Source organism: Oncorhynchus gorbuscha, linkage group LG01 (genome assembly GCF_021184085.1).
Source record: "Oncorhynchus gorbuscha isolate QuinsamMale2020 ecotype Even-year linkage group LG01, OgorEven_v1.0, whole genome shotgun sequence".
Classification (NCBI taxonomy): domain Eukaryota; kingdom Metazoa; phylum Chordata; class Actinopteri; order Salmoniformes; family Salmonidae; genus Oncorhynchus; species Oncorhynchus gorbuscha.
The window spans coordinates 51,358,904-51,430,992 of record NC_060173.1 but is presented as its reverse complement, the minus strand read 5'-3'; the positions used below and the strand labels follow the sequence as shown (position 1 = coordinate 51,430,992).

Below are 72,089 nucleotides of genomic sequence, written 5' to 3'. Positions count from 1 at the left end.
GTGTGGGAATGCCACACATTCTCACTACCCTGTGGTGTGTACACAGTCCCAGCCATTCATTCAATAAATCCTATTGTAATTCCTGTACCCTATAAGGGGCGCCGGGAAGTTTGTCACACTGCTCTGTGTGTGTGCATGTGTCTGTGTCTGTGGCTCCCAGGAGATGAGCCTGCTTGAAGTCATACTTGTGCCATTGCCATCTTAATCTCGTTAAATAAGTCAAAATCATTTATATTTCCCTTCTTTCCCCCCAATGTTTTTATAGGATGTACAGTTAGTCGTACACCAGACAAATAGAAAGGATCAGTTGTGTGTGTGTGAGTGTGTGTGTGGGGTTACATGTGTGAGTGTGTGTACTGTATGTGTGTATCAGAGGAGGCTGGTTGGAGGAGTTATAGAAGGACAGGCTCATTGTAATGGCTGGAATGGAATTAATGGAACAGAGTCAAAGGTGGGTTCCATGTGTTTGATGCGATTGATACATTAATGTATTGCTCTGCGTCTACAATGGACTCTCCTGTGCTGACTACACAATTAGGGGAGAGTTCTAGAGGAGCTTGCGTTTGACAGAGCTGGGTTGTGTTCATTAGGCACTAAAACGGAAGTAAATGGACTGAAAGGTGGGGACCACCAGGACTCCCAATAAGAAATGCCTATTTGTGTTTTCTGTTGCACATTGTTTTTTAAGCATTTTCCGTTGCTTGCCCTAATGAACGTGACCGAGAGTGCCCCCCCCCGTTTGTGCATTTACCTGGTGCCTCGCTTGGAAATGTGATGAGATTTCCAACACACCGCTCGAGTCCAAATCCACTATCATGGAATGAATGGAATCCAAAAAGGAAAGGCAGACATGAGTTCTGCTCTCGTCTAACATGGGTTCATATGGCCCAATGCCAGAGGGAAACACTGACACACACACACAAACTGATGCTAATTACAAAGCCTTTGATTTGACCTTTATTATTTTGTGGTTACAGAGGAACTGTGACATAATCACATGCTCTGATGAGCTCATTATAGTAGAAGGTTTGGTCATGCTAACACGCTCTCGGAGAGGCTCTCTCTTCCCGACGAGGCATCAACAGGTAGCTTTCGTCTGATGAGGTCATTACAGTAGAAGGTTTGGTCTCTCTCCAAGAGCGTTGTCTCATTAGTTGTTTTTGTTACACCTAGACGTGGCGGTACAATAAACAACTATCAGTTCATCGATTCAGTCAGGTCCTTTATGTCGTTGTCACACATCACAGCACAGACCAAGATGCCTCAGTCGCCTGGGGATACATATTTAACTTAATTAAATGACAAAAACAAATGCCACAGAAATGAAATGATTTTGTGACTGCCTTTTTACTCACAAATTTTGACCCGGGTGACTGCGGCTTGTTTGGCTGTGACACGTAAAAAAAAAAAAACGGAAACGGTAGGTCTAGTGTCCCCATGACTATGCAGTAGCAATCATCCTCAGCTTTGATAGAATGGCCCACAATAAGCCACTGTAAAAGTTGTGAAGAAAGTTCAGTTCAGGAATACTAGTAATTAAAATACCAAGAGGTCAACCTTGGAGATACTAAAATGCTAAATGCAAATCACAGAAATAAAATAAAATGTTGAAACGTTGCCTTTGTGAGACAGGCTTTAGAATTCTGTACTTATACATCAAACCTTTTATTTCAATTAAAAAAGGAAACATTCAAAGGAAAATGGTCAATGGACAAAAGGGCAATTTTTCCTTTCTTCATTCAAAGTCCTTGGACGCTTTCACATGCTCAGTTCATTAATTAAATATGCTATACTCAATCAATGTGCGTTTGAAAGCTTGTCAGATTGTGTGAATGAAAGGCGTTATTGCAGCCTTGATCAGTGGAATTGTGTGCAGCTGCACTTCTAATGATGTAACAGAATGCATTGCCATATGTCCAAGACTTATGGTACAAAAAATAACAGCCCCTACATCAATAGCCATTTTACAATCACTTTTTTATTCGCATCTCTTTTAATAATGGATAAAGACACGAAACATTTACCAAAGACAAGTGCTGTCAGTGTCTTTTCTTGGTGTGTTTCCCTTACAAAAAAAATGAATGTGTTGCTGCAAACATCCCTTAATTAAGGTTGTGGCAAATTTGCTGCAAACTAAATAGTGTGCCAAAAAATGTTGCCAGAGGTTTGCAAATGATTGCCACTAGTGGTGCATCTGCGGCAACAATCATATGTAGTAGCAGCAAACAGTTCGCCAGAGTTTTTTTCTGGAAAAAATCTCGAGATTCTTCTATTTCAATCTGTGGCAAAACCTGTGGCAACAATATTTATTGCCACTAGTGGCAAACAGTTTACCAGAAGTCGTTTCTGTTGAACACAGGAGTTCCAAGACCAGTTCCAAGACCAGAAAGTCTGTGGAAGAAGAAACATTTGTTGGAAATGGAAACTAAATGACCTACCTAACAAAGTAGTATGATGAGTGTCTAACTTGTTCATTCAACTTCCCAATAAACAAATAAATGATGTTAGCTAATTGATGCCTAGTAAGCGATGGAGTTTTACGGGATGGAGAAGCAATACTCCAAGCCACAGCTTCATAGCACTTTTCAAACATAGAGAACTGATACTGTATACTGGTTATTGGAAAGACAGTACTGTGCAATATCGAGGAGCCCTCAACTGCTGCTCGATCAGCCTACTTTTTCAACCTGAATGAGGAGAATAAAAACTATCCAAAATGTATTTTTGATCCTGTCGCAAAGCTAACTGGAAAGCAGTATTCCCCAAGTGAGGATGGTCTTCTTTCAATCTAAAAGTGGCAGTAATAAAGCCTCTCCTGAAAAAGCCAAACCTTGACTAAGAAACTATCGGCCAATATAGAAACTCCCTTTCCTCTCAAAAATGTTAGAAAAAGCTGTTGCGCACTAACTCACTGCCGTACCGAAGACAAAATAATGTATATGAAACGCTCGCATCTATTTTTAGACCTCCTCATAGCACTGAGACTGCACTTGTGAAGGTAGTAAATTACTTTTCAACGGCATCAGACCGAGGCTCTGCATCTGTCCTCGTGCTCCTAGACCTTAGTGCCGCTTTTGACACCATCGATCCCCACATTCTTTTGGAGAGATTGGAAACCCTAATTGGTCTCCACGGACAGGTTCTTGCCTGGATTAGATCTTATCTGTCGGAAAGATATCAGTTTGTCCCTGTGGTGGCTTGTCCTCTGAAAATCAATAGTACGTTTTGGTGTTCCTCAAGGTTCCATTGAGGACCACTATTGTTTTCACTATATATTCTACCTCTTGGTGATGTCATTCGGAAACACAATGTCAACTTTTACTGCTACAGTATGCGGACTACACACAGCTGTACATTTCGATGAAACTTGGTGAAGCCCCAAAATTGCCCTCCCTGGAAGGCTGTGTTTCAGACATAAAGGAAGTGGATGGCGGCAAATGTTTGACTTTTAAACTCGGACCAAACAGAGTTGCTAGTTCTAGGTCCCAAGAAACAAAGAGATCTGCTGTTTGATCTGACAATTAATCTTGATGGTTGTACAGTCATCTCAAATTAGACTGTGAAGGACCTCAGCGTTACTCTGGACCCTTATCTCTCTTTTGACGAACATATCAAGAATATTTCAAGGGCAGCTTTTATCCATCTTAAAATTGCAAAAAACAGAAACTTCAATGCTTTTGTCACTTCTAGATTAGACTATTAAAATGCTCTATTCTACGGCTACCCGGATAAAGCACTAAATAAAGTTCAGTCAGTGCTAAATATGGCTACTAGAATCTTGACTACAGCCCCAAAATGTGATCATATTGCTCCAGTGCCAGCCTCTCTACTGGTTACCCTTAACTAGTTTCCTGATAAGGCTAGGTCTGACTTCAAGGTTTTACTGCTAACCTACAAAGCGTGACATGGACTTGCTTCTACCTCTCTGATTTGGTCTGCCGTACATACCTACAAGTACACTAAGACGCAGGGCTCCTTATTGTCCCAAGAATTTCTAAGTAGCTGGAGTTTTGGCTTTCTCCTATTGAGCCCAATTTTTATGGAATGGTCTGCCTATCCATGTGAGAGATGCAGACTCAGTCACAACCTTAGTCTTTACTGAAGACTCACCTCTTTAGTAGGTCCCTTGATTGAGTGCAGTCTGGCCCAGGGGTGCGAAGGTGACCAGCAAGGCACTGGAGTGACGAACCACCCTATCTGTCTCTGCCTGGCCGGCTCCCCTCTCTTCACTGGGATTCTCTGCCTCTGACTTATTTTTTTTACCATTATATAACTAGGCAAGTCAGTTAAGGACAAATTCTTATTTACAATGACGGCCTACCGCGGCCAAACCCTTACGACCCTGGGCCAATTGTGTGCCCCCCCTATGGGACTCCCAATCACGGCCTGATGTGATACAGCCTGGAATCGAACCAGGGACTGTAGTTACACCTCTTGCACTGAGATGCAGTGCCTTAGACCACTGCGCCACTCGGAGCCCAATTACGGGTGCTCACTAATACTCTTCCATGCCATCCCTAGGAGGGATGCGTCACGTCGTGCCAGGGTTTTTCCCGCTATGGTCGACTTGAGTGGGTTGAGCCACTAACTTGATCTTCCTGTCTGGTTTTGCTCCCCCTCGGGCTTGTGCAGTGGAGGTGATCTTCGTGGGCTTATACTCAGCCTAAGTTGGTGGTCTGTTGATTTCCCTTTAGTGGTGTTGGAGCTGTGCTTTGGCAAAGTAGGTGAGATTATATCCTAGGTTCCTGCCTTTTCTAGGCAGTTTTCCCTAGCCACTGTGCTTCTACATCTGCAGTGCTTTCTGTTTGGGTTTTTTGGCTAATCTGCTGATGTAAAAAGGGCTTCATAAATAAGTGTGATTGATTGACTGGGGTGGAATTGGCATGGGTGTGGGGGGTGCTCATGTCTTAGTCATTGGTAGGAAGAAGTTTGGTCCAAAGTAGATGCTGAATCGTATAAATTAAAATGGCCAATTTGGGTGCGATCCATTACCTTAATTTCTCAGAGATCAAATTATATTTCAACAAAATGTTTCAGGAATGCTAATCGTATCTGTTACAAATTACAGAAACCATTTCAGAGCAATCTGAGATGGTGGGTGTCGGGAAATCCTTTTTCTTGTGCTTTTTGAGGTGGAACTGGATTGGGAAGAAGTTGCATCAACACCTTGGAAAGACCTGAAAACCTTTTTTTTGAGGGATAAATGAGTGTATTGTCTTCAGCTTGATAAAGTCAAAGCCAAACCTGCCCATTAAGCCCTTGAGTCGACCTGTAAAGATGCCGAAATAGAAAATGTTTTCAGTAACTGTTTTCAATATCTTAATGTTGTTTTGTATTTGTGTTTTCTGATTGCTCCAGTACGTGCATTCAACTTACCCCCCCCCCCCCCCACCTTGCAGTCTCTCCCTCTTCTGATCCACCTCAGACAAACGTTGAAGTTCGATTTCTTTGACTTCTCCATTCTCTCACTTGTTTGGATCCAAAATACCTGGCTGTTGCCTCGACCAAATTCTGTTCTCGGAATTTGTTCACTGCTAGCTTGAATTTGATGTTGTGTTTTCTTTTTGGTGGCGCCCTGGCTACCAACGATGACGCAATAACAAATAACAATACTTTTATTGCACACGACCGTGGGAATCTCAAAGAAGTGTCCATGGTAACCTCGTGAACAATTCAATTACACCTGGCGTTTATTTGAGGCGTTTATTTGCTGAAATGTGTGCTGATGCCCGGCTATTAAAAGGGACAGGCGGCTATTGAAGGCTGTTACATTCCGTCACACTTCCGCTTATCTGGACATGGATTTGAAGGACCTCCTCCAACCCGAAAAAGCAAAGCACTGGAACTTTATGCCTTTTCACTGCAGTCGCTGTACTCATAATATACAGGAGAACTATCACCTTAAGATGAGTATAGCCGAGTTGCAAGCTCTGAACAGCAATTTCAACGATTTTACTGAGTAACAGTTCATATAAGGAAATAAGTCAGTTGAAATCAATTCATTAGGCCCTAATCTATGGATTTCGAATGACTGAGCAGGAGCGCCGCCATGGGTGAGCCATGGGATAGGCCCACCCATTGGGGAGCCAGCCGATCAGAATGAGTTTTTCCCCACAAAAGGGCTTGATTATAGACAGAAATACTTCCCTGTTTCATCAGCTGTCCGGATGGCTGGTCTCAGACGATCCCACAGGTGAAGAAGTCAGATGTGGAGATCCTGGGCTGGTGTGGTTACACGTTTTCTGCGGTTGTGAGGCTGGTTGGACATACTGCCAAATTCTATAAAACGACGTTGGAGACAGCTATGGTATAGAAATGAACATTCATGTCTTTGGCAACAGCTCTGGTGGACATTCCTGCAGTCAGCATGCCAATTGCACGCTCCCTCAAAACTTGAGACATCTGTGGCATTGTGTTGTGTGACAAAACTGCACATTTTAGAGTGACCTTTTATTGTCCCCAGCACAAGGTGCACCTGTGTAATGATCATGCTGTTTAATCAGCTTCTTGATATGCCACACCTGTCAGGTGGATAGATTATCTTGGCAAAGGAGAAATGACCCTTGCTCCCTTCAGTCTGAACGTAGAGTTTGATCTGAAGCCATTCTTGTGATTATTGTGTTTTTGCTATCCATTGAAATCATGTTTGTATACTGACAGTGCGTTACGTTACAGCTTTATTCTAAAATATATATATATATTGTATTTCCCTCTCATCAATCTACACACAATACCCCATAATGTTAATGCAGAAACAGGTTTTTAGACATTTTTGTAAATGTATAACAAATAAAAAAGTATTCAGAGCCTTTACTCAGTAATTTGTTGAAGCACCCTTGGCAATGATTACAGCCTTGAGTCTTCTTGGGTATGATGCTAGTGTAACCGATGTGAAATGGCTAGCTCGTTCGCAAGGTGCGCGCTAATGGCGTTTCAATCGGTGATGTCACTCGCTCTGAGATCTTGAAGTAGTTGTTCCCCTTGCTCTGCAAGGGCCGAGGCTTTTGTGGAGCGATGGGTAACGATGCTTCGAGGGTAACTGTTGTCAATGTGTCTCAATGTGTTCGAAAACCTGTATTTGGGGAGTTTATCCCATTCTTCTCTGCAGATCCTCTTAAGCTCTGTCACGTTGGATGGGGAGCATCGCTGCACAGATATTTTCAGGTCTCTCCAGAGATGTCAAGTCTGGGCTCTGGTTGGGCCACTCGAGGACATTCAGAAACGTGTCCCAAAGCCACTCTTGCATTCTCTTGGCTGTGTGCTTAGCGTCATTGCCCTGTTGGAAAGTAAACTTTCACCCGAGTCTGAGGTCCTGAGCGCTCTGGAGCAGGTTTTCATCAAGGATCTCTCTGTCCTTTGCTCCATTCATCTTTCCCTTGAGCCTGACTATTCTCCCAGTCCCTGCAGCTGAAAAACCTCCCCGTAATATGATGCTGCCACCACCATGTTTCACCGTAGGGATGGTATGGGCCAGGTGATGAGTGGTGCCTGGTTTCCTCCAGATGTGACGCTTGGCAGTCAGGCCAAATAGTTCAATCTTGGTTTCATCAAACCAGAGAATATTGTTTGTCATGGTCTGAGAGTCCTTTAGGTGCCTTTTGGCAAACTCCAAGCAGGCTGTCATGTGCCTTTTACTGAGGAGTGGCTTCTGTCATGCCACTCTAACACAAAGGCCTGATTGGTGGAGTGCTGCAGAGATGGTTGTCCTTCTGGAAGGTTCTCCCATCTCCAGAGAGGAACTCTAGAGCTCTGTCAGAGTGACCATCGGGTTCTTGGTCACCTACTTAACTAAGACCCTTCTACCCCGATTTCTCAGTTTGGCTGGTGGCCAGGTCTAGGAAGCATCTTGGTGGTTCCAAACTTCTTCCATTTAAGAATGAACAGAGAACACTGTGTTCTTGGGGACCTTCAATACTGCCCAAAAATGTTGGTACCCTTCCCCAGATCTGTTCCTCAACACAATCCTGTCTCGGCACTCTATGGACAATTCCTTCGACCTCGTGACTTGGTTTTTGCTCTGACATGCACTGTCAACTGTGGGACCTTATGTAGACAGGTGTGTCCCTTTCTAAATCATGTCCAATCAATTGAATTGACCACAGGTGGACTCTAATCAAGTTGTATAAACATTTCAAGGATGATCAATGGAAACAGGATGCACCTGAGCTTAATTTCGAGTCTCATAGCAAAGGGTCTGAATACCTATGTAAATAATATTTAAAAAAAAATGTTTTTATTACATTTGTAAAAATGTCTAAAAACTGTTTTCGTTTTGTCGTTATGGGGTATTGTGTGTGGGTTGATGAGGAAAAAATTATTGAATACATTTTAAAATAAGGCTGTAACGTAACAAAATGTGGACAAAGTGAAGGGGTTTGATACTTTCCCGAATGCACTGTATCTAGCCAAATTGGATCTATGATATTATGTTATCCATTCATGCTTTTTTATATGTTCCATTTACATCTCTTAATCAACCAATGAAAAGCCACAGCCAGCCACGATTACAGACACCTGTGTATGTCCTTTCAAACTATATAAACTAGTGACCCGCAGTGTTTATTGTTATACCCTGATGAAGACAACTTGGCTGTCGAAACGTTGGTTATAAAATGATTGCATTTGAGCTCCTAGAGGGTACAGCTCTCCTTTTTTTGTTCAAGTGTTCTACTCCGCTAGCCAGCACCTCACCTAAACATGTGTGTGTTTATTTCACCTGCAGTAGTGTTTATCCCCCTGCACAGTCCCCGCAGCCGGACCATTTTCTGACGGCTGTGGGGCATTCTCAACCGGTGTTGCTCATTTAGCCGATATACATTTCCAACCGTTTTTCCCCGCTAAGCAAGAGTCAGAGCCCGAGCTTTCCCATGTCTTTCCTCCACCTGTTACGTGGTCTGAGTCGCAGAAGCCTCCCGCCACTAGCTCTGACAAATTGAAATAGCCTAGTCATTGGTGACTCCATTATTCGCAATATTAAGACATACACATCATCATCCAGCGATCATGCATTGGTTACCAGGGAGCAGGGCTACTGACTTAAAAGGCTCATCTGAAGACGGTGCTGGCTGAGGCTAAAATTGGCGAGTGTAGATGGCATAGGGATATTGTTATCCATGTCGGAACCAACAAATTCTATTAATCACATGCGCCGAATACAACAGGTACCATGAAATGCTTACTTTACAAGCCCTTAACCAACAATGCTGCTTTAAGAAAATAATAGTTTAAAAAATATATTTAGTAAAGAAACTATATACAGGGGGTACTGGTACCACACTGAGTCAATGTGCGGGGGTACAGGTTAGTTGAGCTAATTGAGGTAATATGTACATGTAGGTAGGTCGGGGTAGGTAGGGGTAAAGTACAAAGATAATAAACAGTGAGTAGCAGCAGTGTAAAAAAAAGTGGGTTAATGCAAATAGTCTGGGTGGCCATTTGATTAATTGTTCAGCAGTCTTATGGCTTGGGGTAGAAGCTGTGAAGGAGTCTTTTGGACCTAGACATGCCACTCCGGTACCACTTGCCATGCAGTAACAGAGAGAACAGTCTTGAGTGGCTGGAGTCTTTTACAATTTTTAGGGCCTTCCTCTGACACCACCTGGTATAGAGGTTCTGGATGACAGGACGCTTGGCCCCACTGATATACTGGGCCGTACGCACTAGCCTCTGTAGTACCTCATGGTCAGATGCCGACCAGTCACCATTCCCGGCTCTCGATGGTGCAGCTGTATAACATTTTGAGCATCTGGAAACAAATGCCAAAGCTTTTCAGTTTTCTGAGGGGGAATAGGCATTGTCGTGCCCTCTTTCACAACTGTCTTGTTGTGTTTGGACCATGATAGTTTCTTGGTGATGTGGACACCAAGGAACTTGAAGCTCTTGACCCGCTCCACTCCCTGTCGATGTGAATGGGGGCATGCTCAGGCATTATTTTCCTCAACTCCACAATCAGCTCCTTTGTGTTGCTCACATTAAAGGATAGGTTGTTGTACTGGCACCACACTGCCTGGTCTTTGACCGCCTCGCTATAGGCTGTCTCATCGTTGTTGGTGATCATGCCTACCACCGTTGTGTCTTCGGAACACTTAATGATAGTGTTGAAGTCGTGCTTGAAGTCGAGATTGAATGATCCTTGAAGTCGAGGATCAGCATGGCAGATGTGTTGTTGCTTATCCTTACCACCTGAGGGCATCCCGTCAGGAAGTCCAGGATCCAGATGGTGTTTAGTCCCAGGGTCTGTAGCTTTGATGAGCTTTGGGGGCACTATGGTGTTGAATGCTGAGCTGTAGTGAATGAACAGCATTCTCACATAGGTGTTTGTTTCTTCCAGGTGGCTACAGACGTGAGTGCTACGGGGCGATAGTCATTTAGCCAGGCTACCTTGGTGTTCTTGGGCACAGGGACTATGGTGGATTACTTGAAACATGTTGGTATTACAGCCTCGGTCAGGGAGAGGTTGAAAATGTTAGGGAAGACACTTGCCAGTTGTTCCGCGCATGCTCTGAGTACAGGTCCTGGTATTCTGTCTGGCCCCGCGGCCTTGTGAATGCTGGCCTGTTTAAAGGTCTTACTCATATCGGCTATGGAGAGCGTGATCACACCGTTGCCTTGAACAGCTAGCGCTATCAGGCATGCTTCTGTGTTGCTTGCCTTGAAGAGAGCATAGAAGGTATTTAGCTCATCTGGTAGACTCGCGTCACTGGGCAACTCGCGGCTAGATTTCCCTTTGTAATCTGTAATAGTTTGCGAGCCCCTGCCATATCCGACGAGCGTCAGAACCGGTGTAGTAGGATTCAATCTTAGTCCCGTATTGACACTTTGCCTGTTTGATGATTAGTTTGAGGGCATAGCATGATTTCTTATAAGTGCCCTGATTAATGTCCCTCCTTGAAACCAGCAGTTCTAGCCTTTAGCTCAGTACGGATGTTGCCTGTAATCCATGGCTTCTTAAGTGGTTGGAGGTTGGGATCCGCTTAGCCCTAGGCGAATGGCGACAGTGGTTGGAGGGGCGACCGTTCCTTTGTCGTTTGGATGTACGTACGGTCACTGTGGGGATGACATCCTTGATGAACTTGCCGATGAAGCCAGTGACTGATGTGGTATATTTTGACGTCTTCACTATTATTTGACAGTGTAGAAAATAGTAAAAATAAACAATCTAAGGTAACCCCATGTAATTTAGTCTCCTCAACTTCTTCAACAGCCACACCATTCATTACCAGATTCAGCTGAGGTCTAGAACATGACATGGATTGTGTATTTGTGTCATTCAGAGGGTGAATGGGCAAGACACAAGCTTTAAGTACCTTTGAACGGGGTATGGTAGCAGGTGTCAGGTGCACCGGTTTGTGTCAACAAGTGCAATGGTGCTGGGTTTTTTCACGCTCAATCATTTCCAGTGTACATCAAGAAGGGTCCACCACCCAAAGGACATCCAACCAACTTGACATAACTGTTGGAAGCATTGGGGGTCAACATGGGCCAGCATCTCTGTGTGAAAGCTTTTGACAACTTGTAGAGTCCATGTCCCGACGAATTGAGGCTCTTTGTTCTGAGGGTAAAAAGGGGTGCAACTCAATATTAGGAAGGTGTTCTTAATGTTTGCTATTGTCACACCCTGATCTCTTTCACCTGCCTTGTGCTTGTCTCCACCCCCCACTAGGGGTCTCCTGTTTTTCCCCATTATCCCGTGTATTTATACCTGCATTTTCGGTTTGTCTGTTGCCAGTTCATCTTGTCCTGTCAGGTCTTAACAGCGTTTTTCTTCTGTTCTCAAGTTTTGTTTTCTAGTCCTCCCGGTTTTGACCTTTCTGTCTGTCCTGACCCTGAGCCTGCCTGCCGTTCTGTCCCTGATTGACTCTGCCTTGGAATACGAACCTCTGCCTGACCTCGACCTGCCCTTTGCCTGCCCCTTTGTTATAATAAATATTCTGAGAATCAAACTATCCGCCTCTTGTGTCTGCATCTGGGTCATATCCTGAGTCTTGATAGGTATACTCTGTGTATATGGAAGTAGTTTAGTGGACAAACTTGTGTCTGCATCTGGGTCATATCCTGAGTCTTGATAGGTATACTCTGTGTATATGGAAGTAGTTTAGTGGACAAACTTGTGTCTGCATCTGGGTCATATCCTGAGTCTTGATAGGTATACTCTGTGTATATGGAAGTAGTTTAGTGGACAAACTTGTGTCTGCATCTGAGTCATATCCTGAGTTTGATAGGTATAGTGGACAAACTTGTGTCTGCATCTGGGTCATATCCTGAGTCTTGATAGGTATACTCTGTGTATATGGAAGTAGTTTAGTGGACAAACTTGTGTCTTGTGTCTGCATCTGGAATCATATCCTGTGTCTGCATCTGGGTCATATCCTGAGTCTTGATAGGTATACTCTGTGTATATGGAAGTAGTTTAGTGGACAAACTTGTGTCTGCATCTGGGTCATATCCTGAGTCTTGATATATGGAAGTAGTTTAGTGGACAAACTTGTGTCTGTCTGTATATCCTGAGTCTTGATAGGTATAGTAGTTTTAGTGGACAAACTTGTGTCTGCATCTGGGTCATATCCTGAGTCTTGATAGGTATACTCTGTGTATATGGAAGTAGTTTAGTGGACAAACTTGTGTCTGCATCTGGGTCATATCCTGAGTCTTGATTGTGTATATGGAAGTAGTTTAGTGGACATAGGTATACTCTGTGTATATGGAAGTAGTTTAGTGGACAAACTTGTGTCTGCATCTGGGTCATATCCTGAGTCTTGATAGGTATACTCTGTGTATATGGAAGTAGTTTAGTGGACAAACTTGTGTCTGCATCTGGGTCATATCCTGAGTCTTGATAGGTATACTCTGTGTATATGGAAGTAGTTTAGTGGACAAACTTGTGTCTGCATCTGGGTCATATCCTGAGTCTTGATAGGTATACTCTGTGTATATGGAAGTAGTTTAGTGGACAAACTTGTGTCTGCATCTGGGTCATATCCTGAGTCTTGATAGGTATACATATGGAAGTAGTTTAGTGGACAAACTTGTGTCTGCATCTGGGTCATATCCTGAGTCTTGATAGGTATACTCTGTGTATATGGAAGTAGTTTAGTGGACAAACTTGTGTCTGCATCTGGGTCATATCCTGAGTCTTGATAGGTCTTGTGTATATGGAAGTAGTTTAGTGGACAAACTTGTATCTGGGTCATATCCTGAGTCTTGATAGGTATACTGTGTATATGGAAGTAGTTTAGTGGACAAACTTGTGTCTGCATCTGGGTCATATCCTGAGTCTTGATAGGTATACTCTGTGTATATGGAAGTAGTTTAGTGGACAAACTTGTGTCTGCATCTGGGTCATATCCTGAGTCTTGATAGGTATACTCTGTGTATATGGAAGTAGTTTAGTGGACAAACTTGTGTCTGCATCTGGGTCATATCCTGAGTCTTGATAGGTATACTCTGTGTATATGGAAGTAGTTTAGTGGACAAACTTGTTTTGTTAAATATGTTTTTTCTTATACCTCCCAGTTTAGGACAGACACTTCAAAACAAACTTCCTGTTGATATATATATATATTTTTTATATATCTGTTTTGCTATTCAATGTTTTGTTATTCAATGCGTTTCTATGGGCTCATAGCAGTCAGACCAAAATCAATGTATAATCCATTTGTATTTTTATACCTACAGGATCCTACATCTCAAAATCAAATAGCAAAATTATCCATTGTATGACCATCTTAAAACAATTCCATATGTTAGCTTAGTAGACCCCCCTCGCACACACACACACACACACACACACACACACACACACACACACACACACACACACACACACACACACACACACACACACACACACACACACACACACACACACACACACACACACACACACACACACACACACACACACACACACACACACACACACACACACACACACTTGAACTTACTCTACTGGATGTCCGTGGTGTTGATAGAATTTTGAGTAATCAAAGTGACAGCAACACATTCTGTACCCCCTTACACACTCTTGCCTGCATCTAGTTGATCTAGGGTGTAATCATTTGCCCAACAGTTGTTAACGAAAGTTTCTATTGGATAAATTCAGGTATGTTTCAGGTAATGTAATGTAATGTAATGTTTTTCAACAGAATCGGCGTAATGAATACACCCCTGAGCACACGCAAACACAGTTCACTTTCATAGCAGCCACATATAAACAGCTTGTTGTATATATCATTCCTTCTCAAATATATCTACTTGCTCTTCTCCTCTCACCTTTTCCCTTTGCTTGTGGACTTCAGTGCATGACACATCAGCTGTCTATGACCAGGCGAAAACACCTTTCCAAGCCAAACCTTCATATCATGACCACTAACCTCTAAACACAGCACCAATGTCACATCATAATCAACATAGCTATTAGAACTAACGTGTTAGTAAACCTGCTACAATCATGCAGTACAGTGTACAGTCAGCAGCAAGCAGTTACACCAAAGGCTTACCTTGACTTGGAAGAGTTCCTGTGTTGGATAGCCATAGTCAGCTAGCTAACATAACATCACTCTCTTTGAGCTGGGTGTTTGAGTAGGCTAAACTAGCTAACTGTTTTCGACACTAGCTAAGTAAGTGAAAATGAAAGTCAAGAATATAGCTAGCTCTCTGTCTTGCTTCTCCTTAATTTTGGAAGAAATGAATTTGTTAAAAACTGTTGAAGTATTGTCTTTCTCTCTCTTTGAGTCAACTACTAACCACATGTTATGCACTGCAGTGCTAGCTAAATGTAGCTTATACTTTCAGTACTAGATTCAATCTCTGATCCTTTGATTTGGTGGATAACATGTCAGTTCATGCTGCAAGAGCTCTGATAACTTGGAGGATGTCCTCCAACCTGTCATAATTACTGTGTAAGTCTATGGAAGGCGGTAAGAACCACAAGCCTCCTAGATTTTGAATTGAAATCAATGTACCCAGAGGAGGTCGAAACGTAGCTGTCCTCCAGCTACACCATGGTGCTACCCTACAGAGGGCTGTTGAGACTGTAGACCTTCATTGCAAAACAATTTGTTTTAATCAATTATTTGGTGACGTGAATATATTTAGAATAGGTTTATCTAAAAAGGAAAGATGTTTCACTTTTTATTTTTATGAAATTCACTGGAGAGGATGGTACTCCCCTTCCTCCTCTGAGGAGCCTCCACTGCACTGCACTAAACAGTTATGTGTTTTTCCAAGGCCTCCCCTTCCAGTATAAGCGCTTGGTCCTACCATGTCTTGAAGGGGACGAGATGGCCTGGTTTGAATTAGACAACTGTTCTGTTGAGGTGACCGTCAGCGCTGCGTTCACCTCTTGATTTCGTTAACCAGCCCTTAACACGCCTCACATTAGCATTGTCCCACTTGGAGAATGGGATCATCAGTTAAAGAGGCCTTTCTCGGTCCGAAACGATTTGGCTCAGTGCCCCTCTTGTTGTTTTGTTGTTGTAAGACATCCCACTTCTTTTTGGGATCTCTTGGCTTCAATCTGATGTTTAGGTATAGGGCTCTGGGGGTAGGATGTACTGTAGTAGCACATTGCTGACTACAGTTAGTCAATTTGTGTGTTTCATTTGATATTGTTATTTTAAGTTGATTAAGGCACTTTCTCATTTACAGCAACAGAGAAGAAATTCACTTTTCTGTCACACGACTCTTAAACTTTAAAAAAGTAAAAAACTTTTGCCTCTGGCGGTGCTCTTGAGGCCAAAGGGGTCCTCCAAATGGACAGAGATATTGCCCCGAAATTACCTCTCCACACCCATGAGCAAAAGCATAAATGTTTTTGCCCATATTGTATATAATAAGCATATATGGCTGTGTTTACACAGGCAGCCAAATTCAGATACTTTTTTCACTCATTGTCCTTTTGAACAAATCACATCAGATTTATTTTCAGAGCTGATCTGACTGGTCAAAAGACCAATTATTAAAAATAAAAAATAAGGTCAGAATCGGGCTGCCCGTGTGAACGCAGCCATGGTAGCCAAAATGTGATGTACACCGTTAGCAACTAGATGTCCATAGTAGATCTTTAACAGAGATGAATCCATAGATGACACTTCCTCCAGCTATCAAGAGGGATAGATAAATGGATAGGCAACACTTTATTTCTAAAATGCTTTTTATGCAATTGTTATGATTTGTACTGAAGTGGAGTTCAGCAAAAACACTTGCCTATGCATGCTGCAGTATATACTGTACAATGTACTGTTCGATGTACATTGTATGAACAATTTATTTATCTAATATTCATCTTTTGGGCAACAGAAGAGAGCAGTCTTATAACAAAACAATTGAAACAGAGCATGATGGTAATACCATCTTGAAATAATACAACACTGAAAATCCATGCCAGGGGACATTTAAAAAAAAATCTCAACTGAGTTTAATGTTGAATGAGCCTGGAAATAACCCTCATGATTTTAGTATTCATTCTTGTTGCTTTGAGTAACATGGCTAAATGTAAATGAACATCTTTCTGGCCTGGAAGCCATGTCAATTTGCCAAATGAGGTTATCTCCAACCTCACTGTGATGAAACAAATATTTGGAGAATCAGTTGAAATTACACCATCCTTTTTTAGGAAACTGTAACAATCAAGTGTACATTTTCTGGAAACACACATGGTTATATTGCCCGCATTCGTTTGCAACCTTTCAGCATTATGTGTCGATAAAAATACTCTCTTAAATTCAAATAAAGATGCAGCAGACCTGAACTGTTCACATTTCTTCGGGCTCGGTTCTCTAACTGAGAGTCAATCCAAAGTATTCTTCCTTCTTCTCAAAGTAGTAGTCGAATCGGGTTATGGCGTACCTGCAGATAGAGGATAAGAGATGAACGACCATGAGGTGTTCCCTGCGTACGATAATAAGGCTGGGATTCAATCCGAGGTGCATTTATAGCGCATCGCACGAGACAGCTGTCAATTCGCCGCTTAAAGGCATTTCAAGGATATCTTATTCACGGTAAGTGCATGTCGGCTCGTGTAAAATGACCGTAAAACGTATGTTGTAGTGCTCTGCGTTATAAAGCACCTTGGATTAAATCCTGGCTTTAAATCGAACTCCCGTCATGAACACACCTGCATGAACACAGGTGGAAACACTTTGGTGGGAAAACACATTTCTTTGTTTACCGTCAACAGTTTAACATAGTGAAGTACAGTTAAATAATCGTATAATTTATACGCCGTAAAACACAAAGAAATGAAACATCTGGTGTTTATTCCAAGAAAATGTTTTCACCTGCTCTGCTAATTAATATTTAAATCATGGATTCACATGCTAATGGGTAAAAATATGATAAATACAATATTTTTTTTTAAAGTGTTGCATTGCTCTGCGAACTACAGTATATCCATTCTGTCAAACGCATTTGGAACTGCATAGGAGATGATTCAGGATCAGTCCCAGTCTTGTTTGGCTGGCCGGGATTGCCCTTTCAGCGCTTTTCTACACTCGTGAACTGTGCTTCAGACTCCAGCGTAGAGACTTATTCATCAACACAAATGTGGTGTGTTGCCATAATGCTTGCTTTCGGGGGAGGAAAAAACATGATTCATTTGATAACCGTTATCACAGTCCTTTCAGTGACGCCAGATTAAAGTGGCTTGTTTCAGTCATGGAAAGGAAGCAATTCAGTGAAAGCACTTTAAATCTTCCTCATTCTACGCTGCCTTGCCTTTCGAGGGGGTGGGAGGGGGTGGGGGGGGGGGGGTGGGGGGGTTACATGAGAGAGCGCTTAATTGATTTTGACAAATGACAATGATGAAATAAAAATAACATGTTTACAAAGATTGGGATTTATACCAAATGTCATCCTACATTTCATATCCTGTAGATAAGCTGATGATAATGGGACTTGACAATCAAATAATCAAACAATACTGATTAGGAAAACTAAGGTTTTCTAATCAATATATTACACATTTTCTTTATTTCAAGGGCATTTTCTCCCTCTTACTTTGAACAAACTGTTTTACCATTTTTATCTTCCCGAAAATGTATTTTTTTCTTCCAAAAAAACTGCCTTAATTTTGCTGAACCCCAGGAAAAGTTGCTACTGCCTTGGCAGTAGCAATAAATACAATAGCATGTTGTATCGTCACAGAAGTTGTCCGAAAATAGCATTGCTTTGTGTACTTGCCTTTCATGACATTAAGTTTGTTTTGACTTTCAACATCTGAACAAAGTACAGTTTCTTTTAAAGCCTAGACATGTTTCAAAAGTTTACCAAGAGTAAAGTGGTTTGGTGTTTGTTTGAACCGCGTTGTTCAACACTTCAACACATCTAATGTCTGTGTTTGTGCTCTTGCCGTTGGCTATTGTGCTCGCCTTTGAAGCAGAGTGAAGTTTCAAAAGAACGGAAAATGGAGACATAAAGGACTTTATCGTTAAATCCTCAATGCCTCATCAGTGCACAGTGTGAACGTTACTGGACAGCGTCTTACCTCAGTGATGAGAAGACTCCTTTAGACACAAACAACAGTTGTGTTACATGAATCTCTGTTCCAGTTCTGCCACTTTACCCCCTTGGCATTGTGTGCGTTTTGATGTTGTTTTGTTGAATTTGTTTGTATGAATCTTTCACTCTGTTCAAATGGTTAGTTTGGGCCTGGAATTGGGCATTGACATAATGGAAAGGATGGTAAATTGTTTCCATTGTTCAATTTGAGAAAAAGTTATTTGTCTGAAAAAAATGTGGAACTTGTTTTAGAGTCGTCATCTGACTTCTAATAGTAACTTGGTTAATCAGAAAACGATTATTGTTGACAACGAATGATTACAGATATTTCATTCGTTTTGCATTTTTCCCCCCTTTTGCTTAAATATGAAATAAGTCTATGGTTATATGATGAAGGCATACTGTTCGACACTTGACCTCATTGACCACATGAAGCGCAGTAAAGAAAACCTACATTTAACTTCTCCAACAGAATTAAATGAAAATGAAAGTAGAAAAAAAATAACCCATGTCATTTTACAATAAAATCTAAAATAAAAACATTTTCCTATTTGCTATTTAGAAAAGAGGGGCAAATTCACACACTGAAAAGCAGGTAAACCATTCCACAATGTGCTTTTGTGCAGGTCCCCATTTTCTTCACTCAAACCATTCCAAACAGTGGGCCTCTTTACTCATTTCCTCATAATAATGTCTTCGTCAAATTGGCTTTGGAAGCATGGAATAACCACTGCCTTGCCAATACATCCACAAACTCAACCGCTGCCTAGCAGATACAAGTGAAACAAAAAATAAATAAAGTCAATATCAACGGTAGAGTGGGAGGCAGGGAGGGTGGAGATCATGCATTCCCATTGCGTCTCCCTAATATTGCATGCACATGTGGCTTTGGTTAAGTGTGAGGCCTAGCAGTTGCCTGTCACTCGTTGAGTAGTCAGCAGAGACTCGTCTCAGAGGGATAACGCAACAAGTAAATGGGCATAGAGAGAAACACCCCAACAAATCTCCATCGTGAGGACCCTCCTTCTCCAAATCTAGGACTTAGGCTCCCTTTTGGAGTCTCTAGAGGGGGACTTTAACCCCTTAAGTGACTGGTGCAAACTCACTGTTGTGTTCCACCTTGTTATGGTTAACTTTGGATTTTGGATATAGGGATGTAATCTGACTCTTGCGACGCACATTGGGGCAACTTGTGCCTGGAGCTTAGTGGGGCCAGACAGGCTAACAGCCACATATGGCCGAACCAGGGGTGAGAGACAGACAGGGAGGACCAATGAGGCTGGAACAATACTGGCTCTGTTCCATCTGCTCCTGCTGGATCGCATTTGCTCCAAAGTTCCGATATAAAGTGGCGGGGCCCCTGTCACTGATCCACAGAGCCGACAGCGAAGCCACACATAGGGGTGGGTGCCGTGTGTCAATAGTGATTAGCGTCAGCACAATGGCGACGGCTGCTTCTGTGGGGTACAATGGGGCATTGGAGGAGAGGAATATTTTCTGCTCAGAGGACTATGCTGTTTATAATACATTTTTGTCCCCCTGAAAATACAAAATATTTGTTACTGGGGCTAATGTGTTACCAGGTGATTCAATTAAAGTGAATGCGTTATTTTTCTTATTTCTCATAACGGTTGTGTGAGTGTTGGGCGGCAGGGATCTGAAGAGGGGATCGGCTATTCATAGTAAAGCTATGTAAACCCTTGTAGATTTGACTTTGTATCAGCATTTAGAAGCACTGGGGAAAGACATTAGTTCAACATCTAGTTTGGATTTACATTTGGTTGAGTTGTCAAATAATGTGAATCGTGAAATCAACAAAATAATTCAATAATTGGATTTAGGTAAAAAGTTGAGTGAAAAAAACCTGAAATGCCCTTACGCTGACGACTTTTTACAAATCCAATCAGTTTTCCACATTGATTCAATGTTGTCATATACATTTGGGGGGGGGGGGGGGGGTTGAAATGATGTGGAAACAATGTTGATTCAACCAGTTTTGCCCAATGGGAAAATTGGTCACATTCAAGACTCTAGAGATACAGGTCACTCACCTTTCAAAGTCAAAATCAATTGAGGAATATCTGGCCTGCAGGATTGCCCAGAGACCCCATAAAAAGTTGGAGGCCTGCGAATAGATGGAGAAAAACAGAGGGATAAGGAGAAAGCGAGGGAAAGCAAAAGTTAGGATACAGGTTGCCTACTTGATCAGGCCAGGGTTGCACTTGACCTCGTCTTCTGTATAAATCTAATCCTTTACCTGGTGACATAAAACAAATGTTGTATTACTATTGAATAGATTTCAGAGTCTTGTCCGTCTTAAAGTTCTGATATTGAAGTACCCACTGAGTGGTCATATCGAGACATTGTAGCCTGCTGTTGAATCTGAAGTGCTTTTGACGCCAGAAAACAATTTAAAAAAAATCCTCTCTGGTTATTGTCCTGTCCTGTATGTCCCCAGCGGCCTTTGTTGAACATTGCTGTGGTTTTGAGGATGTGCCTCTTATGGTGAAAGATTGTGTGCCCACCGGACAGAAATGTAATGAGCTTTCTTATGCCGCGTCCCGGGCGAATCATGATGGCAGGACAGAAACATGTCATTGTTGTCGATGAGACATCGACGACAAATGCTGCAACGGCCGCGACAGAAAATACTGCCCACTGCGGCTGGACGGAATTTGAGGCAAGAGCTGAAATAGAGGCCCGGACTCTAACTTGCAAGAGGTGTATTGTTTTGGGATGTTATTTAGGAAACGTTTTCATGACAGGCTTTTGTATACCCATAAACCACATGTGAATTGTGGTTTTGCTTTCTCTGTGTTTTGCTTCTAAAAAATATGAGGAAAAGTCTATAGGTTCCCACGCCTCCATACATTTCTGTTGTCATCCACCCTTATTGTAATTCTCTATGGTGGGACCACTAATCATTTCGTAACGAGTTCCAGGCAGACCTCTGTGCTGTGGCCGAATGATATAATCACATTTTTATTTGATAATCAAATAAAGGGTGGAATGAAATACTGGAGCAGTATGTGGTTTCCCCTCTCGTTTTTTCTCCTGCCACATGTTCATATGTAACGTCTCTCCTCGGCTCTAGATGGAGATTGAGGGCAGTTTTTTTTTGTGGCTATGATTAATAACATTAAGATGCTATTAGCCTAACTCTAAGCAGAGATGACCAATGACAGGGAGCCATTCAGAAAAGCCCAGAGACGAAACATGCTACTAATACGAGATAGAGGAGCCATCACAGAGTCACAGTCTTTGGCCCTTCGGTACCTGGGAAGGGGTTCCCTGATGGGGACAAAGAAGATTCAGATCAACTTTATTATGCCACCGGGGGGGAATTCATTTCGTCATGTGCTTAAAAAGACTGTACATAAAACATGAAAACATAGAAATTACACAATGGAATTCATTCAAAGTGCTATAGCTACACATTGAAAGTGCAATATGCTGCATACTCGATTATACAGGCTGTTGGGGAAAAAAAAGAGTCCCCATATCTATCTGTTTTGATTTTCTTTTGAAAAAGTATCTTTCCCCTTATCCGGCTGCTGCTGTGACTGGGTTTTGAGTAAAGGGGATGAGTTCTGTCCTGTGAAATACTTTCAAGTTTTAGGAGAATGACTTTTGTGTACAGGTTGGTGGCAGATTCTTGATCTATACCAATTATCCTTTCCACCGTCTTGATCAAGCTCCAAGCATGCATATATGACCAAAGGCCTGCACATTCTGCAGGACAGATTTATAGAACACTTTTTAGATATGTCAGTCGATATTAAAATTGTTCAATTTGCGTTAAAAAAAAAAGACATTCTCTTTTGCAATTTCTTTATGTGCCTTGGCTCGCTCTGTCTGGGCTTAAGATGGGGAGAGGAGCAGTAGAGAAGCTCCCATCCCAAGAACATTGGCGGACCAGCACTCCTTAGTGATGCCACAGAGACGATTTGTCTATTAAAGGGCTCTAGGAAATATCAAAACATACCCCAGCAGTTCAGGGGGCATCAATATCAGTTCTTTCTCTTTTTGTGATTGTTGGAAGGCAATTCCACAAAAATGGATAACGGTTACAAACCATACAACTCTTTGCACAGGGACTACTTTGAGCAATTTCCATCGAAAAATTCACAAAAACAGTTACTGGAAGAACTGTGCAGATGCAAAATTTGGTAAGAGAATTGCGGTAAAAATCGTCCTCCGTTTTTCTATGCGACCACATTTTCCAAAATCTCGATCAAATATAGTGTTCCAAATTAAGATTCAAAGACGTCTGCAGAAAGAATTGCTTGTCAGCTATGACATGTCACCTTGAGTTTAAAAAGAATCCCTTTTGGTTATTGAACTACAATAAGTGTAGTGGATTTACACCCGGTAAAATATTTACGGTAATGGAATTACATAATGTGTACCTGATCTGTACTATACAAAAATGCATAATCGTGGATATATACAGTTGATGTCGGAAGTTTAAATACACCTTAGTCAAATACATTTAAACTAAGTTTTTCACAATTCCTGACATTTAATCAGAGTAAAAATTCCCCGTTTTAGGTCAGTTAGGATCACCACTTTATTTTAAGAATGTGAAATGTCTAATAATACTAGAGAAATATTTATTTCAGCTTTTCTTTCTTTCATCACATTCCCAGTTGGTCAGAAGTTTACATACACTCAATTAGTATTTGGTAGTATTGCTTTTAAATGGTTTAAATTGGGTCAAACGTTTCAGGTAGCCTTCCACAAGCTTCCCACAATAAGTTGGGTGAATTTTGGCCCATTCCACCTGACAGAGCTGGTGTAACTGAGTCAGGTTTGTAGGCCTCCTTGCTCGCACACGCGTTTTCAGTTCTGCGCACACATTTTGGATAGGATTGAGGTCAGGGCTTTGTGATGGCCACTCCAATACCTTGACTTTGTTGTCCTTATTATTCAATTTTGCAACAACTTTGGAAGTATCCTTGGGGTCATTGTCCATTTGGAAGACCCATTTGCTACCAAGCTTTAACTCCCTGACTGATGTCTTGAGATGTTGCTTCAATATAGCCACATAATTTCCCTGCTTCATGATGCCATCTATTTTGTGAAGTGCACCAGTCCCTCCTACAGCAAAGCACCCCCACAATATGATGCTGCAACCCCCGTGCTTCGAGGTTGGGGTGCTGTTCTTCGGCTTGCAAGCATCCCCCTTTTTCCTCCAAACATAACGATGGCCATTATGGCCAAACAGTTCTATTTTTGTTTCCTCAAACCAGAGGACATTTCTCCAAAAAGTACGATCTTTGTCCCCATGTCCAGTTGGAAACCGTAGTCTGTCTTTTTTATGGTGGTTTTGGAGCAGTGGCTTCTTCCTTGCTGAGCGGCCTTTCAAGTTATGTTTATATAGTACTCGTTTTAGAAATGATCAGTCTATAATTTGAATGGTAGGTTTTTTTTAACAGTGTTGAGACAGAATAACAACAACAAAATCCAGAAAAACGCATGTCAAAAATGTTATAAATTGATTTTCTGGAATTTTCCAAGCTGTTTAAAGGCACAGTTAACATAGTGTATGTAAACTTCTGACCCACTGGAATTGTGATACAGTGAATTATAAGTGAAATAATCTATCTGTAAACAATTGTTGGAAAAATGACTATTGTCATGCACAAAGTAGATGTCCTAACCGACTTGCCAAAACTATAGTTTGTTAACAAAAATTTGTGGAGTGGTTGAAAAACAAGTTTTAATGACTCCAACCTAAGTGTATGTAAACTTCCGACTTCAACTGTATGTCATTCTCTTCATGGTGATGTATCCTGAATAGGCACACAAATGTAGAAATATGCAATATCCTAATTTGCATATTTGGGTATTATTACATTTGGTTGGTTTGTAGCGGACTAAATCTGAACCAATCATAGATGTCTATGTTTCATAAGTTTGTACATCACAGTACAGCACAGTAGGGTAAAGTAGATTACAGTACAGCAGAGTAGAGTATAGTTCAGTACTGTACAAAACAGTTCATTAAACTGTACTATAATCTAGTGTGCTCTACTGTACTGTACTGAACTCTACATGTATTTACTGAACTGTACTCTATTGGAACTGTGCTGTCCAAAATTGTGAAACATAAACATCAATGATTGGTTCAGATTTGGTCCGGTCACCAATCATTGACGTCTATGTTTGGGCCAAGTCAAGGCCGGTCCGGATGATGAATCAAAGTCTGTGGTTTCTGACTATACATGTACTATGATTTCCCATTTCCCAATTTGGTAACAGAATTAAGAGATTTAATCACTTATTAATTCATAAACAAAATTGATATCAGTAAAAACACCACAACTAATTGGTAGGTCTACTTCTACATTCCACTGGGCACCAACTGGTTGAATAGAAGTCTTTTCAATGTAATTTGTCAACGTATTGTGCTGCGGAAACTATGTGGAAAATACATTGAATTTGAAAAAACGTTAACGGTTGTTTTGAGGGTGGAGTTTCAACCACAGGATTATGTCATCATTGTAACCCATTTTCAACATAGACAAACCTTATATAAAATATGTTGAATTTGTACCTTTGAAACAACATCAGATCTTCAACGTGATATGCACCTCCTACTGGATAGTTGATCTATCTACAGCTATTCATTTGGTCCCCCATCCAGGGTTTTAACCAAGCCCAGTGCTGCTTAGCTTTGATATTTGCCACTGACTAGTACTATCGTGAGAATGATTGCACGATCCCTTAATAACTAAATATATTACAATCTCTCCCTCAAAGTCAGCCAAGCAGAGAAGCTGATCGTGGACTACAGGAAATGAAGCGGCGAGCACGCCCGCATCCACATCAATGTGGCTGTAGTTGAGCGGGTTGAGAGCTTCAAGTTCCTCGGTTTCCACATCACTAAGCAATTAACATGGTCCACACACACCCACACAGTTGCGAAGAGGGCACGACAGCGCCTCATCCCCCTTAGGGAGGCTGAAAAGATTTGGCATGGGCCCTCAGATCCTCAAAAATTTCTACAGTTGCACAATTGAATGCATCTTGACTGGCTTGGTATAGCAACTGCAAGGCATCCGACCGCAAATGTGCTAGAGAGGGTGGTGAGTACGGCCCAGTACATCACTGCCATCCAGGACTTTTATACCAGGCGGTGTCAGAGGAAGACTCCAACCACCCAAGCCGTAGACTGTTCTCTCTGCTACTGCCCGGCAAGGGGTACCAGTGCACCAAGTCTGGAACCAACAGTACCCTGAACAGCTTCTACACCCAAGCCATAACTGCTGAACAAGACTGCTAAATAGCTAATCAAACGGCTACCTGGACTACCTGCATTGACTCTTCTTTGCACTAACTCTCTCGCACTGACTCTCTGGCACACACTGGACTCACTACCCACACACTCACACATACTTACACTGACACCCGAACACACACACACACTCACACACACTACATACGGGCCACACACATATAAATCTATGATCCCTTATTGATGTCACTTGTTAAATCCACTACAATTGGTGTAGATGAAGGGAAGGAGACAGGTTAAAAATGATTTTTAAGCCTTGAGACAATTGAGAGGGATTGTGTATGGTTTTTCACGCTCAAAACTTTCCTTTGTGTATCAAGAATGGTCTACTACCCAAAAGGACATCCAGCCAACTTGACACAACTGTTGGAAGCATTGGAGTCAACATGGGCCAGCATCCCTGTGGAACGCTTTCGACACCTTGTAGAGTCCATGTCCCGACGAATTGAGGCTGTTCTGAGGTGCAAAAAGGGGTGCAACTCAATATTAGGAGGACTTTCAGTGTAGGCCTAGAATGTCAAGCTTTGGTTGAGTTCAAATGTAATCTTCAAGTTAATCATTAATATGTTGGAATCACAGCTACATCTCAAACAAAAATACAAGTTAAAGAATGGGACTAAATCAAATCAAACTTCATTTAAAGTGCATTTAAAGTTTGATTAGATTTTGTCCTATTGTACTGTACAGTACAATCCAATACATCAATATATCAATTATGAATTTGTCAAACTGGATATTGAATAGTGTTTTCGGTTGTTAACTCAACCAAATATTAACATTTGAAGGAGATATCTTCCGCTTGGATAGTTCCATCTTTGCCACTAACTTAGTCTGGCTTTAATTCCAGTTTGTCTACAAGTGAATCATTTATATGTTCTTAAATTAAAGAATAGGGCAAAATCATGACTCGATCATGACTTGATTTAGCCCTATTCTTTAACTTTCATTCTTGGTTGAGATGGAGACGTGAATCCAACATATCAATTATTAATTTGTAGACAAAACTAAGCCAGACTAAGTCAGTGGCACAAATGTTGATATTTGGTTGCGCTGACAACCAAACACAGTTCAATATCACTTTTGCAATACAGTAAATAGCCTACCCAGCAAACTGGGAACATTCCCAGAATATTAGCTAAGATTCCCATTAAGTTCTAGGGTTTTAACTAACATTAGGATGTTAGAATCCCCCCAAAATTGAAAGAATGATTATGTTTAAAAAAAAACGTTTCATGTTTTAAATTAAATGTCCTTCGAATGTTCTCCTAACATTCAGTAAAATGTTGTGCACAAACATCCATAACAACCACTACAGAACATCCCCCAAAAGTTGTCATTAGGTTTCTAGGTAATACTGAAAAACATTCCTTTGATATTACAAGAATGTTGACTGAACAGCCTTTCTGAGTTCTTTAAAGGTTCCCAGAACATTTAATTAGGTTGTGGGAACAATGTGGATACATTACAAGACATAGGTTACCAAAACACAAAATATTTTTTTATTTGTTTAACACTTTTTTGGTTACCACATGATTCCATAAATGTTATTTCATAGTTTTGATGTCTCCACTATTATTCTACAATGTAGAAAATGGTAAAAATAAAGAAAAACCCTTGAATGAGTAGGCGTGTCAAACTTTTGACTGGTACCTTATATATGTTTCATGATTAACTACTCATGGTGTGATGTGGTAACGTACAGGAACTCAAGTTATTTTGTTCTCCCGATCTGGAATATCTCACCATCAACCATATTTCCTCCCGAGATCATTTTCTTTGGTCATTGTCAAGGCCGTGTATACCCCCTCCCCAAAGGGGGTATACACCGCAACAGCAAGGACTTTGGTGCAACACAGGACTTTGTACAAACCAGAAACTGCATATCCTGAGGCCACATTTATTGTAGATGGGGACGTTAATAAAGGAATTCTGAGGAAAATGCTACCAAAGTTCTATCAACACATCTCTTGTTCTACTCGCTCATCGAGCACTCTTGACCATTGCTACTCCCCCTTCCGGAATGGCTACAAGGTCCTCCCCTGCTCACCTTTCAGGAAATCAGATCACGCTTCCATTCTGCTGCTCCCCTCTTATAGGCAGAAACTTAACCAGGAAGTACCCGTCGTAAGGACTTTTCAACGTTGGTTCGACCAATCAGAATCTATGCTTCACGTTTGTTTTGATCACGTGTACTGGGAAATGTTCCGGGTTGCCTCTGAGAATAGTATTGACGTATACACTGACTCGGTGACTGAGTTCATCAAGAAGTGCATAGAGGATGTTGTTCGCACTGTGACGATTAGAAGTTATCCTCCCCCCAAAAAACGTGGATAGATGGCTCGGCAAATCTAAAAGTGCGAACCGCCGCATTTAACCATGGCAAGGTGAATGGGAACATGTACTGGTACAAACAGATTAGCTATGCCATCTGTAAGGCAATCAGAGGCAACACGAGTGGAGTTGCAATTCAACGGCTCAGACAAAAGACACCTTACCTGACACCCTAGACCCACTACAGTTTGCATACATCCCCAACAATCACCATCGCACTGCGCACTGCCCTTTTCCATCTAGACAAGAGGAATACCAAACTTATTCCCACATTTATTTTTTGGGGGGAGACTCAGTCAGGCTTACAACTTACTCTTGAAAGTTGTAATAATAGAATGCACTAGCAGAATCCTCTTGTCATGTCAGTTATTTCATACCTTAGAGTAAGGTTTCCAAAAAATTGGTCCTCAGGCCCCACCGGGTGCACGTTTTGGTTTTTACTCTAGCACTACACAGCTGATTAAAATAACCAACCAATCATCAAGCTTTGATTAGTTGAATCAATCAATGTGTAGTGCTAGGGTGACACGGATCCCTCCGGAACTGTGTCATTACCCACACCTGGTCACCATTCCCACTGATTGTAATTGTATAAGTGTGCCCTTTGGTTCAGCATTGGGCTGTCGATTATTGTTCCAATGTCTGTTGTGCCTGTGACTACCTGTGCCTTGTTTTGACTCTCATGGTGCTTGTATTGCGCAGATGATTACGGGTCTCGTCCAATGTGGTATTATTGTGCGCTTCTGTACTTATTTGAGGTACTCCTTGCTCTTTTGTTTGGGTTTCATCCCCCGTGCCTTTACATGGCATGCTGTAATTTGGGTAAATAAAAAACCCTATTACGCATTCCTGCGCTTGTCTCCTGATCACTTTATACCAACTTGACATAGTGCAAAACCCCAAATGTGAATTCGGGGGGGCCCCAGGACGGAGTTAGGGAAACGTTGCCTTGAAGAGCTATTTTGAAATGTCAGCTAATGTTTTTTAGCACATAGATTTTGTTGTAACATTTGAGTCACTCAAATATCACATGAATGCACTTTAGACATGGAAAAATGTATAGAATTGCTTGAAAAATTGCTTGAAAACTGCTAAATTGTCTATGTACCTCATGACAAAATGTGTAGAATTGCAAGAAATAAGCTTTAAAACCTGCGAAAAGTTCTCTCTGCCAACAAGAGGGTTGTGAACAATATATGTGATGAACAGTGCTTGTGCCCTTAGAAATATACATGTCTACCTTCAGCATATAGTTTGCATTATTTTGGTAAGACAGCTGTGTGTACGGCTGTATTCACACAGCCTATCTATCCTGTAGCCTATATTACCAAAACGGCCTTGCTTTCCATCTACAGCACCCGGTGTCACAGGAAGGCCAAGAAGATTATCAAGGAACTCTGTTCACCCCGCTACCATCTAGAAGGTGGAAACAGTATAGGTGCATCAAAGCTGGGACTGAGAGACTAAAAAATAGGCCATCGGACTGTTAATTAGTCACCACAAGCCAACATCCGCCCAGTACCTTGCCCTGAACCTTAGTCACTGGTACTAGCCGGCTATCACCCGGTTCTCTACCCTGCACGTTAGAGACTGCCCTATGTATTTATGTACTGTATTCACCTGTATGTACTGTATTCTAGTCAAGGCGCATCCTATATAACTACTGTTCTACACACCTCTTCTGTGACATCCCTTGGTGGCGTAGAGGGTTAATGATCTGACTTCAGAGCTGAAGACTGCAGGTTCAATTCCATAATCTTATATCCATGTTTATAAAAAATATTTGTTAAAAAAGGGAAATTGTGTAAAAATATCTGTTTAACTTTAAAAAAAAATGTTTTTAAACACACCCAATATAATTCCTACGTTGAGGTTCTTGATATGGTCCCTTCTGTCTTATTTCCTATAAGAAAAGTGATCCTAAATCAGCACTCATAGTCTTGGATACCTTGTAAATAAGGGCCAAGAAGTATGCAGCATTTAAAGAGGATAGGTGAAATGATGGGGAATAACCCAGTTACCAGTACTTGGGTTAAAAGACTAAAAAGGAAGCATGGAATTCCCGATTGACCATACCGCCATGGCTGTTTACTGAAAAAAAGAAGGAAGAGAGTCTCACTGGTGGCGCAGAGGATAGAAGACCTGTCTTAGAAACCAAACATTTGAGTTTCAAACCCCACATGTGCAGATGGTCAACATTACAGTACTCAAAAATATATTTTATATATTAAAAATATTGTTCCGTCCAAGATGAAATGCTGTTCAATGTTCTATGAATGAAATTAAGATATATCAAATGCACATTTCCATTAAATTAAAGACAAACAATGGGTATGGATTCCAATCTGCTTTAAGGAGCTACATATTTGCATGCTGAGAATTTAAGTAAACCTCTAAATGTTCTTGGAGGACCTCCAAGACAATGTATATTGCATGAACATCAATGGAATATTATGTTTAACCTAAGGAAAATATGCTATGAACATCATAAAATCATACAGTGCATTCAGAAAGTTTTCATACCCTTTGACTTTTTTCCAAATGTTGTTACGTTACGGCCTTATTCTAAAATTAATAAAATAAAATAAAAATCATGCATCCTATTTCCATTGATCATCCTTGACATGTTTCTACAACTTGATTGGAGTCCTCCTGTGGTAAATTCAATTCATTGGTCATGATTTGGAAAGGCACACACCTGTCTAAATAAGGTTACACAGTTGACAGCGCATGTCAGAACAAAAACCAAGCCATGAGGTCGAAGGAATTGTCCGTAGATCTCCGAGATAGGATTGTATCGAGGCACAGTATCTGGGGAAGGGTACCAAAAAATTTCTGTGGCATTGAAGGTTCCCAAGAACACAGAGGGTAAATGTAAGAAGTTTGGAACCACCGAGACTCTTCCTAGAGCTGTCCGCCTGGCCAAACTGACCAATCGGGGGAGAAGGGCAGTTCTTGGTCAGGGAGATGACCAAGAACCCAGTGGTTACTCTGACAGAGCTCCAGATTTCCTCTGTGGAGATGGTAACCTTCCAGAAGAACAACCATCTCTGCAGCACTCCATCAATCAGGCCTTTATTGAGGCCAGACAGAAGCCACTTTTCAGTTAAAGGCACTTGACCGCCCACTTGGAGTTTGCTAAAAGACACCTCAAGGACTCTGACTATGGGAAACAAGATTCACTGGTCTGATGAAACCAAGATTGAACTCTTTGGCCTGACTGCCAAGCGTCACGTCTGGAGGAAACCTGGCACTATCCCTACGGTGAAGCATGGTGGCAGCAGCATCATGCTGTGGGGATGTTTTTCAACGACAGGAACTGAAGACGAGTCAGGATTGAGGGAAAGATGAACGGAGCCAAGTACAGAGAGATCCTTAATGAAAACCTGCTCCAGAGCGCCCAGGACCTCAGACTGGGGAGAAGGTTCACCTTCCAACAGGACAACAAACCTGAGCACAATACAGGAGTTGCTTTGGTGCAAGTCTCTGAATGTCCTTGAGTGACCCAGCCAGAGGCTAGACTTGAACCCATTCAAACATCTCTGGAGAGACCTGAAAATAGCTGTGTAGCGAAGCTCCCCATCCAACCTGACAGAGCTTGATAGGATCTGCAGAGAAGAATGGGATAAACTCTCCAACTGCAAATGTGCTAAGCTTGTAGCATCATACCCAAGAAGAAGGCTTTAATCGCTGCCAAAGGTGCTTCATCAAAGTACTGCGTAAAGGGTCTGAATACTTGTGTAAATGTTATATTTAAGTTTTCTATTTTTAATAAATGTGCATTCGTTTCTTAACACCTGTTTTTGCGTTGTCATTATGGATTATTGTGTGTAGATTGAGGGGAAAAAAACAATTTAATCCATTTCAGAGTAAGGCTGTAACATAACAACATTTGGAAAAAGTCAAGGGGTCTGAATACTTTCCGAGTGCATTGTACTTATTTGGAAATTGTGGAACAATGTTTTTGTTTTTGTGTTTCGGGCAAATACATTTTGTGATGTCCCTCCATTATGGCTGATTTTTAAGATGGAAAACGGTTGAAAAAATGTATCTATGCCTTCATTTTCCAAAAATATAAACTCTTTATTTGACACCCAATTTGATATGCTCCCATTTCCTTTACATGGAAATGCCATGGACAAAATAAGCTTCCTTTCAGTGGACCTGTAGGGTTTCCGATTAACTGGCATTGCACTCTAAAAACACTGGCAAACTACAAACAGCCTGTCAAATAACTAAAGACCTTAGTATAGGAGGGATATTGGGATGTTTCTAGTCATATCTCGAAATCAGATTTGAAAGGTCCAATTTTTGGTCTCAAAATCAAAAACATTCTGGTTAACAATGAAGTACCTTACTGTTGTTTAAAATCAAAATGGTACAAAAACTAATTGCTTCTTAGCAAAGAGCAATATCTCAAGCAAAAATGTTTTTCGGACTGTCTGGGTGTGGTCTGAAAGAGGCGTCTAATTGGATGAGTCTAAAGGGAGGGATATGTAACCTGAAAACTAGCTGAAAACAGACAGGTTTGAAACTCTCTATGTTATTGGTATTATTAACTTATAACGCCTGGTGATGTTGTCAGGAATGCCAAAACTCAATCCCATCACAACAGACTGAAATAATAGGCTGCCTTTTCAAACAGTTCTTAAACTATTAGGGTATTATCATAACTTTCAAAATGTCACAGTATTATTCCAACCTCATAGTGTGGAAATGTATAGAAACTCCCTAAAAAAAATCACGTTTTTGACTGCACTGGGCCTTTAAATGAAAACCAGCTACGCCAAACGTTTTTTCTCGTGATTGTTTTGATCAACAAGCATAAGCACCATCTCCACGCCAGACTTGTAAATTACTTGGACTGGAAACTTGACACAGCCATTTGTTGTCAGTGAGTGAGTGACTTCTCCCACTTCATCAATCCAGAGTTCTTGGTTTGTCACAGAAATCTGATTTCAATCAACAAGATGTTATCGCTGCTCTTATTAATTTCCAGGCCATAATTTTTTCTTCCTCCCTCCACGTTTAGAGGAAAAGAAAATGCCTTCTCATCATTTCTAGGCTATTTTGAGAGACATCGACACTACCCCAAAGATTACCAAGACAATCTTGCATATTGTGTCGAGTTATGAAAGCAGCATTAGTCTAGTCCAGCTCCACTCGAGCCTCCAATGACTGGAAATTGTGGTTGTAAAAAAAATACATCTCGGCTGCTGTCTGTCATTTTGTTTCTTGCAGTGGTTTCAAATCAACTCCGATAGAGTCTGTCAAAACGCACAGAGCGGTAGGACGATCATACTTTGGTTTTTGGGAATCTGAACCCGTAAACGGACATAGTTGGATGTTAGTTTGGATTTGGAACTATAGTGAAATTCAGGCTCCCCTGCACAAACCACCACTTGTCTCTGCATCAACAAATACTCATTAAATGGATGTCAGCCAATGAACACAAAAAGAAATATATGCGAGTTAGAAAGTAGATATCAATGCCGGATAATGGGTGCTGTGCCTTTGACTCTCACCAGTGAGAACTTGCAGACTTGAACGTAGAGCTTCTGAACCTCTAGTTCTGTAACTGTGGCCTCCAGCCCCACACTGTGCTTGTAGCTCTCAAGGTAAGCAGTCAACCAGTCCCTCTGCAGTTCAGGTCTGGGATATAGGCTGTAGTCAGTGTCACTCGTACCTTGGGGGATGGATCAAACACACAGATTAATGAGAACTTGTCAAACCATAGGGTTTGATTACACAGCCTTAAAGGGACATTTTACTCATAAATGTAACTTGTCAGTTTATCTTTTCTATACATTTGGGGTGGAGGCATAGACTTGACATTAGACTTAGAGATCTGAAAAAATACTTCTTTAGAGGTCTGAAAACAAACTTTGAAAGTGTAATGTCCATTTAATGAGCTTGGTTAGTACAAGTTCAATGTTGAAGGCAAAATTAAATATTGAAATACATTTAAATAAAAACATTTCAAGTTCTCTCTGATTCCCCGTCTGTGAGAGAAAGCCTAGCGACAAACAACAATAGCCACTACACCTGTCAAAAAGTTTACTTACTTATGTGATTTTGCAGTTTACACTATACCGCTCAGCTAAGGCTTCAAATAGAACCAGCTAACGTTAGCTAGCTAGTTAAGAAGTCCTTTAGCAAGCGCTTTAGACCAATGCCTGAGACTGATGGGGCTAACTTGTTGGCTAGCGAGGTTAAATAGTCTACTGAGGCCTTCTAGCTTGCTATCTAACATTACATTTTTGTACTGGCTAAATTTGTTGGGTTTGTTTAGTTTTGCATAGTGACATTGCTAGTCTACTTTTGGCATTAAACTATGCAGTTAACCCGGTCTAGGTAATGAAAATAAGTCTCAAGTTCCTCCGAGATACACAGAAATAAAACAACCAGTCACGGATCAGGGGCCACTCCATATGAATTATAAACTGAAGTAACGTACCTGCAAACTCATTGAAATGGTTGCCTATGTCGTAGGCCTGGTAGTTAAAATCAGCATACTCATAGTCAATGAATCTCACCATGCCTAAAGGAGGAGATTAATGTAGAGTTAATGCCGCTTATTACGACGACACACATGCACATTAGTAAACTGTTCTTTGGCACTTCAGTAATAGACGTATTTGAATCCAGATCTGGGTTTCAAATACTTGTAAAAAAATATATTCAAATACCTTACCTGGGCCTGTTGGCACTTGCCTGGCTTAATAAATCAAAGTCCCAAAACTGTCAACTCCACCCACCAGGCAGACTTCAAGTATTTGAAACCCAAGTCTGTACTCTATTCATGTTGCTATAATTGATACTGTGCTTCTGAAAGCTTCAACAAATGGTAATTTTGGGGGTGCTTATATTTGTCGTGTTACACACTTGTACACGTGTTCATCATTCCAAGTTTGTAATGGTTAATGTGCTTCTTGCGAATCCAAACTCCCCCTGAGACACCCGGATGGAGTGGGGTCATGGCCAGAGTCACCATTGTCCAGCGCCCCTGGAGCAATTGGGTTTAAGTGCCTTGCTCAAGGACATATCGGCAGTTTCTTCAACTTGTCGGCTGTGAGATTTGGACCACCAACCTTTTGAGCCTAACCTCAAGGCTACCTGCCGCACCTTAGACAACACCCAAAAGTCAATGCTAAATTTCCTCAATTAGAGACAAGGAACTTATTAGATTATGTTCCAGTATCATAGGCTTTTAGTTTGTGTTTTACTGTTGCAACTACAAAGTCCCTGACAAGATTCAGAGAAACATGAATCATTTCCTTATCATAATCGTGTGCCTTACATGCATCATAACAATGCCGCAAGAAAAATGAAAAGAGGATTAAGGGAATAGGGTATAGGTTTCGTATGCATAGCAACATAAAGGAAAGCTGTGGGATAGATCAAGACTGTTTTGTGAACCACATTTTGTCAATGTTTTAAAGTGGAACATGTCCTACAATCAGACCACTTTATGGAAATAAGTGAAATCGAAGGGACATCAGAGTTATTGAGTCTAAAATATGGCAATCTTGTATTCTTACCGACACTGATGGTCTATTGCACCTGATTGGCAGAACAAATGCTATACCTATAATCAGTTGAATTCTAATGAATCCAGTTATACTTCACGCCGCGTTGCCTTTTTAACTACTGTACAAAATGAACTCGCTTGGATCGCTTTCAATGTCAGTGTTGCAATTTAAATTCCAGGCACTAAAACACATCATACACCCTCACCCACCCTCTTTGTTGTCGTAGATTATATTTTTAGTCAGGAGGTCGTTGTGACACAGCACGGTTGGCGAGCCGATCTGAGAGAGGTGTCTTTTCAGCGTCTCCATTTCATCTGACAGGGTTTCGATGCTAGGGATCTCTTGCAGCAGCTTGGAACTATGTGGGCAAAAAAAATCTATAAAAATAACAGTTACTCATTGCAGGCACTGAAAGTATCATCACATTCAAATGTATGTCATGCTATTACACATGCTGTTTTAACACAGATGAAGGAAGGTATAATGTATATTATAATGTACTAAAGATTCATGTGCTGTAGCCTTTCTTGTCACCGGCTATTTTAATTCTGCGTCATTAAGACTCGTGATGCCAAACTTCCAGCACATCTCCTTCGCCATTAGGGGCGATAAAGTCCTAAAACACTGTTACTCTACCCACAAGCAAGTGTACAAGGCCCTCCTCCCTCATCTGCCATTCGGCAAATCAGATCATGAATCGGTATTCCTGCTTCCCTGTTTACAAGCAGAAGCTCAAACAGGAAGTACCTTTGACTCACCCCGTTGAGAAATATAATCAAAATCAGAGATTATGCTACAGGACTGCTTTGCTAGCGCCAACTGGAATATGTTCCAAGACTCCGCCGATAACATTGACGAGCTAACCTCCTCCGTCACTGGCTTCATAAGGAAATGCATCGGCAACGTTGTCCACAGAGTGAAGGTTCGCTGCTTCGGAGCCAGACAATATTCCTGGGCGCATTCTCAGAGCATGTGCTGATCAGCTGGACTGAACTTCTCCATCTGCAATTGGATCCTGACGGCCCAACTGCCACGCTGCCCCTCAACACATGGGCCCCACTGGGGTGTGTGCTTAGTCCCCTCCTGTACTCCCTGTTCACCCACGACTGTGTGGCCACGTACGACTCCAACACCATCATCAAGTTTGCTGACGGACACAACGGTGGCAGGCCTGATCACCGACAATGATTAGACAGTCTACAGGGAGGAGGTCAGTGACCTGGCAGTGTGGTGGTGGGACAACAAACTCTCCCTCAACATCAGTGAAAACAAGGAGCTGATCATGGACTACAGGAAACAGGGGGCGAGCATACCCCCCATCCACATCGATGGGGCTGCAATGGAGGGGAGCTTCAAGTTCCTCTGTGTCCAAATCACTAAGGACTTAAAATGGTCTACTTACACAAGTCGAGAGGTTGAAAAGGTTTGCCATGGGCCCTCAAATCCTCAAAAAGTTATACAGCTGCAGCACTGAGAGCATTTTGATTGTCTGCATCACTGCTTGTTATGGCAGCAGCACCGCCCTCGAACGCATGGTGCTACAGATGGTGGTGCGGACATCACTGGGGCCGATCTCCCTACCACTTCTGTATCAGGTGGTGTGAATGGAAGGCCCGGAAAATCATTTAAAGATTCCAGCCACCCAAACCATTAGACTGTTCTCTCAGCTTCCGCAGAGCAAGCGGTACCTGTGCATCAAGTCTGCTCCCGAACAGCTTCTATTCCCAAGCCATAATTATGCTAAATACTGTAGCTGACATAATGGCTACATGGACTATATGAGTTGACACTTATACTGTATTTAATATTTTGCACTGTCTCTATGCACACTCACGGAACTCTACACACTCACAGGACTCTACACACTGACACTCCAACACACACATAACATGCACACACATTAATGCAGACTACACACACACACACACACACACACACACACACACACACACACACACACACACACACACACACACACACACACACACACACACACACACACACACACACACACACACACACACACACACACACACACACACACACACACAAATCTTCATTTATGCTGCTGCCACTCTGTTTTATCATGTATCCGGATGCCTAGTCACCCTACCCCTATACATATCTACCTCTACCACTCCAGCATTCCAGCACATTGTTAATATGGTACTGGAACTGACGCTGTATATAGCTTCTTATTTTCTTGTGTTATTCTTATTGTTTTTGTTCTACCTTCTGTTATTTTTAGTGCTACGTTGATATTGAATACTGCATGGTTGGGTTTGGCGCGCAAGGCGTTTCACTGTACTTGTTCGTGTGACATTAAAACGTCAATCTTGAAACAGTGAACAGTATATAGTACACGTGCAGGGCTCAGTGCCTTCAAGAGACTTGACCACTGACTGAATACAGACATTTTAAAAGAAACATATTCTATATTAGACTTATTTCCACGTTTCAAGTTGTCGCGTCACATCAAGTCCATGTCGGCCATTAATCTACCAGTAGATACAGAGACAAATAAAGTCCATTACTTCCTGTGGCTGCAAAGACTTGAAGGAAGACTAGAAGAGGAAAATGTTTGGCCCTGTGTTTTATTCTACCTGGGGGGAGAATGACTTAATGCAGTAGTTCGCCAACCTGTAGATGCATTCTCCAGGCCTGCATGCGTTTACATTGAAACAAGTTGTTTATGACACTAGACAGCACAACATATCATCCGGAGAGGTCACAATGTTTTGTTTTTCCTTCTTGGGAAAGCTCTATCAATCAACAAAGGTCTTATTTTCACGGACGCCACTCGAAAATGCACCTGGGAAACGCTGCGTAAGCGTTGTGCCGTTCAAAAGATTTTTTTTGGTGTGTCTCTTTTCAATCGCCAAAGGAAAAAATCCAAGAAAGTCATTTAAACACTGTTATACTTATTTATGCAAAGGGACAAACAGTTGTGGTGTTATTATACACAGTTGTCGACATAATTTAGTGGGGTCTGTTAGGAACGTACAATTAAAGCAGAGACGGAGGCCGTTGTTTACAGCCGTGACAGAGCTCTTTTCCCCTCCTACAGACCCTGCACTATTTTCTCAGACCCACAATCACTCATTTGGATGGGTGAATGGATGGGTGAACAAGAATATCTTGTTGAGCTCCGTTGATTCATTTTTCATTGTAGTTGCGATTGGACACTTTGCTCATCACTCATAAAGGCTTTGGGCCCTATTCAGTCAAAATTGTTATCTGTATTTCTGGGATATAGCCTACACTGTAACACAGTTTTGTTCTTACAACATGTGTTCTTGCAATTTTAGAATAACCCAGTTTTGTCTTAGTTTTTTACTTTCCCAGAAACTCTTAAAAATAGTCTAGTACAGGGGGTGGGAGGTAGCCTATTGGTTAGAGCGTTGGGCCAGTAACTGAAAGGTTGCTGGATCAAATCCCCGAGCTGACAAGGTAAAAATCTGTCGTTCTGCTCCTGAACAAGGCAGTTAACCCACTGTTCCCTGGTAGGCTGTCATAATAAATAAGAATTTGTTCTTAACTGACTTGCCTAGTTAAATAAAACAGTATGATATTAGTATTTCATTCATATATTAGCTCTTGATAGGCAATTTATTTGTATATCAATATTCATTCAAATATGTCCTATTAAATGCGGTTTGCAAATTCCATATCTCTTTCAAAACGCAAACTCATTTTTTATTCTGTTTGCAGAATAACAGTACAGAAGAAAACAAACGTTTGTTCAAAGGCAGAATCCATGGTAAAGAAGAAAACTGGATTAATTCCGATCAATTATTCTATCTTGAAAATATATTCAAACTACAAAAACAAGCTCCCAAACATTTTACATCGCTCCACCACTCTGCTATCTTGAACTCACCCCCCCATCTCTTGCCCAACTCCTCTGCCTTTCAGATGCAGGCGGTCGTGAAGTATGCTGCTAGTCTCCTGGCTCCCACTCCTCTCATTTCTTTCAGTGAAGTTTCTAGAGAGCTAGCTACAGTAATTAGAGGAATTTCCTCTTCTGGCGGCTCGTTATCAATGCGCCTTATTTACAGCTGATTACCAGCTCCAGTGGAGCAGCAGTGATTATGGCAGTATTGTGTGGTTTGTGTTGAGTGTTAAATGGAAGAATTAGCAGGAGGGCTTTGAGCAGAGCAGGAGGCTGCTCTCTTCGGCTTCGCCACTCTCCTCGGGAACTGTAGTGCAGCTGTATCTCTCCTTTCCTCTCCTCTCATGTTCTCTCTCTGTCCTGTTCTCTCCTCCCCCACCCTTCTCCTGTTCTGCCCCCCCCCGCTCCTCAACACCACAGATGTATCTCCTCTCCTGTTCTCTCCTCTCCTTCCTCTCCTCTGCCTCCCACCCCAGCGGGTGACTGTCTGACACTGACTGAGGGGGCTCTTCTGCAGGTGCAGCCTCTTCCTGCTCCCCGTCTACCTCCGTTTCCTCGGAAGCACTTTTACATTCCCCAAGTACAAAAGTCTCTCTGATGCTTTTGTGTGTTGTCCGGTTCTCAACCTCTCCCTCTGTGGCTCCTTTTAAATCACACACAAAACCACGTTACAAACAAACATTCAAAGCAATAATTTGAAATGTATATTTTATGGACGATTGACTTGTAAGAGCCAATAGATTGAGAGATGTGAAAAATATAAACTAATTTGTTCTGCACAGAAATCACCCATATTTGATTATGTCATGCACTATGTATGCAAAAGCATGTGGACCACCCCTTCAAATGAGTGGATTCAGCTCAGTGACTTTCCACGTGGCACTGAGTAGCCCCTGCTAGAGCAGCCCCAGTAAGTGCTGTTGCTGTGAAGTGAAAATGTCTATAGTAGCAATAACGGCTCAGCCTCAAAGTAATAGGCCCCACAACTTCACAGAACGGGACTGCAGAGTGCTGAAGCTCGTAGTGTGTCAAAATGGCCGACCCTCGGTTGGAACACTCACTACCGAGTTACAAACTGCTTCTGGTAGCAATGTCAGCAAAATAATTGTTTGTCGGAAACTTAATGAAATGGTTTTCCCTGGCCGTACAGCCTAACATCACCATACGCAATGCCAAGCGTTGGCTGGAGTGGTGTAAAGCTCGCATTGGACTCTGGAGCAGTGGAAACATGCTCTCCTGAATGATGAATCACATTTCACCATCTGGCAGTCTGATGGACGAATCTGGGTTTGGCGGATGCGTAGTGCCAACTGTAAAGTTTGGTGGAGGAGGAATAATGGTCTCGGGCTGTTTTTCATGGTTTGGGCTAGGCTCCTTAGTTCCAGTGAAGGGAAATCTTAATGATGATGATTCTGTACTTCCTACTTTGTGGAAACAGTTTGGGGAAAGCCATTTCCTGTTTCAGTATGACAAAGCCCCAGTGCACAAAGCGAGGTCAATGCAGAAATAGTTTGTTGAGATCGGTGTGGAAGAACTTGACTGGCCTGCACAGAGCCCTGACCTCTACCACATCCAACACCTTTGAAATTAATTGTAACTCCAACTTCGAGCCAGGCCTAATCGGCCATCATCCGTGCCCAACCTCACTATTTCTCTTGTGGCTGAATGGTAGCAAGTCCCCGCAGCAATGTTCCAACATCTAATGCAAAGCCTTCCGAGAAGAGTGGAGGCTGTTATAGCAGCAAAGGGGGGACAAACTCCATATTAATGCCCATGTCTTTGGAATGAGATGTTCGACGAGCGGGTGTCCACATACTTTTGGTCATGTAGTGAATAAACGTATATTTAAATATTGATCTAGACATCCAAACAGTGGAGGCTGCTGAGGGGAGGGCAGCTCATAATAATACCTGAAACGGTGTAAATGGATTGGCATCAGACACATGGAAACCGTGTGTCTGATGTATTTGATACCATTCCACCTCTACATTTCCACGAGCCCGTTCCCCCCAATTAAGGTGCCACCAACCTCCTGTGCATCCAAATGTCTGGAGACAATGTTCAACCTTTTAGAGGAGCCTTTCTGCCTTTCTATTTGCTCTTTTTTTGTCCTGTGAATTTCATTTAGAGACTTAACTGTGGGTCTGCTGATCCAGGTTTAAAAATGTATCACAAAATAGCTCCATCTATTGGATGTCCGTATGCGGTGCAACTGTGGTTAAAGCGGGTGTACGCTCTGCACAATGAATAACGCCCTTCCTGTAATGAAATTGCCTACAGGTTAGCAATTGCCTATACATACTTGGGTTTAACATCATCTTGGTTACTTCTAAGATTCTTGAAAATGGTTTGCTAATACGCCCATTATCATATTGCAAATACCACGACCTGTGTCATGCCACATCATGTATAAGTCTAAGGAAAAGCGTGAGCTGGCGCACACCCAGAGAAATGATTTTGAGTAGAGGTGTTGACTAACGGGCGAGTAAACTGTAAGCTATCAAAAATAAATAGAGAGTCGCACGCTATATATAAACTTCCTGTCATTTCTTTGGGTAAACCACCGACGTTTCGGCATCGCTGTGCCGTCTTCAGAGGAACATTGTGAACGCTTGAGCCAGGTTAAGTCCGACAAACAGTGCAAGTAGTGCAACCAATGACAATAGTGAGGGGGTGTGTCATAGTTACTCGGTTGATGAGAATGAATTGAGTGAAACCGTCACAAGACAATAGTTTACAGCATGTTGAACATATTAGGCTATCGTTATCATGTGGCAACATAATTAGATATTGTACATCATATTAGCATCAACATACATTATTGTTGAATTTGATTTCATATATATTTATTTGCTTCCATTACACTTCATTTTTGTTACATGTCATCTTTTGGTTCAACCATAATGCATAATAAGCACGCTGATAGGCTGTAGAAAGAATGTATTCATTTATAAGAAGGGGAAATGTTCATAAGAAGGGCTTGAGATCAACGTCAATACCACTAGGGGTCAGTGTTTTTAGACAGGATATCCTGTAGGCCTCCCTGTGTAGTAGTGGGGTCTCGATGTTACCTCCTCTCCTAGGTAGAGTAACAAATCAAATCAAATAGTATTAGTCACATGCACCGAATACAACAGGTGTAGACCTTACAGTGAAATGCTTACTTACAAGCACCTAACCAACAATGCAGTTGAAAAAAATTGAATAAGAAATAAAAGTAACAAGTAGTTAAAGAGCAGCAGTAAAATAACAACAGCGAGGCTATATACAGGGGGGACCGATACAGAGTCAATGTGCTGGGGCGCTGGTTAGTCGAGGTAATTGAGGTAATATGTACATGTAGGTAGAGTTATTAAAGTGACTATGATTAGATGATAACAGAGAGATGCAGCGGTGTAAAAGAGAGGGGGGGCAATGCAGGTAGTCTGGGTAACCATTGCTCAATACCTGTGTATTTGAGGGAGGAGATAGAATGGTTAGCTCCAAAATGTCTCCCTTTGCCTTGCATGAGATGATACCCGAGCAGAGATTTTTTGACCTGTATGTGGGTGTCTGAAGAAGGACGTTTATGTGGTGCTACTGCACTGGGTGCATGAGCAACATTCATATTTCCCATTTGGAATGGGTGTCAGGAGTGTCAAAGTGGGCTCAGGGGGCAGGTCAGATCTCACTAAGCTATCCCCAATACTGTGGCCATGCTTGTAGATCACCAGTATGACACGCCTCCTCACTATTGTCATTGGTGGCACTAATTGCACTGTTTGTCTACATAACCTGGCTCAAGCATTCGCGACGTTCCCCTGAGGAAGGCACAGGGATGCCAAAACGTTGGTGGTTTACCCGATAAATTACTGGAAGTTTATATCAAGCGTGTGCGACTCTCTTTATTTAAAATAGAACTTATATGGGATGCTACATATCCCACATCCCATATAAGTTAGTTGTTAGTTGTCTGTGTCTTGTCATAGCAATGTTAAAAAGACTACTAGAGACACGCTGACTACATCTCATATGTATGCAGAAAGCTGCTTCTATCTTATCATAGGGATCCCAATCTCCCCATCGTACTTCTATGTTAAATGGATGACCCACTCCACAGCTAATTGCCTTTCCCTCTCCCCCCCCAAAACACAAAACAAACCCAGAAAGAACATACTTGACTAGTGTGGTGATATTCTTTCAATCTGAAAAACTAAAGCAGACCCAGTACTTTGGGACTCGAGTTTGACTCGAGTTTGCATGGACTTCCGACCCCTCTTAGCTAACGTAAACAATGCAGCACATTTGACTGATAAGGTAGAGAGCGTTTCAAGGAAACCGAGCCAATGTCTGCTTTTATTTGTAGTGTCTGGAAGTTCCATCTCACTTTTCACCCTGTGACCCTGGCTAAGATAGCACAATGGTATTACCACAGTCGCTACTCCCCTACCTCCTCAATTGGCCAATCACTTCTTCTCATCTTGGTGTCCCCACATAGCAAGAGAGAGTGAACTAATGCTGCATTCATAACAAAGAAGGAAGCTAGTAATTTCATTGAAAGCAAGTCCAAGAAGCGGTAGATCTGTTCTATGTATGCTATTTCTATGCTTCCCTTTCTGTAGTTTTGTTTTTGAGTCTTTTACTTTGGTTGAACAACAGCTGAAATATAAATATTTTTGGTTATGGAAAATATGTTTCACACCGGTTTAGACGGTACAATGATTCTCTACACAATGACAGCTTGTTTTGTCATACAAACTGAAATCAGGCGAACTATTAGAATTTTAGCAACCAGGATATGGCTGAGCGATTTCTGCATAGTGCTTAAAATACGAGTTGAATGCATTCACATGCTTTGAACCAATTGAGAAACACAAATTGGCTGATGGCAAACAAGCTGTGTCAACCCTAATCTAAAAGTACACATTAAGCTCACAAACAAATGATAGTGTTTAAAAACCATATTAATAGATTGCCTTTTATAAATAGTGTTTTGTTGTTGCATTTAACTGCCGAAAATGCTGTTATCGAATGTATTTCCATAATATGTTATGTCAAGAGTTCAGAATGTAGGATAAATCGGAGCTCAGGTATGATAGACTTATTTACCAATTGTAATTACCAGTTGGAGGGACATTCAACAGGATTTTTCCCAGCTGTATGTGGTAAATACCACCTTCCCACTTGGTTATGAAAGCAGCATAATAGCAACAGTAACGACTGGCTAAATGAGTTAGACTGCACCATCAATACAACTCATAAAGGAGGAGGAAAGTGAACGACTATTACAAATCTTTGGTTTACAAAAAACATTTAACAAACAATAAAATGTCTAAGTTTCTAAGTAGATAGGGTTGTGTTAACTCACCTATGTGGTGCTGTTGTGTTGCTCAGAGCATTATGGACAAGTTTGAGAAACTGGGCCATCTTCTTCCACAGAATATTCTCCACAGGGATGTCCGATTCAAGCTTGATCGAGTGGATTTTTCCCATTTCTGTCGCAATCAATCTACAGAAGGGGGGGAAATGTATAATTGTATAACATAACTACAAATGAGACTGAGCCAAGATATTGCACACAAAAACCGACTTGACTTCTTGACCCGTTTCACTTGGCTTGAACCCAGTCAGCCCTCCGCCAACAGTTTTCCAGCCGAGTCTTAATGGTGAAAGATCTCTTGTCCTCCTCATCCACAACATTTTGGGGTTCAATTTGGCAGAACTATTTTCCTGTCATGATTAATCTGGCCGGTGAACAGTAGGATTTAACTAAATTGATTCAGAGTTGACCTACAATTTGTATTTGATTTATTTCACCTTTATTTAACCAGGTAGGCAAGTTGAGAACAAGTTCTCATTTACAATTGCGACCTGGCCAAGATAAAGCAAAGCAGTTCGACAGATACAACGACACAGAGTTACACATGGAGTAAAACAAACATACAGTCAATAATACAGTATAAACAAGTCTATATACGATCTGAGCAAATGAGGTGAGATAAGGGAGGTAAAGGCAAAAAAAAGGCCATGGTGGCAAAGTAAATACAATATAGCAAGTAAAACACTGGAATGGTAGATTTGCAGTGGAATAATGTGCAAAGTAGATATAAAAATAATGGGGTGCAAAGGAGAAAAATAAATAAATAAATAAAATAGATTCAGTAGGGGAAGAGGTAGTTGTTTGGGCTAAATTATAGGTGGGCTATGTACAGGTGCAGTAATATGTGAGCTGCTCTGACAGTTGGTGCTTAAAGCTAGTGAGGGAGATAAGTGTTTCCAGTTTCAGACATTTTTGTAGTTCGTTCCAGTCATTTGCAGCAGAGAAATGGAAGGAGAGGCGGCCAAAGAAATAATTGGTTTTGGGGGTGACCAGAGAGATATACCTACTGGAGCGCGTGCTACAGGTGGGTGATGCTATGGTGACCAGCGAGCTGAGATAAGGGGGGACTTTACCTAGCAGGGTCTTGTAGACGACATGGAGCCAGTGGGTTTGGCGACGAGTATGAAGCGAGGGCCAGCCAACGAGAGCGTACATGTCGCAATGGTGGGTAGTATATGGGGCTTTGGTGACAAAACGGATTGCACTGTGATAGACAGCATCGGATTTGTTGAGTAGGGTATTGGAGGCTATTTTGTAAATGACATCGCCGAAGTCGAGGATTGGTAGGATGGTCAGTTTTACATGGGTATGTTTGGCAGCATGAGTGAAGGATGCTTTGTTGCGAAATAGTAAGCCAATTCTAGATTTAACTTTGGAATGGAGATGTTTGATGTGGGTCTGGAAGGGGAGTTTACAGTCTAACCAGACACCTAGGCATTTGTAGTTGTCCACGTATTCTAAGTCAATCACGTGTAGAACCTAAGGAATCTAAAATTGATCAATGGGAGTACTTCCGGTTCCGGTTGGAGCGAGTGGTCGCATCTGCACTTCGCTCCCGCGGGTAGTATAACTTTTTCATTATATTTCATTATATCACAACGGTTTGATTTGTCTAATCTTAGCAATTTCTTCTCAGCTAGCTACATAGCCGTCTTTGTATCAAAGATAATTGCGTAATTATCGTATTTCGCCGTCCTAACGTAGTCTTCACTAGCCAGCTAGCTAACGTCCACTGATTAGCTGCACTGGAGAAACTATTACACTCAACTGAACGACTTGATTAGTGTAGTGTTAGCTAGCTACATAGCTGCCTTTGCTGTCTTCGTATCATCGTATCCAAGATAATTGTGTTGTTTAGGTTTAGAGTGTGTAGTCTTAGAGTGATTATCTTAATTTACCGAGGTTAGCTAGCCAGCTATTTGTCGTCCTTAACGTAGGTGACTCTGCTAGCTAGCCAACGTCTTCTGTATAGAACTCAACTACCCGGTCGCATTCACAGGTAGTATCACATTTTCACTTCATCTCATTACAGTACAACGGTTTGATTTGTTTGATCGTAGCTAGCTACATAGCCGTCTTTGTATCAAAGATAATTGTGTAGTCTAGAGCGATTTTCTAGGTTCGCTAGCCAGCTATTGTCGTTCTTTTAACGCAACGTAACGTAAACAACACTGCTAGCTAGCCAGCTAGCCCCCGAATAGCAACACTGCAGAAACTATTACACTCAACGAAACGACTTGATTAGTGTAGTGTCAACAACGCACCCACTGCCAGCTGGCCTACTTCAGCAGTACTGTATAATTTTAATCATTTTAGTCAATAAGATTCTTGCTACGTAGCTTAACTTTCTGAACATTCGAGACGTGTAGTCCACTTGTCATTCCAATCTCCTTTGCATTAGCGTAGCCTCTTCTGTAGCCTGTCAACTATGTGTCTGTTTATCCCTGTTCTCTCCTCTCTGCACAGACCATACAAACGCTCCTCACCGCGTGGCCGCGGCCACCCTACTCTGGTGGTCCCAGCGCGCACGACCCACGTGGAGTTCCAGGTCTCCGGTAGCCTCTGGAACTGCCAATCTGCGGTCAACAAGGCAGAGTTCATCTCAGCCTATGCCTCCCTCCAGTCCCTCGACTTCTTGGCACTGACGGAAACATGGATCACCACAGACAACACTGCTACTCCTACTGCTCTCTCTTCGTCCGCCCACGTGTTCTCGCACACCCCGAGAGCGTCTGGTCAGCGGGGTGGTGGCACCGGGATCCTCATCTCTCCCAAGTGGTCATTCTCTCTTTCTCCCCTTACCCATCTGTCTATCGCCTCCTTTGAATTCCATGCTGTCACAGTTACTAGCCCTTTCAAGCTTAACATCCTTATCATTTATCGCCCTCCAGGTTCCCTCGGAGAGTTCATCAATGAGCTTGATGCCTTGATAAGCTCCTTTCCTGAGGACGGCTCACCTCTCACAGTTCTGGGCGACTTTAACCTCCCCACGTCTACCTTTGACTCTTTCCTCTCTGCCTCCTTCTTTCCACTCCTCTCCTCTTTTGACCTCACCCTCTCACCTTCCCCCTACTCACAAGGCAGGCAATACGCTCGACCTCATCTTTACTAGATGCTGTTCCTCCACTAACCTCATTGCAACTCCCCTCCAAGTCTCCGACCACTGCCTTGTATCCTTTTCCCTCTCGCTCTCATCCAACACCTCCCACACTGCCCCTACTCGGATGGTATCGCGCCGTCCCAACCTTCGCTCTCTCTCCCCCGCTACTCTCTCCTCTTCCATCCTATCATCTCTTCCCTCCGCTCAAACCTTCTCCCACCTATCTCCTGATTCTGCCTCCTCAACCCTCCTCTCCTCCCTCTCTGCATCCCTTGACTCTCTATGTCCCCTATCCTCCAGGCCGGCTCGGTCCTCCCCTCCCGCTCCGTGGCTCGATGACTCATTGCGAGCTCACAGAACAGGGCTCCATTCAGCCGAGCGGAAATGGAGGAAAACTCGCCTCCCTGCGGACCTGGCATCCTTTCACTCCCTCCTCTCTACATTTTCCTCCTCTGTCTCTGCTGCTAAAGCCACTTTCTACCACGCTAAATTCCAAGCATCTGCCTCTAACCCTAGGAAGCTCTTTGCCACCTTCTCCTCCCTCCTGAATCCTCCGCCCCCCCCCCCTCCTCCCTCTCTGCAGATGACTTCGTCAACCATTTTGAAAAGAAGGTCGACGACATCCGATCCTCGTTTGCTAAGTCAAACGACACCGCTGGTTCTGCTCACACTGCCCTACCCTGTGCTCTGACCTCTTTCTCCCCTCTCTCTCCAGATGAAATCTCGCGTCTTGTGACGGCCGGCCGCCCAACAACCTGCCCGCTTGACCCTATCCCCTCCTCTCTTCTCCAGACCATTTCCGGAGACCTTCTCCCTTACCTGACCTCGCTCATCAACTCATCCCTGACCGCTGGCTACGTCCCTTCCGTCTTCAAGAGAGCGAGAGTTGCACCCCTTCTGAAAAAACCTACACTCGATCCCTCCGATGTCAACAATTACAGACCAGTATCCCTTCTTTCTTTTCTCTCCAAAACTCTTGAACGTGCCGTCCTTGGCCAGCTCTCCCGCTATCTCTCTCTGAATGACCTTCTTGATCCAAATCAGTCAGGTTTCAAGACTAGTCATTCAACTGAGACTGCTCTCCTCTGTATCACGGAGGCGCTCCGCACTGCTAAAGCTAACTCTCTCTCCTCTGCTCTCATCCTTCTAGATCTGTCGGCTGCCTTCGATACTGTGAACCATCAGATCCTCCTCTCCACCCTCTCCGAGTTGGGCATCTCCGGCGCGGCCCACGCTTGGATTGCGTCCTACCTGACAGGTCGCTCCTACCAGGTGGCGTGGCGAGAATCTGTCTCCTCACCACGCGCTCTCACCACTGGTGTCCCCCAGGGCTCTGTTCTTGGCCCTCTCCTATTCTCGCTATACACCAAGTCACTTGGCTCTGTCATAACCTCACATGGTCTCTCTTATCATTGCTATGCAGACGACACACAATTAATCTTCTCCTTTCCCCCTTCTGATGACCAGGTGGCGAATCGCATCTCTGCATGTCTGGCAGACATATCAGTGTGGATGACGGATCACCACCTCAAGCTGAACCTCGGCAAGACGGAGCTGCTCTTCCTCCCGGGGAAGGACTGCCCGTTCCATGATCTCGCCATCACGGTTGACAACTCCATTGTGTCCTCCTCCCAGAGCGCCAAGAACCTTGGCGTGATCCTGGACAACACCCTGTCGTTCTCAACCAACATCAAGGCGGTGGCCCGTTCCTGTAGGTTCATGCTCTACAACATCCGCAGAGTACGACCCTGCCTCACACAGGAAGCGGCGCAGGTCCTAATCCAGGCACTTGTCATCTCCCGTCTGGATTACTGCAACTCGCTGTTGGCTGGGCTCCCTGCCTGTGCCATTAAACCCCTTCAACTCATCCAGAACGCCGCAGCCCGTCTGGTGTTCAACCTTCCCAAGTTCTCTCACGTCACCCCGCTCCTCCGTTCTCTCCACTGGTTTCCAGTTGAAGCTCGCATCCGCTACAAGACCATGGTGCTTGCCTACGGAGCTGTGAGGGGAACGGCACCTCAGTACCTCCAGGCTCTGATCAGGCCCTACACCCAAACAAGGGCACTGCGTTCATCCACCTCTGGCCTGCTCGCCTCCCTACCACTGAGGAAGTACAGCTCCCGCTCAGCCCAGTCAAAACTGTTCGCTGCCCTGGCCCCCCAATGGTGGAACAAACTCCCTCACGACGCCAGGACAGCGGAGTCAATCACCACCTTCCGGAGACACCTGAAACCCCACCTCTTTAAGGAATACCTAGGATAGGATAAGTAATCCCTCTCACCCCACCCCCCCCTAAGTTTTAGATGCACTATTGTTAAGTGACTGTCCCACTGGATGTCATAAGGTGAATGCACCAATTTGTAAGTCGCTCTGGATAAGAGCGTCTGCTAAATGACTTAAATGTAAATGTAAATGTAAAACCTAAGTAAGCTGGTTTAGATAACCTAAGGAAACTGGTTCAGGGGATCAAAGGAAATGTATCCAGGGAGTAAATCTAAGGAAACTGATTTACATTAAATAATAGGCATAATATATATCATTAAATACAAGCACAATATACAGTATATAACTGATTTGCACACATGAGAGGTAGTGAATTGAAGAGTAAGCATATTTAACGAGGTTGGTAAAAGTAAGTCAGAAGGTTGAAGGTCATAGACAGAATTTTGACTGTAATTGTTTGGTTGGTATTAGTACAGTTTTGAGTCCAACAAACATACTCTTTACTCTGGTATCCACTGAGAAATCATAATCCAGACCCACATCTAAATCAGCGCCCCAAACTCACACTCTGAGAGACTTACATAAAGTAAAAAACAAACAGACACAGCCAGCCAGCAGGTGCTACTGTAAAGAAAACCCTCTAAGAATCGGTTTTGTTCTCTGATAGCTCAGCGACCCCATCCTCTCCTCTGATACTCCTAAAAAACAGAGTACTGCCATGACCCACCCACCAGACACATGGATGGATAACCCTCTCATTCCTCCATTCCCATGCTCCACTTTTATGATTCACTTTCAGATCCAATGTGAGATCCACTGGATTGAAACTGCTACTGCACCCTATGAAAATGACGCGTTCCCACGTCATACTTCCAGGTTCATGTACCATAATCTCTTGACTAGACTTCAAGATGATATATAATCAAATTCACGAAAAACTAAGTCATTTCAGATATATATAAAACTATATTCGAATTTGTGTATTGATTAAATCCCACCTGATGCTTTTTATCAAGATATTTGACGCTCAAGACATAAGACACTTCGCTGAGAGTTAGAACATTTGCATTGGAACTACAGTGCCTTCAGAAACTAGTCGACTTATTCTCAAGTTGGTTGTGTTACAGCCTGAATTCCAAATGAATTAAATATTTGTTTTTCTCACCCATTATCACACACAACACCCCACAATGATAAAGTGTTTTTAGAAATGTTTGCTTATTATTGAAAATGAAATATTCCATTTACATTCACTGGACAAAAATATATGCAACCATTTCTAAGATTTGACTGATTAACCGTTACAGTCCATATAAGGTAATTAGTCAATTGAAATACATTCGTGAAGCCCTAAACTTTGGATTTCACGTAACTGGGAATACAGATATGCATCTGTTGGTCACAGATACTGTACCTAAAAGGGTAGCGGCGTGGATCAGAAAACCTGTCAGTATCTGCTGTAGTGTGCAGCACGACACATTTCCTTTGCATTGATCAGGCTGATGATCGAGGCCTGTGAATTGTTGTCCCACTCCTCTTTAATGCGAAGTTGCTGGATATTGGCGATAACTGGAACACGCTGTCGTACACGGCGATCCAGAGCAACTCAAGGAAACTGGGTGACATGTCAATGGGTGACATGGCTGGTGAGTACACAGGCCATGGAAGAACTGGGACGTTTTCAGCTTCCGGCAATTGTGTACAGATCATTATCATGCGGAAACATGAGGTCTTGGTGGTGGATGAATGGCACGACAGGAGTCACTAGAGCGCAATGAGCCAAGTGAAGCCCCCCCAGCCAAACCCTCCACTAACCCGGATGACGCTGGACCAATTGTGCGCCACCCTACGGGACTCCCAGTCACGGCCAGTTGTGACATAGCCTGGGAACGAACCCAGGTCTGTAGTAACGCCTTAATTACTGCGATCTCATCATGGTATCTCTGTGCATTTAAAATGCAATTGTGTTCATTATGTTACATCTGCTCCCGCCATGCCCTCTACTGCTCATCCTTTGTCTCTTTGACCTGCCGCCACTCCCCCAGTGCTCTCTCTCCCTCTCCCTCTCTCTGTGTGTGTGATTGTGTGGGCGGAGACAGGTGTGCTGGAGTCAGAGCAGATCCCCACCAGCTGCAACCTGTTTCATAATCAAGACCTCCACAAATACTCAGTTCTTCCACCTCCACACTGCCAGATCGTAATCTCTGCTCAGTCAGTCTACGTTTCTAGCCATTTGTTACTATTTAGAGCCTGTTATCCTGTTGTGCCTGTTTTCCTTGTCTGACACGGTTTTCCTCTCCGCTACAGTTCTGCCCCCCCTGACTCTGGTCCCTGTCTCCGGTCCCACTTCTCCTCATCCTGCTACTCTGCCCTGGATTCCCCACTCTACTGCTCCCTTGGATTACCCTTTGGACCTGCTTACCCTGTCCCAACACCTCTCGCTCCAGCCTCAGCACCTGGTTTCCTGCAACCCGTCCGAGCTTCCCCTGGCCTGCACTCCATCTTCCCTGTGTTCCAATAAATACCTTGGTTACTTCCTCCCAGTTGTAATGGGGTGCGTAACTGGTGGCAGTGAAGTCAGACGCAGGAGAGCAGAACTAGGTAATAGCTGGAGCAGTTTAATTTCAAAACCAACGGAATAAAGAATAAACCAATGGGTACAAAACCCGACGCATACCAGTAAACATGTGCCTCGGTCTGACTCTGATACCAAGGAGACAGAACCGGCTGATACCCCAGTACGCACTGGAAGGGGGAGAGGTTAGTGGAGGAGTGGCGGAGCGAGTTCTGGGCCATCTCTGCCCAGGGCACAAATGCCGCCCACTCCCCCGGCCGGTCCTGGCAATAAGACCTCAGAAACCTACCCACATCCTGGTTAACTCTCTCCACCAGCCCGATACTCTCGGGGTGAAAACCCAAGGTAAGGCTGCTCGAAGTGAACTGGGGACCCCGATCAGACTCTATATCCTCAGGCAACCCGTAGTGCCGGAAGACGTGCGTAAACAAGGCCTCCATAGTCTGTAGGGCTGTAGGGAGACCGGGCAGAGGAAGGAGATGGCAGGACTTAGATAAACTATCCACAACAACCAGGATCGTGGTGTTTCCCTGGGATGGGGGAGATCGGTGTAGGAAATCGATCGACATTTGCGACCATGGCCGTTGTGGAACGGGTAAGGGGTGTAGCTTATCTCTGGGCAGGTGTTTAGGAGCCTTACACCGAGCGCACACATTCTTGGCCAAAGGTTATTGTCCTGCTGAAAGGTGAATTCATCTTCCAGTGCCTGATGGAAAGCAGACTGAACCCTGAATCATCGCTGCAACTCCCCAACGGGCTCAGGAATGTGTTCCCCAAACAACACCCGCCGCTTAACCCTGAAACCAGTTGCACCAATGTGTTAGAGGAAACACCGTTCAACTGACGACCGAAGTCATCCTGCAGGCGCCTGGCCCACCACAAGACATTTACATTTACATTTAAGTCATTTAGCAGACGCTCTTATCCAGAGCGACTTACAAATTGGTGCATTCACCTTATGACATCCAGTGGAACAGCCACTTTACAATAGTGCATCTAAATATTTTAAGGGGGGTTGAGAAGGATTACTTTATCCTAGAAGGATAAACAAGGAGTCAAGGATAAACAAGGAGACTCCTACAAGGAGTCACTAGAGCGCAATGAGCCAAGTGAAGCCCCCCCAGCCAAACCCTCCACTAACCCGGATGACGCTGGACCAATTGTGCGCCACCCTACGGGACTCCCAGTCAAGGCCAGTTGTGACACAGCCTGGGAACGAACCCAGGTCTGTAGTGATGCCTTAATTACTACAATGCAGTGCTTTAGACCGCTTCACCACTCGGGAGGCCCATTCTGTTAATTCTTTATCCTGAAAAACTACCCAGTCCTTAACGATTACAAGCATATCCATAACACGATGCAGCCACCACTATGCATAAAAATAATGGAGAGTGGTACTCAGTGATGTGTTGTATTGGATTTAAAAAAAAACTTTGTATTAAGGAGAAAGGGTTAATTGCTTTGACATATTTCTTTGCAGTATTACTTTAGTGACTTGTTAGAAACAGGATGCATGATTTGGAATATGTGTATTCTGTAAAAGCTTCCTTCTTTTCAATCTGTCAATTATGTTAATATTGTGGAGGAACTACAATGTTGTTGATCTAGCCTCAGTTCTCTCCTATTACAGCCATTAAACTCTGTAATTGTTTGAAAGTCACTATAGGCGTCATGATGAAATCCTTGAGGATTTAACAAAAAATGGTGTTCTTCAAATCTGTACTGTAAATGTATGTGTGAGACATTTAGAGCTTTTCACAGATACCTATAGATGGCAGGTTGTGTGAGCAGTGTGTCGTCCAACACAGTCCCCCTCACAAACTCATAGCAGATGCCGTTCCGGAAGCTGCAGTAGATCTGCGGGCCGCAGTTGTGAGTGTGGAGTATCTGGAACATCTCCACCTCTCTCTCCCGGTCCACATAGAGCTCTGTCATCCTCCCGTACACACGCACCAGCACGGCCCCTGACTCTTGGAGCGAGCCCACGAAGCAGCCCATCAGCTGGTTGGTGATGCCCTCTGTGAACACCTGAACACAACACAACAATATCAGGATAGTGTCGATAGCGGTAACAATCTTTTCCATTTTTGACCCCTTTTTCTCCCCAATTGGTAGTTACAGTCTTGTTCCATCGCTGCAACTCCCTTACGGACTCGAGAGAGGCGAAGGTTGAGAGCCGAGTCTCTAATGCGCGATGGGACAAGAACATCTCTGCCGGCCAAACCCTCCCGAACCCGGATGACGCTGGGCCAATTGTGCGCCCCCGCAGCCGGCCCCGGACGACGCTCCGGGCTGCGACAGAGCCTGGACTCGAATCAGGATCTCTAGTGGAACCTTTAGACCCCTGCGCCACTCGGGAGGCCCAGTAACGATCTTGATTCTCATCCTCATATTAAACCCTCTGTAAGCTGTAAGTTCTCTGCTCTGAGGTTTCATAAACAGCGCAAGCTCAGCTGCGATGTCACAGCCCACCCATGTGTATACCTGTTTTCTAGGGCTGGGAATTTCCAGGGACCTCACGACATTATATAAGATGCCGAAACAATATGTATTGTGATTTTCACGATTATGTTTGTATTGCAATTTGATACTGTGATTATACGACGATTCGATGTTCCAAACATATTGCTCACCATATACGTCTGATGCAGAGGGACAAGAGAGAGCCATGAGAAAACAAGTTTTGATCAGTCATGGAAATAAAACTGCTGAAAGCAAATTATTTCCCTTTTAAAAAGAAGATGGAGAACAAGCTATGAAGAAAAAATACTGGAGTTTTGGTGCAGGTACAGTCAACTAATCCCAAACAATAATATTGCGGGATTGTCGAAACGATACAATTTATTGTAAACAATTATTCCCCAATATGTAACTGTATCGATTTGTTTGAGTGTCTCCCACTCCTCCTGTTTTAAATCAGATTATATCACTTTTACTGTCACGTTCATTTAATGGAGTAGACCAAGGTGCAGCGTAAGATGAATACATACATTTGAATGAAGACAAAGAACACTTAACAAACTATACAAAACAACCAAACAAGAAGGTATATAACACTAGTGCAGACACAGGCAACTAGACAGACAGTAACCCACGAATTACCCAAAGAATATGGCTTCCTAAATATGGTTCCCAATCAGAGACAACGATAAACAGCTGCCTCTGATTGAGAACCAATCTAAGCAACCATAGACATACAAACCACCTAGATAGTAAACAACCCCATAAACATACAAAACCCCTAGACAGTACAAAAACACATATCTCACCCTTGTCACACCCTGACCTAACCAAAATAATAAAGAAAACAAAAAATACTAAGGTCAGGGCGTGACATTCAATGATGTTTTGTATGCTTAGGGTGAAAGGCCTGTGGACTCATAATCTCTGTTCCTCAACAGTCCAAAAATGTCAAAAAATATTAATGAGGAAAGAGGAGAAAAGCACACAAAAAGATCAGAATAAATCCAAACAAAGGTCCAAACTGCATGTAACTACCCATCCCGGATCCGGGAGAATTGTCATCAACTGACACTAAGTAGCATAACGCAACGGACAAAAAATCTTACTAGAAAATATTCATATTCATGAAATCACAAGTGAAATATATTCAAACACAGCTTAGCCTTTTGTTAATCACCCTGTCATCTCAGATTTTGAACATATGCTTTACAGCCAAAGCAAGACAAGCATTTGTGTAAGTTTATCGATAGCCTGGTCACGAAAATCAGAAAAGCAATCAAATTAAATCGTTTACCTTTGATGAGCTTCGGATGTTTTCACTCACGAGACTTCCAGTTAGATAGCAAATGTTCCTTTTTTCCAGAATTATTATTTTTTGTAGCCAAAAATAGCTCCGTTAGTTCTTCACGTTTGGCTGAGAAAACGCCAGGAAATTGCGATCACGACAATGCTCCATAATATCGACAGAAACATGGCAAACGTTGTTTATAATCAATCCTCAAGGTGTCTTTCAAATATCTATTTGATAATATATCAACCGGGACAGAGCTTTTTTCATGTAGACTGGAAAAATAACTACCTCTGTCTTTTGGGCGAGAAATACACAAAGAGCCATCAGGTGGACACTGACGCAATGTTGTCGTTCAGGCTCATTTTTCAAAATAAAAGCCTGAAACTATGTCTTGTGATACTAGACACATTAAGAACGCCATAGAAAAAGAAATCCCATTGATATCCCATTCACTGCTCAATAGGGAAGCATAGGAAGGAACTCTTATTTAGAAACCGCAGCGTTCTTGATTGGATTTTTCTCATTCTTTTGCCTGCAATAACAGTTCTGTTATACTAACAGACAATATCTTTACAGTTTTGGAAACGTTTGTGTCATGTTTTGTCATTTATTATCTTGTCTTGTCCCTGTGCTTCCCATTCTATTCGTTTCCCTCTGCTGGTCTTATTAGGTTCTTTCCCTCTTTCTATCCCTCTCTCTCCCCCTCCCTCTCTCACTCTCTCGCTCTCTCTTCTCTCTATCGTTCCGTTCCTGCTCCCAGCTGTTCCTATTCCCCTAATCAATCATTTAGTCTTCCCACACCTGTTCCCGATCCTTTCCCCTGATTAGAGTCCCTATTTCTTCCTTTGTGTTCCGTTCCTGTCCTGTCGGTTCCTTGTCTAGAATTCACCGTGCTGTGTTTGTGTATCGCCCTGTCGTGTCGTGTTTTCCTCAGATGCTGCGTGGTGAGCAGGTGTCTGAGTCTGTCTGGTTCAAGTGCCTTCCCGAGGCAACCTGCTGTTCACCTGCTGTTCAAGATCGAGTCTCCAGTTTGTCCTCGTCATTTCGAGTGAAAGTTGTGTTTTTTGTTTGTATTTACTTTACTGGATTAAAGACTCTGTTTTCGCCAAGTCGCTTTTGGGTCCTCTTTCACCTGCATGACAGTTTGAGTGTTTTCTATCCTAAGCTGTCAATTATATGCATATTCTATTTTCTGGTCCAAAAAAATAGCCCGTTTACGTTGGGAACGTTATTTTTCCAAAAATAAAAAAATGACACCTAGATTCAACAGGTTATTTAAAATGGAAAGAAGTAGAGGTTTGCAGTGCTGTGGATTGCTCCACGAGGGCAAATACTGTTCCGTAACAAACTAAAACATTAAATATAACACGTGTCCTAACATCAAGTGATAAGTTCCTGTTTAAAGTTATCGCATAACACTTCAATTGGGCCAGCATTCAGACTGTCTTTTAAAGTTATGATATTTTGACAGGTCACAATAGTTTATGACCTCCAACTTTACACTACAATAAGAATAACAATGTTATGATGATTGAGCCCATGATTAACCAAAGAGAGACAATCCCTTCTCTTATTCAAAGCAGGTGGAGACTCGTCCAGGGAGTGAGAGGGGTATGGTCCTACACATTAAAGGGATGGTTCACTAAAATTCCATACCATTACCGTCAAGAATTTGTTCTTAACTGCCTTGCCTTGTAAAACAAAGGTAAATAAAAATAAAATAAATACAAATTACCTGTAGAGAGTGGCCAGATAAACAAAACCATAGCATTGACTGTTGTCTTACATTGTCCATAGACTGCTTACAGGGTAAGGAAACTAATATGTCATTTTGTAATTTGAGTGAAATATCCCTTTAACTTGAGGAACTATTAAAATGAAACATTAAAACATCCTGCTTGTAAGCATTTATAGTCACTCCAGTGTATTATGTAACTGAGTGGGGCAATTTCAAGGACAAATCCTACAGGCCACTTTCATTACTGAGCACCGACTGTAAAAAGGTTCAGTGTTTATGATGTGGTCATGGTAAGCAATATCAGACCCTCCACATGCACATCAATGCATGTTTGTTTCCATTCACTGCCTGCTCAGCGTTCTCTCACTCCCACTGTCCTCCAAGGGCTCCTCCAACCCCGAAGGGACTGCATCTAACACAATGTTTCATCGAGAGTGGCAGAGAACAAACATGGTCACCTTGACATTTGATGAAGTATTCATAGCGCTGGATTGAGATCCATTTCAACAAACATGCCACAGCTAACACAAGATAGGCTATTGTAATAAACTGCGACAGGCTTTTGTCATCAAACCGGGGTGGTATGTGGGACAAAGAGAGCAAACCCGTAACCTATTCTTGAACATGAAGGACCATGCATTTACAAATTGTTTGTGTGGACATGTATTCTAGCGAGAATCTGCGTTTTGTTGGATAGCAATCGCAAATGTTGTCGCAAAGAGGTATGAGAACCAGTAAATGAATTGGATGAATTGGAGTGCTGTAAGAATTCTTCCATCTTTGCCACGGAAAAAGTCATTTAAGTCTAGGTAGTCCCTCCCGGTTTCAGGATGTTTTATTCGGTTTCATGTCTAATGAAAACAACCCAGTCAGTGAAACTACATGTCTTGGTCTAAGCTCGGCGGAGGATCACTTCTCTATCCAACTGACTGAAAAGTCTCTCTCCCTAATTTATTCTGACTCATATCTATTCAACTTGGCCTCTGAATTATGTTGAACCATGTCTGTCTAGGAGTTGAGATTGACAGAGCAAAGAAATTTGAGCCAGACAGAAAAGGTTCAATTCAACCCAGAGAGTTTGAGAGGCTATGCTACCTACTTTTTGAGAATTTCTCAGAGATGTCTATATATCCACTTTTCTCTCGTTTCCGAACAGCTTCGTCTTTATGAACCAAGAGTGCATATTTTTGGTTTCATATTTTTTGCACAGAGTCCCCACCAACAGAGACACAGTAGTGATTGAGAGGGCTTGAGAGAGAAATCTGGGGGTTATAGCGTTCATCTCTCTGTGTGCTTAAACTAGACCTGTTCTAGATTGAGAGGTCAGTCCCGCTCCACTGTGACCCTGACAAACATAGATCCTATTTCTCTGGGAGATTGCCCCACTGTTTGCACACATGAATGGAGACCTTAAGAGAATCTTTGTTAGCTGAGGACAGACGTTCTACGTGATTCCTATGGTTTTCTATGACCTTATTGCTGAGGTTGTTACCTCTGAGCTGTCTGTTTGAGGGGAATGTTTTTTCATTGAAACTGATGCGCACGAGAACAAAACTAGGGATTAATACTACTCACTTCTCAGAATACTAATTCTTCTCGCTTACATTCAAATGGGCAAAACTAGTTGAAATGACCACATTACAACGTCATTTCAACCAGTTTTTCCCGTTGGCATACTGATGTGACAATTTGATACCTTCACTTACCTTCATCTTGATGTCCTGTGGCTTCCACTGGGGCCTCAGTCTCCCGAGGAGCTCTAGGACACCGCCGCGAGGCTTCTGCTCATCCACACACACATCCAGGTGCAGGAGCTGAGCCCTCGTGCATTTAGAGCCACCATCCATGACCCCCTGAAGCAGGGTTACTACTCAAGATGGGTCAGGGTCTGAAACTTGGTCGGAGAAAGTCAGCCCAAGCTGGTTAAGTCGTTTTTAGACCACGTTGACTGGTAGCCAGACCAAGTTGAGCGGTGTTCCGACCAACTAGTAGTAGTAAGTCCCAAGTTGAGTGTCATTCAACCAAGTGATGTAAAAGTGATATATTCTCAGTCCAACATGCGCTTTTCAGACAGTGTTCAGACACAGCGTTGTCTTGCGGTGGTGTGGGCCCAGTCAAACTGTCATTATGTGAGCTACCTTGTCACCTATTTGTCCAGTCGTGTGTCCAGTGACTCAGCACGCAACACCAGCTGGCTTATCAAAGCACATCTCCACGAATCCAGGTTCAGTTAGTTTGTGGGGGTTACACATTAACCATCAAACTCACAGACACTAGTCACAACCAAAGCTAAAACATACTATAGATATGGGCTAAATGTTAACAATTTGTGAGGCCGCCTGTCTAGAACATGTACCTTTGACTGCAGGCGGAAATCACTAATGTGCTGCAGATTGTGTGCGATGGGTGAAGAAGATTTTTGATAGAGTTGGCTGGGGTAATTGCAAAGACCAAGGGAACTGTCTGAGTAAATAAATAAAAACATTTTTTGCTTTGAGGGCACTATGGTGTTGAACGCTGAGCTGTAGTCAATGAATAGCGGTGTCACATAGGTGGAAAGGGCATCATGGAGTGCAATAGAGATAGCATCATCTGTAGATCTGTTGGGGCAGAATGCAAATTGGAGTGGGTCTAGGGTTTCTGGGATAATGGTGTTGATGTTAGCCAGGACCAGCCTTTCAAAGCACTTCATGGCTACAGTGAGTGCTACAGGGTGCTACGGGTCGGTAATCATTTAGACAGTTTATCTTAGTGTTCTTGGGCACAGGGACTATGGTGGTCTGCTTGAAACATGTTGGTATTAGACTCAGTCAGGGAGAAGTTGAAAATGTCAGTGAAGACACTTGCCAGTTGATCAGTGCGTGCTCGGCGTACACATCCTGGTAATCTGTCTGGCCCTGCGGCCTTGTGAATGTTGACCTGTTTAAAGGCTTTACTCCCAGAGAGGAGAGCGTGGTCGCACAGTCGTCTGGAACAGCTGATGCTCTCATGCACGCTTCAGTGTTGCTGGCCTCGAAGTGAGCATATTAAGTAATTTAGTTCATCTGGTAGGTTCGTGTCACTGGGCAGATAGAGGCTGTGCTTCCCTTTGTAGTCTGTAATAGTTTGCAAGCCCTGCCACATCCTACGAGCGTCAGAGCTGGTGCGGTACGATTCAATCTTAGTCCTGTATTGACGCTTCGCCTGTTTGATGGTTCGTCGGAGTGCATAGCGGGATTTCTTATAAGCTTCCGGGTTAGAGTCCCGCTCCCTGAAAGCGGCAGCTCTAACCTTTTGCTCAGTACAGATGTTGGCTGTAATCCATGGCTTCTGGTTGGGGTATGTACGTACTGTCCCTGTGGGGACAACATCATCGATGCACTAACTGATGAAGCCAGTGACTGATGTCATCGGAAGAATCCCGGACATATTCCGGTCTGTGCTAGCAAAACAGTCCTGTAGCTTAGCACCTGCGTCATCTGACCAATTCTTTATTGACGCATCACTGGTACTTCCTGCTTTAGTTTTCGCTTGTAAGCAGGAATCAGGAGGATAGAATTATGGTCAGATTTGCAAAATGGAGGGCGAGGGAAAGCTTTGTACGCGTCTCAGCGTGTGGCGTAAAGGTGGTCTAGATTGTTTTTCCCCCTTTGGTTGCACATTTAACATGCTGGTAGAAATGAGGTGAAACAGATTTAAGTGTCCTTGCATTAAAGTCCCCAGCCACTAGGAGTGCCACCTCTGAATGAGCATTTTCCTGTTTGCTTATGGCCATATACAGCACATTGTGTGCACTCTTAGTGCTAGCATCGGTTTCTGGTGGTAAATAGACAGCAACAAAGAATATAGATGAAAACTCTCTTGGATAATAGTATGGTCTACAGCTTATCATGAGATACTCTACCTCAGGCGAGCAAAACCTTGAGACTTCCTTAATATTAGATTTCGTGCACCAGCTGTTGTTTACAAATATACACAGACCGTCACTCCTTGTCTTACTGGAGGTGGCTGTTCTTGCCAATGCAGCATAAACCCCGCCAGCTGTATGTTGTTCATGTTGTCATTCAGCCACGACGCGTGAAACATAAGATATTACAGTTTTTAATGTTTCGATGTTTAGTAGTTAGTCTATTTTGTTATCCAATGATTGTACATTGGCTAATAGGACTGATGGTAGAGGTAGATTACCCACCCGCTGTCGGATCCTAACAAGGCACCCGACCTACGTTCTTATATCTCCATCTCTTTCTCATGCGAATCACAGGGATTTGGGGCTTGTCAGGTGTCTGAAGTAAATCATTTGCGTCCGACTCGTTCGTCCAGTATGAGGTGAGTAATCGCTGTCCTGATATCTAGAAGCTATTTTTGATCATTAGAGACGGTGGCAGGAACATTATGAACAAAATAAGTTTCAAATAACGCACACAATAGTACAATTGGTTAGGAGACAGTAAAATGGCAGCCATCTCCTCCGGCACCATTATACATAGCCATCTCTGTGGTGTTCTTTAAAACTTATTTAAACATCATTTAGCATCCTTTCAGCATGACTAATCATGCTAGTTCACTGCCATGGAATATGTTAAATGTGAAGTTTTTACTACTTGATGTTAGATGGTTCGGTTTTCTGTTTAATAAAAAAACTGAACCATGCATTATAGTTTCTCCTTTTAGGGTGAGAAGTCATCTAACATCAAGTTGTAAAAACCTAAACTTCCCCTTTAACATTCTACCATATTGAATAACAGTCTGTTTACATATTTAATTATTCAGAACGTGGTCCAAAGTTCTACATTTACATAATTACAGTAATTGCTTAGAAGTCAAGAATGTGCTGATAATCATGAATTCAATGTTTCCTATGCTTTTAGACGCAAATTAAATTCATTTGTCATCAAAGGGCATCAAAGAAGTTGTGTACTGAGAGATATGAGTGTACACATAAATTATTTAGAAGAACAGTATAAAGGGTGCTGGAGGGCACACAGACACAGATACAAAGACAGACAGACAGACACACACTTACTTTTCTGTCTTTCCTTCACTTTTTCTCAGACTTTCACTTCGTCACTACCCCCCCCCTCTCACTGAGGCGTTGATCAATGCGATTACAACCTATACTCGCCCTCTCAAAAAGGCAGCTGCAAGTTATCATCACTATGCTTTCAACAATTCAAAAGCACAACCAAATTCCAATGGAAAAAAACGCAGTCTGATTTTTGGTTTAGTTGTCACCCAAATGTCTTTCAATGCGTTTTCAACCATTTAAAAACACAACAAAGTTCAAATGGGAATATGTCAGATATTTTGTTTATTCAATCAACAGATTGTTATCACTGTGCTTCATCTAGCAAAACCAAATGACCTAGAATTTGAGATTACATTAAAAAGACATTGTGCAAGTGATCAATGCCGTTCAAGATGTTGAGTGGATTGTTACAGCAGTTGTGAAGATTTCCACAAAACTGTGATTTATGCATGCCATGCTATCTTGAACATGCACACTTTATATGATTACATAAGACATTTTTAGTTACAGTAACCTCAAAAGGTGGCCATGAATGTGTTACGCATTTTAAGGTTTAATGTTACATTTGTGTTTAAGATAGCCTTAAACTGTATTACAAAAGTAATATTGAATTGTGTTTGGTTGACAACGCAACCAAATCTCCTATACAGTCGTGGCCAAAAGTTTTGAGAATGACACAAATATTAATTTCCACAAAGTTTGCTGCTTCAGTGTCTTTAGATATTTTTGTCAGGTGTTACTATGGAATATTGAAGTATAATTACAAAAATTTCAAAGACTTATATTGACAGTAACATGAAGTTGATGCAAAGAGTCAATATTTGCGGTGTTGACCATTCTTTTTCAAGACCTCTGCAATCCACACTGGCATGCTGTCAATTAACTTCTGGGCCACATCCTGACTGATGGCATCCCATTCTTGCATAATCAATGCTTGGAGTTTGTCAGAATTTGTGGGTTTTTGTTTGTCTACCCGCCTCTTGAGAATTGATCACAAGTTCTCAATGGGATTAAGGTATGGGGAGTTTCCATGGACCTAAAATATAGATGTTTTGTTCCCCGAGCCACTTAGTCTATACTTTTGCCTCATGGCAAGGTGCTCCATCATGCTGGAAAAGGCATTGTTCATCAACAAACTGTTCCTGGATGATTGGGAGAAGATGCACTCAGAGGATGTGTTGGTACCATTCTTTATTCATGATGTGTTCTTAGGCAAAATTGTGAGTGAGCCCACTCCCTTGGCTGTGAAGCAACCCCACACATGAATGGTCTAAGGATGCTTTACTGTTGGCATGACACAAGATTGATGGTAAGCGCTCACCTTGTCTTCTCCGGACAAGCTTTTGTCCGGATGCCCCAAACAATCGCAAAGGGAATTTATCAGAGAAAATGACTTTACCCCAGTCCTCAGCAGTCCAATCACTGTACCTTTTGCAGAATATCTGTCTGCCCCTGATGTTTTTCCTGGAGATAAGTGGCTTCTTTGCTGTCCTTCTTGACATCAGGCCATCCTTCAAAAGTCTTTGCCTCACTGTGCGTGCAGATGCACTCACACCTGCCTGCTGCCATTCCTGAGCGAACTTTGTACTGGTTGTGCCCCGATCCTGCAGATGAATCAACTTTAGGAGACGGTCCTGGAGCTTGCTGGACTTTCTTGGGCACCCTGAAGCCTTCTTCACAACAATTGAACCGCTCTCCTTGAAGTTCTTGACGATCCGATAAATGGTTGATTTAGGTGCAATCTTACTGGCAGCAATATCCTTGCCTGTGAAGCCCGTTTTGTGCAAAGCAATGATGACGGCACGTGTTTCCTTGCAGGTAACCATCGTTGACAGAGGAAGAACACTGATTCCAAGCACCACCCTCCTTTTGAAGCTTCCAGCTTCCAGATTACTCTTCATAACATTCTGGAGTATATACAAATTGCCATCATACAAACTGAGGCAGCAGACTTTGTGAAAATGAATGTGTCATTCTCAAAACTTTTGGCCATGACTGTACTTCAGGAAGTATTCATACCCCTTGACTTTTTCCTAATTTTGTTGTTACAAGATGGGTTTAAAATGGATTTAATTATAATTTTTCAGCAAATTTCTACACAAAAAACTCATAGTGGACAAACAATTTTACATTTGTAAAAAATTATTAAGATCTAAAACATGAATATGTATTGATTACATAAGTATAATACACCTTTGGCAGCAATAACAGCTGTTAGTCTTTCTGGCTAAATCGCTTAGAGTTTTGAACACCTCAATTGTCCAATATTTGCACATTATTCTTTAAAACATTCTTCATATTCTGTTAAGTTGGTTGTTGATCATTGCTAGACAGACATTTTCAACTCTTCCATAGATTTTCAAACCGATATAAGTCAAAACTGTAACTAAGCCACTCAGAAACATTCAATGTCATCTTGGTAAGCAACTCCAGGGTATATTTGGTCTTGTGTTTTAGGTTATTGTCCTGCTGAAAGGTGAATTCGTCTCCCAGTGTCTGTTGGAAAGCAGAATGAACCAGGTTTTCCTCTAGGATTTTGCCTGTGTTTAGTTCGATTCCCTTTATTTTTATCCTAAAATACTCCCTAGGCCTTACCGATGAAAAACACACCCATAACATGATGCAGTCACCACTATGCTTGAAAATATCAAGAGTGGTACTCAGTGATGTGTTGGATTTGCCCCAAACAACGTTTGTATTCAAGACATGAAGTGAATTTCCTTTGCCACATTTTTTGCAGTTGTACTTTAGTGCCTTATTGCAAACAGGATGCATGTTTTGGAAAATATTTTGTATTCTGTACAGTCTTCTGTCTTTTCACTCTGTAATTTAGGTTAGTTTTGTGGATGAACTAGAATGTTGTTGATCCATCCTCAGTTTTCTCCTATCACAGCCATTAAACTCTGTAACTGTTTTAAAGTCACCAGTTGTAACGATTTTCGTTGGTGGAAGGAGAGGAGGACCAAAGTGCGGCGTGGTATGTATCCATAATACTTTTAATCCAGAATGAATACACGAACAAAACCAAAAAACGATAAACGAACAGTTCTGACAGGTGCAACAAAAACTAACCAGAAAATAATCACCCACCACTCAAAATGGGAAAACAGACTACCTAAGTATGGCTCTCAATCAGAGACAACGATAGACAGCTGCCTCTGATTGAGAACCATACCAGGCCAAACACATAGAAAAATAAAACCTAGACCTACAACATAGAATACCCACCCACATCACACCCTGACCAAACTAAAAATAGAAACATACAAAGCAGTCTACGGTCAGGGCGTGACACCAGTGGCCTCACGGTGATATCTCTGAGTGACACCTGTATCTTTGAAATGACTGGGTGTATTGATACACCATCCAAAGCGTAATTAATAACTTCACCATCCTCAAAGGGACATCCTCAATGTCTGCTTTTTTTAGGTGCCCTTCTTTGCGTGGCATTGGAAAACCTTCCTGGACTATGTGGTTGAATCTGTGTTTGAGATTCACTGCTCCACTTAGGTTACCTTAGAGATACCGTACAGTTACCTTACAGATAATTGTATGTGTCGGGTACTTAGATGAGGCATTCATTCAAAAATAATGTTAAATACTACTATTGCACACAGAGTGAGTCCATGCAACTTATTATATGACTTGATGAGCACATTTCTACTCCTGAACATACTTAGGCTTACCATAACAAAGGGGTTAAATACATTTCAGCTTTTCATTTTTAATTCATTTGTAAAAATGTACATTATGTGTTATTGTGTGTAGGCCAGTGACACAACAATCTAAATGTAATACATTTTTAATTCAGGCACAACAACATGTGGAAAAAACAAGGGGTGTGAATACTTTCTAAAGGCACTGTATATAATACTGTACGTTCTCATGAATTTGTTCTGGAATTGGGGACCTTGGGAAGACCCCTGTTAGCATGTCTGATGGGGTAAGTGTGTGTGTGTCAGAGTTGTGTGTAAGTTGACTATATAAGCAATTTGGCAATAAGTGATGCAATAAATATCTCCTCTACTTTTAGCTAAGAGAGACTGGCATGCATGGTTTTGATAATAGCCCTCTGATTAATGAAAAACAGGACGTTCCTCTCTGTTCTTGGCCAGATGCAGTTTTTCTTCTTTGCAGCACCTGACCATATGGCTGGACAATAATCAAGATCAAATAAAACTAGAGCCTGCAGGACTTACTTTGTGGAGTGTGGTGTCAAAAAAAATCTGAGCTCTCTTTATCAAAGATCTCTTTATCTCGACAGACCTCTCCTCACCGTTACAACCATTGAATCAATAGGTTTTGACCATGACAGTTTTCAATCCAAGTTAACACCAAATAATTTAGTTTCATGAACTTGATCAACAGCCACATTATTAATTATCAGATTCAGAGGAGTTCTATAACTTTGTACCAAATACAATGCTCTTAGTTTTAGAGAAGTTCAGGACTAGTTTATTACTGGCCACCCATTCTAAAACTGGCTGCAACTCTTTATTTAGCAATGATTTCACTAGCTGTGGTTGCTGATGCATATAGGGTTGTACCATCAACAAACAAACACACACAGGCTTTGTTTAATGCCAGTGGCAGGTCAGTAGTAAACATAGAAAATAGTAGAGGGCCAAGAGAGCTGACATGCGGTACACCACAAATAAAAAATTCCATTAAAGAAAACCCTCTGTGTTCTATTAGATAGATAGCTCTGAATCCCCAATATGGCAGAGGTTGAAAAGCCATAACACAAATGTTTTTTTCAACAACAGGTTATGGTAAATAATACCATAGGCTGCACTGAAATCTAACAGCTTCCACAATAGTTTTATAAATTTCTTTTGACCAATCAGCGATTTGTGTCAGTGCAGTACATAGGTGCCGTTCTCTATTTAGCATGATCAATGTCTGTTGTTAATTTGTTTACAGAGGAATAGCATTGTATATGGTCAAACACAATGTTTGTACAAAAGTTTGCTAAGAATCAGCAGCAAGCTGATTGGTCAGCTTTTAAATCAGTAAAGGGATCTTTACCATTCTTGGGTAGTGGATTGACTTTGGCTTCCCTCCAGGTCTGGGGACAAATATTTTTCTCCAGATTCAGATTTAAAACAATAGGACAAATAGGAGCAACAATATAGTTCGCTACCATCCTCAGTAGCTTACCATATATGTTGTAAATATCAGGTGGTTTTTCATTATTGATGGAAAACAATATTTTTTCCACATCACCCACTAACTTTACAGAATTCCAAATTACATTACATTATTTGTAAGGTATCCGTAACTGGCTGCAGGGAAGTCAGGAGAGCAGAATTTGGTAGCAAACGGAGCAATTTATTACGGCGAACAGACACACGGCACTAAACAATAAACAATTATGGGTTGACATAACACAGCACAAACCATTCTGACGTGCACATACACATAACAACAAACAATTCCACACATAGACATGAGGGGAACAGAGGGTTAAATACATGTCAAATAATAATGAGGGAATGTAAACCAGGTGTGCGGGAAAACAAGACCAAACAAATGGAACATGAAAAGTGGATCGGCGACTGCTAGAAGACCGGTGACGTCGACTGCCGAACACCGCCCAAATAAGGAGAGGAACCGACTTTGGTGGAAGTCGTGACATTATTAGGTATTTTATACGTGAAAAGGATGGCTCTCGGTTTGTTATTGGCATTTCATGCCTAAGTTTGCCTACTTTGCCAATTAAATAATTATTAAAGTAATTGGGAACATCAAAAGGTTTTGTGATAAATGAGTCATTTGATTCAATGAAAGATGGAGTTGAATTAGTCTATCGGCCCATAATTCCAGTTATTTCCATCATACATTGTCATTTATCTTTTTTTTTCAGTTTAGTTACATAATTTCTCAAATTACAGTAAATTTGCCAATCAGGTGTGCAACCAGACTTACAGTGAGCTCAAGGTATTAAGACAGTCTCTGTACTCCAGCACTTTAGATTTTAAATGATACAATGACTGTAAGGTTAAAGTGCAGTCTGTCAGCTTTAATTGTTGGGTATTTTCATCCATATTGGGTGAACCTTTTATAAATTACAACACATTTTGTACATGCCACGAGTGTGCAAAGCTGTGATCATGGCAAAGGGTGGCTATTTCAAGAATCTCAAATATAAAATATATTTAGATTTGTTTTACACTTTTTTGGTTACTACATGATTCCATATGTGTTATTTCATAGTTTTGATGTCTTCACTATTATTCTACAATGTAGAACGTAGTAAAAATAAAGAAAAACACTTGATTGAGTAGATGTTCTAAAACTTTTGACCGGTTAGTGTAATATGAAGAAAAAAAACACAAAGCATGACAAGAACATCGGCTAATACTAGTAGAGCCCGATCAAGATGTGATTTTTGGTTCTGATACCAATTTTAGATTGGGAATATTCACTGATAACTGATATATATGCCAATATTTGTATTATTCTAGCTGGAATTTAAAAAACAGCATTTTCTGTATGGATTGCGCTTAAAACAACCCTACAAAGTTACTCAGAAAGCTTTCTTAAGAAAGATTTGAGTAAAAAACATCAATGTAAGCCCCAGAGAAAATTTAGGAGCACCATAAAGACAAAAAATTTTAATGGAAAACTTACTCTAGTGAAAGGAGGATAAACTGCACTGATTCCGGCAAAAAAATGGTCCCAGGCTCTGAAGACTGAGCCACCTCATGCTAGCCTGATGGAAAACAATGACATAGGACACATTGTCAATGTATAGATATTGAGCAATGTTTTCATTGATTTTAGGGCTGTAGCCACAAAAATTCTGGTAGCTGTCACTTGTAAGGAAAAACATCAATCACAGAATTCGCCGCTGTCACAGCGCTGCCTCTCATCCCAAGTGTTAACTCAGTGAACGGTCCTTACCGTGCCCGGTGTGAAAAATGTGATGAGAAACAGTGACATACACTCTGAATGACCTAAATCAGATACATTATTCTGTCAGCTGAGACAGAAATTCACAGTTTTCATGTTTCTTTTTACAGGTTTTCGCTCTCAAAGGTATACTTCTTTGACTGAAAAACAACACAATTGTATGTTCTAAGTCATAACAGTGCAGACCACTTTTGAGATCTTGGACAAATCTAAGAAATTTTGATTTTTGAGTATAGCTACCCTTTAATTCAAGTGTGCAGGCACCAAGAACTGTTGTAATATAGGTGTTTCTGTAGCACATGAGAGGGAGTTTGCAAAATAAATGGCCACTGGATTGATGCAAATAATCATGATATCATTTTAACAGGCATCTTTAAATCCCCCCTTTCTAAATTTTCAAACAGATATTTGTCTGTTAGAGAGTTTTCCTACAAATTGCACTTTGGAGCATGAGTGGGCCTATTGCCATGTGTACATTGCTGCAACTAAAATGTGAAGAAATAGTTTATCAATATTTTAAGCTAAACATTCTGATCTGTTACAGCAACCTTATTAATTGATATGGCAGATACAGTGCTTTCGAATGTTCTCGACTTTTTCCACATTTTGTTACGTTACTACCTTGTTCTAAAATGGATTAAATACAAAGGTTTCCTCGGCAATTTACACATAATACCCCAAAATGGCAGAGCAAAAACAAGTTAAGAAATGTTTGCAAATGTAGAATTTTTTTTCAACAAAAAAACCTTATTTACGTAAGTATTCAGACCCTTTACTATAAGACTCGAAATTGAGCTCAGGTACATCCCGTTTCCATTGATCATCCTTGAGATGTTTCTACAACTTGATTGGAGTCCACCTGTGGTAAATTAAATTGATTAGACATGTTTTGGAAAGACACACACCTGTCTATATAAGGTCCCACAGTTGACAGTGCATGTCAGAGCAAAAAACAAGCCATGAGGTCGAAGGAATTGTCCGTAGAGCGCCGAGACAGGATTGTGTCGAGACACAGATCTGAGGAAGGGTACCAAAAAATGTCTGCAGCATTGAAGGTCCCCAAGAACACAGTGGCTTCCATCAATCTTAAATGGAAGATGTTTGGAACCACCAAGACCCTTCCTAAAGCTTGCCGTCCGACCAAACTGAGCAGTTGGGGAGAAGGGCCTTGGTCAGGGAGGTGACCAAGAACCTGATCGTCACTCTGACAGAGCTCTAGAGTTCCTCTTTGGAGATGGGAGAACCTTCCAGGAAATCAACCATCTCTGCAGCACTCCACTAATCAGGCTTTTATGGTAGATTGGTATCATGACTGTCCACGAGATTCAAATAGGTCAGATCAGGTTTGCAATGAATAACTTCAATCAGACCCCCTTTCACCCGTAGAGGGAGAAGGAGAGAACTAGTGGGAATTAACAAATCAAGTCCTGTTGTAAATCAAGGGAGAAGATCCAGTCATGCACTCTCCAAATTCACTAAATTAATGTGCTTTGTCTCAACAGACCTTTTTCCCTCTGAATCTCTGACATGTTCAAAAGCGAATACTGGAACAATATTTCTAATGAGGAATGTGGGGAATGGTCAGAGGTGAACACTATCTATAGAACACTAATGTCATTTTGTGATGTCATTAAAATGTTATAAAGGAAATACTGTAACTTGGAAAGTCCAGCCATTTCTGGACCTGTGACCAGTGGGCCGGAGAACTACAAAGATTTCAAGCGTGCCACGAAAAGGCACACCCCCTTTCCAAGGTTGCCCTGTTCACCAAGAGATCCCCGGTGAACCCAGGCATTTCATGAAAATACATGAAGTGTTGTGTTTTTTAAAATGTTTGTTCAGTGTATAAAACGCTCTTAGGCCT

General features: G+C 42.1%; 1 protein-coding gene across 3 annotated transcripts; it reads right to left on the bottom strand.

Moving 5' to 3' along the window:
• Positions 1-16,389: 16,389 nt before the first annotated feature.
• zgc:113516 (uncharacterized protein LOC541449 homolog) lies at positions 16,390-60,523 on the bottom strand. 3 transcript variants are annotated; one of them, XM_046355517.1, is made up of 8 exons: positions 60,009-60,508; positions 54,576-54,838; positions 44,901-45,041; positions 35,871-36,019; positions 34,587-34,670; positions 33,655-33,815; positions 20,550-20,623; positions 16,390-16,848 (listed from the first exon to the last, which is right to left on the bottom strand). In XM_046355517.1, the coding sequence occupies exons 1-8, from the start codon at positions 60,147-60,149 to the stop codon at positions 16,779-16,781; spliced, it is 1,083 nt and encodes a 360-aa protein (XP_046211473.1). In that variant the 5' UTR covers positions 60,150-60,508; the 3' UTR covers positions 16,390-16,778. The 3 variants fall into 3 exon arrangements, with proteins under 3 accessions (XP_046211473.1, XP_046211483.1, XP_046211479.1); XM_046355527.1 differs by lacking the exon at positions 60,009-60,508 and adding an exon at positions 59,402-59,537; XM_046355523.1 differs by lacking the exon at positions 44,901-45,041 and having other exon boundaries at positions 60,009-60,523.
• Positions 60,524-72,089: the final 11,566 nt, after the last annotated feature.

Bases quoted from the DNA above. Each gene is read 5' to 3' on its own strand.
- zgc:113516 (XM_046355517.1), bottom strand. From the start codon at position 60,149: ATGGATGGTGGCTCTAAATGCACGAGGGCTCAGCTCCTGCACCTGGAT. The intron at 54,839-60,008 runs GTAAGTGAAGGT...TGTTGTGTTCAG, and splicing joins CACAGGACATCAAGATGAAG to GTGTTCACAGAGGGCATCAC. The intron at 16,849-20,549 runs GTGAGTGACCTG...CTCTATCTGCAG, and splicing joins ATTGATTTTGACTTTGAAAG to GTACGCCATAACCCGATTCG.